This window comes from Mixophyes fleayi, chromosome 4 (genome assembly GCF_038048845.1).
Source record: "Mixophyes fleayi isolate aMixFle1 chromosome 4, aMixFle1.hap1, whole genome shotgun sequence".
NCBI lineage: Eukaryota > Metazoa > Chordata > Amphibia > Anura > Limnodynastidae > Mixophyes > Mixophyes fleayi.
Window position 1 is genome coordinate 9,672,953 of NC_134405.1, and position 72,089 is coordinate 9,745,041.

The 72,089-nt window shown below is 39.2% G+C and overlaps 2 protein-coding genes across 2 annotated transcripts; both read right to left on the minus strand.

The window, feature by feature from the left end:
* Positions 1-1,757: 1,757 nt before the first annotated feature.
* Positions 1,758-2,408, minus strand: LOC142150355 (uncharacterized). The gene has a single exon (XM_075205552.1). It carries the CDS (start codon positions 2,406-2,408, stop codon positions 1,758-1,760), a length of 651 nt encoding a protein of 216 aa, XP_075061653.1.
* Positions 2,409-16,759: 14,351 nt separating this feature from the next.
* Positions 16,760-30,463, minus strand: LOC142150356 (uncharacterized). Its single transcript, XM_075205553.1, has 3 exons — positions 30,457-30,463; positions 26,579-26,733; positions 16,760-17,290 (listed from the first exon to the last, which is right to left on the minus strand). Exons 1-3 carry the CDS (start codon positions 30,461-30,463, stop codon positions 16,760-16,762), a joined length of 693 nt encoding a protein of 230 aa, XP_075061654.1.
* Positions 30,464-72,089: the final 41,626 nt, after the last annotated feature.

Below are 72,089 nucleotides of genomic sequence, written 5' to 3' on the forward strand. Positions count from 1 at the left end.
GTCGAGGATGACCCCCTAGGCAGCAGATTTTAGGGACAGAAAGGAGGGTAGTGTTATTAACAGAAAGAGAGAGGGGGGCAAGGGTGTCCTGGAGGGGAGGGGATTATTTCGGTCTAGAAATATTAAATTTAAGAAAGCACTGGGATAGTCAAGATGAGATGACCATGTGACAGCAGGAGACACAACAGATACTCTGAGAAGCAGACAAGTCTACATCTGAGGGTATTTTATTAAGGAGGCACCAAGAAAATAATCAGCCTTAGAAATGTCAAATTTAGAAAAATAAATTGGATCCCTTTTCACCCAATCTTTCCCTTGACCTATTTTTTTTTAAAAAAGCAACATCCTATTTTTAAAATTCACACAATACAGTAAAAAGTTCCAGTTTTCAACTAAAGCTAACATAAGGCACAGGGAAATGTCCGCTAAAATGTCTGTATAACCGCTCTGTATGACTTAGTGGGATGTAACAGTCAAACAGTCCCTGACAGTGATTTGAGGTAATGACGAAGTCTATTATTCTGAGTCACAATAGGGAATAGCTCTGTGTCTCACAGTCTGGCATATCGTCTCACATGGCCGGTTAGACCAAATATGGAAAGAACAGACTGACAGAACCAGAATTCCTGCTCAGCCTTCCAATTAAGTAGCACACTCTCAGACAGTATGCACCCTAGTTTTATACCATGCTGTAGTAATATTCCCTATAGTGAACTCTATTGTGCCAATATATTCTGGGCTGACTTGGGGCTATACTTTTCTTATCTGTCCCAAGTTAATAGGGCTCAGTGAGAACATCATCAAATTGCCTTCCAACCCACACAATCTGGAAAGCTTGTTAAGTCCCATTGATTAAACAATAAGCCCACATTATCTATGGCTCCCAACTGCCTAATTTTCAGAAACCACTAGGTAGACAATATGCAAACATAAACAGTGAATTGCACGGAGTTAACTAGATAACTAACTTTATAAAACAATAGTCGTACCTTGTTCCTTAAAAACAGAAGCGTACAATCTTGCGAGTGTACGCCATGTTACGTTACTGGGCAGTGTATATTTTGCAGTTATATGCAGAAGGAAGGAATTATATTTGATACCAATTGTAGTTTGTGGCTCTCCATAGGGGCCATCCTTCTTTGTCCACAGAGAGCAGACCCATTTTAGAGATCAATGACACCAAGGAGTGCAGCCAGAACAATTAAGCCCACTGTGTATGTGCAAACAAAAGAAAATATAGTCCAGCGCTCTAAAGAAATTATATGCAGATCACTATGTGTAGGCATGAACATAAATAGAAGAAAAATAAAAAACAACCAATAGGGCGCTAACAGGTTTACTTCCTTGGGGAGCTTCACCAACCGCAGCTACAACAATATGCAGATACTGTTACTGCTAAAAAGGTCAAAACTTAGAATAAAAATAAAAGAAGAGCACTGTTTGAAATAAAAAAAAGTAGTATAAAATCCAATCTATTGATTTTATTAATATATAACAATTTTAAATAATATAAAATAGTCATACATATCTTATAACACAATATATAGATCCTAGTATAGGCAAGTGACATTTTCTAAAGGCAAATTTCAAAATACAGACATCCAAACTCACTAAAGATATTCAATTAGCTCACATTAGATCAGTCTCTTTGGGGGGTGGATTCATCAACCTCTGATGAAACCGCCCGAAAGAGGCGACGAAACGAGTCAGAAATATACTAGTTGGCAAGTGTATTAATTTTTCGAGCTCATCAATCACTAACGCTCACTGTGGTCTTTACATTCAGACCATTTAAATGGTTTCTGTCCTGTGTGAGTCATCTGATGTTTTAGAAGAGTTGACCTCTGAGTAAAACATTTACTGCACTCAGAACATTTAAATGGTTTCTCTCCTGTGTGGATCATCTCATGTACAACAAGATTTGACTTGTGGAAAAAACACTGGCTACATTCAGAGCATTTAAATGGTTTCTCTCCTGTGTGAATCATCTGATGTTTTACAAGAGTAGACTTCTGAGTAAAACATTTACTACACTCAGAACATGTAAATGGTTTCTCTCCTGTGTGAATCCTCTGATGTTCGACCAGCTTTGATTTCACATTAAAGCACTTGCTACACTCAGAACATTTAAATGGTTTCTCTCCTGTGTGAGTCAACTGATGTCTTACAAGAACTGACTTCTGGGTAAAACACTTGCTACACTCAGAACATTTAAATGGTTTCTCTCCTGTGTGAATCCTCTGATGTACAATAAGCTTTGATTTCTGGGTATAACATTTGCTACACTCAGAGCAATTAAATGGTTTGTCTCCTGTGTGAATCCTCTGATGTGTAATCAGTTTTGACTTACATGAAAATGTTTTGTCACATTCAGAGCACAGATAGGGATTCTCTCCTTTTAGATTCATCATGTGTTTGACAACAAATTAGTTGTAGAGAGTTTCTACCATTTAGAAATGAAGTTAGCTGCTATAAAGAAGAATTGATCACTGTAGTATATATGACTTGTAGGTGAATTTTTTGGAACACAGAGATGCTCAGAGAACAAGGACCTTCCCAAGATGTATTCTGTTATTAAAGGGAATCCAGCTCATTAATTCACCTGTAAGCAAAAAGAATGTTAACATTTAGCAGCCTAATCATTACATTAATGAAACTACTGGAATAATAGTAATGTTATATTGGATACAGAATACAAAAATGTTTTTTACACTAACAACTATGAATCAGGCATTGACCATTGTTTTTATTTTTGTGAACATCGATACAGAAACATACATACTTAAATGAAAACTGTGAAGGAATATCTGTACTAAATACACTCCCCACAGACTCACTAGTATTTAACAATTTACATCTTTAGATGTAGGTGTTTTTCCAGTGAATAAAATTCACAACAAGTACACTAAAGAAGAACAAGTGTTAAAAATTAGACACTCTGCAGTAATGTAATATATAGTCAGTAAATCATGAGGCAGCAACCTAAAGGGGGGACCTACCCAGTACTAGAAAGGTGTATCTAATAAAGTGACCACTGAGTGCATATCTATATATATATATATATATATATATATATATATATATATTCACAAGAATAAACTTTGTGGCACTAACTGATTACCCAATATTAAGTGATAGACAAATACAAATCAAATAAATTAACACCATACAGGAGGCTGCTCTTTCCTTAGACTCCTGTTCCAGATATATCTACAAAGCATCACACACAAAAGCACCAAACAGTGTAGTGTTATCAAACAAATTTAAATAAACAATGATGTGCTCTAATTAATATCCATATACCAAAAGAAATTATAAATCTTATCTGAGATATCTGTTGTCTTCTTCAATTATTTGGCTAAAGAATATATTCCAAAAAGTTCTACTCACAAAAAAGATAGAGAATCATAGCACAGATTTTGACACTTTTCATTGTGTGATTCTAATACATACAGTATTTATGATACATACATATCATTTTTTTATTGATATAATTATTGCCACACAAAATTCATTATCATATATACAATTATTGGCTCATGAGAATATTTGGACCTTAATCTTAATTGTTCAACCAAATTTAGTTTATACGATTATGGGAGAATACACTTATAACAATACTATATCTACAACATAATATCTCCAAATATTTGTGTATATGTCAGTATATTCTTATGTATAATATAATGACCTTACTCTGAAGATTTCTCCTTCTCTCTCTTTCCCTCCTGATCATTCTTACTGTTCCATCCTTCCAGCTCTCCAGCCACCAACTCACTAACACTGGGCTGATACTGTCTATTTATAGTCATTCCTCCCCATCTCTCTTCAATAGTTCCCGGGATGACCAGAATATATTCTCAGACTGTTTGTCTCCAGGTCTCTCGTGTTTATCTCATTGATATGTAAATGAGGTATAAACATTCCCACTTACAACAAAGGAAAATTCTAATTAGACCTTGGCAGGTGGCAACATCTCACATTCTAATTAGATCAGCACAGTCTCTGACAACCTGTTATGTCAACAAATGGACCTATTGTTTAGGAATCACCTATTATCGAGACAGGGAGTGAGAGCAGAAAGGTATGTTCTGAATATCAACTGTAACACTAACATAACTAAAATGAATTGCTAAGAATAAACCATCACAAAATATATAAGTAAATTAATTTGTTATGGCATAACATCTAAATTCAGTCAGAATGATAGAAATCACAGAACCTAATTTAAAACAATCAAATTAATTTTACAGAACTCCTTTTCACTTGTTAAAAAGCAGGTGATAGCACCCTAGGAACATGATTCAAATATTGATGTATGCAATGATTAGAATTAGCAGTTAGGATAATATATCAGATAAGTTAATAACAGAAGAATTCAGAGAACAGACTTGAACAGGTAACTTAGCAATGTCAATCATTCATAGAATCCAAGATCATAAGGAGACAGTCAGTATAAAGGTGAGTAATGTTGAGATATAAAACCCTTCAATTACCAGTGTTTTGGCTTAAAATGACAGGGAAAAATAGGCTCACCATAGATATTGAATTTCTCAGATCTTATGTCCCTCCAAGTACCGTGAGCTGACACAGCTCAAATGCTGAAAGCAGAGATCTACTTCTGAAAATAATGTGACCAATCCTTATGGAGACTGTAGTAAGAACCTGACACGTTTCTGTGCTGTTGGACGTTCATCAGAAGGATGAATCCAGGTGACACAGTCTCAGTATTTATATGTGATGTATTCATCACAACTGATCACTAATCACTTGTACAACGGAATGACAAATGTTTAATACTTTAAGTATTGCCAAAAGGCTCAATAATATTTCATATATAAAACTGAAAACATATATTAAATATGCATTAAAAGATCATATATATATATATATATATATATTTATATATATATATATGTACATATATATATATATATATATATATATATATATATGTATGTATGTTTTTTATATATATATATATATATGTGTGTGTATATATATATATATATATATATATATATATATATATATATATATATTAAGAGAGAGAGAGAGAGAAAGAGAGAGAGAAAAATAAGCGTATGGGATAGGGCGCCAAAATGGTGTAGTATTGTTTGTGTTAACAGTACTGAGAGATACATATAGATGAAAATATTAAAGGAAGTTCACTATCATATATAGGTGGACGTGACAGTCTCACAAAAGATATAGTGCAAATGTGAACATATATGGCAAATCGTAAGCAGTGAGCAGAGAGTTCATGCAATCCCAAGGATATCCTTTCCAATACGGCAAATGCGTACCAAATAAACAATCTTTAACACTTATCTGTATAATGAGCAATTTTTCCAAACATCCCATGATAACTCCGATAATGGCACTTCTTGTATAGCTGTGATCTCTATAGATGCTGCTGAGACATCTCAGCAGTACACAGAATAGGTAGAAAGAAAAACCATCATAGTGTAACACTGTAAATTCAGCAGATTTATTGCACTGAAAATAAGTATCACACTTACATAAGAACAAGTATAAAATGCTGATCTGGGTTTCTTTGTGACATCCATCAGCGAATGGTAACTTCTGTCTGGTTCAGCTGTTACATCCAATAGAAGCTAAGTCACAGTGTCAGCTCCTGATCAAGAAACAAAGAATAAATAGTCCCACAATAGAATCTCTAGTCCTCAACGCGTTTCGTCTGTGTATTTCTCAGACATTAGATGGTGCATGATCAAATACAGCGGGTGAAATAAGTATTGAACACATCAACATTTTTCTCAGTAATTATATATTTAATGGGGCTATTGTAATGAAATTTACACCACATGTCAGCAGCAACCCTTGCAATCCACACATGCAAAGAAATCAAACCATTGATGTCCATAAATTAAGATTTCTGCAATAATGTAAAATGACACAGGGAAAAAGTATTGAAGACATGAAGAAAGGGAGGTGCAAAAAGGCATGGAAAGCCAAGACACCAACTGAAATCTATTAGTAATTAGAAAGCAATCCTGCCAGCTGGTTCAGCCAAAACTGATGACCTATAAAAAGGTGTCTCATTACGAAGGTGTCACACAAGAAACATCTCATGATGGGTAAAAGCAAAGAGCTCTCTCAATACATTTGCTACCTTATTGTTGCAAAACATACCGATTGCATTGGTTACAGATGGATCTCTAAACTGCTGAATGTTCCAGTGAGCACTATTGGGGCCATAATCCGGAAGTGGACAGAACATCATTCATCATAAACCAGCCTCTACCAGGTGCACCTCGCAAGATATCTGATAGAGGAATGAAAAAAATTATCAGAAGGGTTCTCCAAGAACCAAGGACCACTTGCGGAGAGCTTCAGAAAGACCTGGAATTAGCAGGAAAAATTGTTTCAAAGAAAACAATAAGTAATGCACTCAGCGCCATGGTCTGTATGTACGCTCACCATGCAAGACTCCTTTGCTGAAGAAAAAATATGTTGAAGCTTGGTTTAAAGTTTGCTGCACAAAATTTGGACAAGCCTGTGAAATACTGGGAGAATATAGTGTGGTCAGATGAGAGCAAAATTGAACTCTTTGGATGCCGTAATACACACCATGATTGGCGGAGAAATGGCGCTGCACATTACCCCATAAACACCATACCAACGGTGAAGTTTGGAGGTGGGAACATCGTGGTGTGGGGCTGTTTTTCTGCACACGGTACTGGCATACTACATGTGGTTGAATGAAGGATGAATGGAAAAATGTACCTAGACATTCTAGATAAAAATCTCCTGTCATTTACCAGGATGGCAGCAGATTTGTAATCTGTAATGTTTTGTCATTAATAACTATATTATTAACAGGTCACATCAATTACAGCTTTTTTTTCTGTGCGTTATTTTGGAACTTGATATTCCACATATGTATGGGATGTATCCCGCAGTGTATTGTCTGTTAGAGCAGAGCGCACATAGACCCGTATTCATCAACACACGTATCTTTACATCCGCTCCTTGTTGTATATGGATGTGCGCATACCCAATGGACGTCTGTTTTTAAAAAAACGCACATTAGATTACATTACCCTAACACTTACCTTTCATGACAATCGGCATTGACGCTTTAAAAGTGGTGATATCTCGGGCGCCATTCTAAATGATGTCAAAACACCCTGCCGGCATTACTGGTGGTCGTGTTTTCTCATCAGACTGTCGGGGACTTCTTTTGTCATTATGAAGGTCCGTCTGCATTTATTAACTGTCGGGCAAGTAGGTTTTGTTAATTCTTTTGTCGTTCTACTCACTGTCGTAAACAATGTTACATGGGTGAAAATTATAAATGCTATGGGGTAACTGGAAATATTGAAGACACAGAGACCAGATTGAACAGTCACAGGGAAATTCTTATTGTTTGGTAACCAGTTTATTTGCAGAGTCATTTTGTGTAATGCTGAATATGGATACTTGATGTTTTCTCTGTCTCATGCATTGAAAATGAAAATATACCCCAAGTTCGTTGTACTGTACACTGTATATGTTATATTTTACCTGACCTGTATTTGTTATAGTCATGATAAAGCTAAAAGTCAGAAATTAATTATGTCACCTGGATTTCCTGCAAAACACTGGGCTCACTTAGAAAATAATAAGGAAAACACTAGTACAGAGAGCCTCATGTTCTTCTATTGTCGAAGTCGTATAATTGGATGAACGAAAGTATATTGGTTAATATTGTTTTGCCGTGCGATTGCGATCCGTACGGCACGTAACGCGTGGCATGGTGCGATCGCACGGTAAAATATGCACGCACGCACACGCACTATAACATTTAGTTTCATATATATATTTATAGATTACATTCCAAAGTGATTTATGAGCAGACAGTATTTGGTTTATTATTAGTTTATATACTATGATTATATGTACACTTTAGTGTTATCTAAGGTTCAGGTTATGGGAAATGTGTCATGTCTGATATCATACTAATCCCCTATTCATCAGCAGCTGTCCGGTTCCATCGCCGAAGAGTTCGCATATTGCATACTCTAGTTATTGATGTTATGGAATAAATAGCCAAATTGATATCAGAATGTGAAATGCTAATTAACTCATTGTAACTGGAGCACATCCCCTGGAGAGACGACCCCCACCTTTGGATTCCTTAGCCTGAACTAGCCTATGACCTGTTTTCCCTTAAACCACCCTTGTCTGGACCTATAGAAGCAAGCTACGTCATCTCTATTGTTCACTGTGTAACACTGACTGTATATATAATCATAGCTGCACCCCCAAAAGCCTCAGTCTTTACTGATCACAGTATTCAAGGGTGAATCACTGTTCACTGGTGCCCGTGGTTAGCGCAGCGCATCGCTGCGGTATGTATGTATCTTTTTGGTATTGGCTGTACTGTACTGTTGATTATATTATAATAATACATTGAACTGTTAACTTTTTACATCTGCTAAAATAAATCACTTTGTGCATTAGAAACACAATACAATCGCCTATGTACTGCTTATTTGAAAACTATAGAATTACTTTAATACTATCTTTGCCCCTAAACCATGTCATCTATCAGGTATTCTGAGCTGTTCTCTGTTAGTGACGTGTGATGGCGGGTTTTTTGAAAAAAGCACCTGTATCATGGCCTTTTACTATTAGCTACTTTCAAAGTCAGGAGATTTGACATTACAAGCCCTATATAAATCACTTGCCTGCCACTTTTTCTTTGATAGGGTTTTGAGGAGAAAAGAGATAGGAGCTTGGAGGATTTAGGATTGTGAGAGTTGTTTTTGAGCGGTCTCGTGCTGCGATTTCTGATTAGAGTGTAAGTAGTCCTGTGTTCTTTTACAGTATTGTGCCTTTATTTTCTGATTTAATTTCTGTCTTGTATTTATTGTATTTGTCTAGTCCTTTGTCTCTGTTACTTGTGTGTGAGTGTGTTGTGAGTGTTTCAGTAGTTAGTCTACTTTGTCCTTAGTGTTTGTCAGTACTCTGTGTTACTTGTTTTTTGTATATTACTGGACATTATGGCCAGAGATAGGAGGAGGGCAGAGGAAGAGGAGAGGAAGATGGAGCTGGAGGGGACAGAGGAAGGTGAGGAAGGGTTAGAGGAGGCAGGAAAGAGCAGGAAGACCAAGTCATGTAGGAATGTGAGATTTTCTCATGACTAGAATTGTCTGTTAGTGCACAATATTGTTCCCTGCTATTAAATAATTTTAGGGAACCTGGCAGCCCGTGCGAGGCCGTGAACGCGGTGCGGCCATTAAAACGGTCAGTGGCTCACTGCTGCAAAAGATTTTCAGATATAAAGAGGAGACTTAAAGAAAAAATGGCTGAGGAAAGAAAGTCTGCAAGACGAGCAAGTGGTGGACCCCCACTTTGTGTGGAATACACTACATATGAGGAGAAGCTTCAGGAGATACTGCCCCGGGAAATTGTAGAGGGGTCAATGTGCAGGATACAGATGCACCTTCATTTGGCCAACCAGCTGGTGAGTTATTTGCAATTTGTACTCTAACAGATATGCAAGTACACATGACTTTTTATAAAAATTTATTTGTTTTTTCCAAAAACATTTTTCAAATATACTGTATATATTTCAAATGATTATTGCTGCAAATACATTATATGCTTTATCTAATACATCCAGATTCGCCTGTAAGAGACTCCGCTCCGAATCCAAGGTCTACTCCTCCACCTTCTGTGAGGGATTCTGTCCCTGAAGAACAAGCAGGTGCGTGTAGTCTGTTTGGGGGAGAAACAATGGTGCTAGATGTTTTTATGTGCAAATGTTGGTGTACATGTTATATATCTTGATTTTTATATGGTTTGCAATGAAAACATCATGTACTACACAGAGGGAGAGCTAAAATAGTAATAGCTTACCCAAGAGCACTGCCTTGCAGTATTTTGCTGCCAGCACCATCATATTTGTGTATTCAAATAATTTGCTTTTCTATCCCCCTCATCCAAACATAGTCCAAATGTAGCAACACTACAGAACTCCTGTGATGCCTTATAAATAAAGGATAATAATTTTAGAACCAGAGTGGCCATGAAAGGGCATAAATGGCAAATCTAACAGAGCGAAGAACCCATAAGTGAAGCATATGAAAGCAACCAAAAGTAGCTGACAACCCTCATATAATGTGAAGAGTGTCATTATGACATAAATGTGAGTGACCACTAGAGGGTGCAGCTAGAGGATTGTGGCACAATGGAAGCATAATACTTTTATATAAGACATATAAAGCCAAGGTGACTACTAATATCCATATTACAGGTAAATTGTACAGCGACGATTAAAAGTCTCAAAATTCAAAGATTATTTTATGAGGTCAGTAAATATGCCTTGTTGGAATTTGATGAATCGAAGTTTCTGCAACGTTCTGTTATCTAAGCTTGTTGACTCACAAGGAGTAAGCTTGGACTGCTTTATCATAGAAGTGCTACTGTGTATTTTTAATGTTAACGTTTGTTAAAAATAGGTCAGGAAAAGGACTGGATGAACAGTGATCCAATTTGGTTCCCTAAATTTGACATTTTTAAGGTTGAAATTGTTCTAGGGCATTGATGCTGTCCTTGTGAGAGACCTCAAATGTAGCTTTGTGCAATTTTTAAGAGTATCTCTGGTGGTAAGAACCGATTGTCATGATAAACTCTTCCCCTCCAAACATCTCTGACCACATCAAGAGATAGACCTCAGCTCAACCACAGTGCTCTACTTCTGATCTTCCCCTCTCTCCCGCTCTTTAAACCTTTTTCCACTCCCATCTCTAAGACTTCTCCCAATCTGCTTCCAACCAATGAAATTCCTTTCAAAACGCATCTCTTCAAGCTTGTCTACTATACTCCCTCCTAGACCATCATGTCCACTCCAACTATTTCCTCTGTCGACCTCATCCACTCATGTCCTATCTGCATCGACTGTCTCTTATTACTCCCTCTCTCTAGAATGTAAGCTATCATGGGCAGAGTCCTCTATTCCGTAAACCTCATGTCTGTCAGTCTCATATGACTCTGATATGGCAAAGTCTTCTGTTGTTTGTTCACTCACACACATATAACTCATACTTGTATCCATACTAGCCTTATGCCAGCTCATGAGTATCCATGTACATGTTGTTATACTTAATTGTATTTATGTATATGTTAATATGTTTATTATATTCATGTTTGTCATATCTGTAATATGTGTGTTATATTTGTAAGCTGATTGTCCAGCGTTATGGAATCTGTGGTGAACTATATATAAACAATGATGATGAAGATGAGGAATGTCGTCAGAAGTATTAAAATGAAATAAGTCTGTGATGGAGGCTTCAATATCGAGAGCTAAAGATCAAATTAGAAGCAGTGATTAATCCAACCGCATTCAGTATTGTTGTGGGACGTTAATGAAATGAAATTATAAGAAAATCCGCCATAATGTGTCCATAAAATGGGAATGATCTATGGGAAGGTTGTCCATAATGGGCATTGCTATATGGGAGTGGTGGGTACAGAATAGTTATTATTTATTTAAAATTTTTTCATGCAAATAATGCAGCTCAAGTAGGACAGTAATTTTATGCGATGCCCTGGAGGTGGTCTGACGGTATTGGAGCTGATGGATATGTATATATATATATATATATATATATATATATATATATATATATATATATATATATTAATATATATTTTATGTACGTATTGTCGCTAACCAATAACGATTGCCGAGTCTCGATTTGTGTTTCCAACGCACAAAGATTTATTCGCAAAAGGTAGTATAATATGTTCAAGCGAAGTGATAATAAATACAGCCGTTACTTATCGCAGGCGCTCTGGATCCAGTGCAGTCATTCAATCCTGAAGTCTGGGGACAATATGTCTGAACACTGGATGAGAAGCTGCTGCTTATATGCACACAGAATTACAGTAATACAATGGAGATGGTATAGCTTGCTTCTATTGGTCCAGGTTTCAGGAAGGTCTCAGGGGTCGTCATCATTGGCTTCTTCATACTAAAGAATCCAAAGGAGGGGGTCATCTCTCCAGGGGGTATACTCTGCTCTTCCCGCCAAGATTCCTTAGTCTTAAGTAGTTCATAATTCCCTATCATTCATAACTCGTGTATGCACTCTGCGATTCCTTCGCAGAGTGAACCAAACAGTAAAAAATGTTAAAAGGTTTATTATGATACCACATATGATATGATTCCTTCAACCTGTTCCATATATTTCACTAATGTGCATATAACATATAATATATAACATAAATACTACAATATTCCGACATTACTGACTATGTGTTGCAACTACCATTAATGTGTACTATTTTACAAGTATGCGTGTTTGTGCGAATGTATGGTAAAAGACCAATTACTGTTGCTGCCACGTGTAGTAGCTGCGTACGCCCTTCCACGCCGTAGCGTGCCCATGTACGCCGTAGCGTACCGTACGCATCTTTTCAGACAAAGACAACCAAGTTTGCTCGACATTAATTGAAAGGGCTTTATCCAATTTGCTGACTTCGACAATATATATAATGGATAGATGTGTGTTAAGTTTACTTCATTAGCCACACTTACACTGTGAGTTGTTGTCCCTCTGGATGACAGGAGACAAGGAAAGACAGCAGCTAGCAGGGAATACTAGGTATGTTTTCTTTTACTCAGCAATTGCTGATTGTCAGTAAGACCCTGTGCCTGATTCATCAAGTCATGCAAGCTGAGAGCAATATGCGCTTTAATGTAAAACACCCAGTAATTAGTTCTGCAGATTCCAGAGTTCAACATTTAAACAATCTGAAAGACCTATTCAATTTATGTCACCTGTTAATAATATAGGCATTAATGATAAAAATGTTTTTAAAAAAGTGTATTTTTATTTTTTTCCCCAAATGAAATTCATTTATTATATGTTTTTAATGTCTACTGAACATAAAATACATTTTTACAGTTCCTCCTGATTACAAACACATGTTATATCATGCATATGAGACTTTCATCACTAGTAATCAGGACTTAAACTAGTCCTGTAGCTGGAGCAAGAGATACAGTTGAAAATCAAGTACCTGAGAAATTCCCAGAGCTTGAATCTGATGTGGCTCCGTGCGCTCGTGTTTGACACCCCTTACTGTACATAGAATAAGGAGCAAACTCCTTCCCTGCCCGTTCACTCCCAGAAATCGTAACCTGTAGAAAGTGTCTTTGCGTATGAAGATGAATTGAACATTGCTGCTTTTAGTTGTGAATGGTCCGGTTCTGGGAATGTGCAGATTAAATTTGCGGTTTATACGCAAAAAATCAGCATTTATGTTCCTTGATGAATCAGACCCTGTGTTTATATTTCAGTTTAGGGGAAAGAACACATAGCTAATACATTTGCTGTATGTTATCAATGTGTTCTTTGCTGTGTTTTCATTATTGGTTGTCATATTGTCAGCATGGATGACCACCTAATTATCACCCCTGGTTCCACCATCTAAAATGCAGCAGAGTGTACAGTAGTCTATACTACTGAATATAGATATTAGATCCACGATCAAAAACATAATCTACACATTTATCAATGTAAGATGTTATTAAACATCAGGGGCTAGATTTGCTAAGCTGCGGGTTTGAAAAAGTGAGGATGTTGCCTATAGCAACCAATCAGATTCTAGCTGTCATTTTGTAGAAAGTACTAAATAAATGAATGCTAGAATCTGATTGGTTGCTATAGGCAACATCCCCACTTTTTCAAACCCGCAGCTTAGTCAATCTAGCCCCAATTGTGATAGAAACAGCTTCCAGTAACATAAATGGTAATTACAGATATTGTGTGATCATGGTCCTTCAGTCTATATGCAGGTCAGTGCTGTCTGATTTGGATCACTATAAAGTATAAAAAAAAATACTTATTTAAGACCTTTACAAGTAATCTGGAAAGTCTATAAATTCAGTCTATATATAGGTCAGTGCTGTCTGATGACAATGACTATAGAGTATAAAAAAATACAATTGATGGTACCTTGGGAAACAATGTGTCCTCAGTTGGACTTATTTAATAACATGGTGTGAAGAACAAGGATGTGCTGTAACCCATAGCAACCTGATATCAGCTATTAACAGTCCGTTGTCATAAAACCAGCGAATGTGATGATCTGATTGGTTGTTGTGGGATACAGCAACCAGTATTTTACATTTAACATTTACTAAACAACCCTTTCTGAGTATATAGTTGTCATAACAGACATAGAAAAGACAGTAATAGAATGGTATGAGAGAAAGATTATGGAGATTATGAAAGATTATGTTATATATAACATAGACCAAGAGGGAAACATGTAATGTGAAACAGGGCAGTGTACAGGGTTATTGTAGAAATGTTCAGTACTTATAGCTCTGTCTGTCATAGAAGTAATCACAGTACTGAGAAGAGCTGCTGGAACTCTCTACTAGTTAGAAACTTCTTTCTTATACTAGTCCCAGCACCTGCATGAGCAGAACAGCAGTATATTACAGAGCTCAGCAAGGGCTGCCACATCGTCATTGTCTACCACTAGTAGTATAGAGCTCTAGCTCATATTAGGAAATCCATGCCAGGTGAAAAGATGTCCCCAAGTCCAATAACCAGACTGCTCTATTCTTTTATGGTTTATATCCTGTGTGAATCTTCTGATGTCTAACAAGATTTGATTTTTGGGTGAAACATTTGCTACATTCAGAGCATTTAAATGGTTTCTCTCCTGCGTGAATCATGTGATGTACAATAAGCTTTGATTTCAAGGTAAAACATTTGCTACAAGCAGAGCATTTAAATGGTTTCTCTCCTGTGTGAGTCCTCTGATGTACGATAAGCTTTGATTTCTGGGTAAAACATTTGTTACACTCAGAGCAATTAAATGGTTTCTCTCCTGTGTGAATCACAAACTACCTCCGTTGCCTGCCTGATTCTGGACAAGTCTCCTCTCCACATTGGTAGTAGAACTTACCCGCTGCAGTCTACTCTCACTACCTCCGTTACCCGCCTGCACCTGGACAAGTCTTCCCATCACATCAGTGGTACAACTTACCTATTGCAGACCACTCATGTTACTCCGTTCCACGCCTGCACCTGGACAAGTCTTCCCTACACATCAGTGGTACAACTTGCCCATTGCAGTCCATTCACGTCACTCCGTTCCACGCCTACACCTGGACAAGTCTTCCCTTCAGATCAGTGGTACAACTTGACTATTGCAGACCACTCACATTACTCTGTTCCCTTCCTGCGCCTAGACAAGTCTTTCCTACACATCAGTGGTACAACTTGCCTATTGCAGACCACTCACGTTACTCCGTTCCACGCCTACACATGGACACGTCTTCCCTTCACATCATTGGTACAACTTGCCAATTGCAAACCACTCACGCTATTCTGTTACCATACCTGCACTGAACAAGTCTTCTCTACATATCCGTGGTGAAACTTACCAGCTGTAGACCATTCATGTTTCCTTGTGCTATAGCTACTACTCTGTATGGTACCTATTGGCTGGACTAAAATCTACAAGTGCCTCTGTATTGTAGCTGCAAGTCGCTGACTTTTCTACTATATTGTTGATTGGTCGTTGCCTAACGTTACCCAGTTATCAAGTACTGGCCTGATATATGCTACCTGCGTGCTAAGCACTTGGACTCTTTTCTCATTTGATCCTGTTTACTAAACTGCTGAACCATCATAGTTCCATGGTGCCAAGACTCAGCATTTATACTATTGACATTCCTTTCCTCTATTCTACTGTATGGTTCCACTGATTCACCACACTACCCAGAGGTCCGCACTTCTGGTAAGTGTAGTTACACCTGGTGAATTCTGGGTAAAACTCCTAGTGCCCGTGACACTTGCTGTGTTTTCATAATTGGTTGCCAAGTTGTCAGGAAGGATGACCACCTAATTATCACCCCTGGTTCCATCATCTAAAATGTAGCAGAGAGTATAATACTCATTACTACTGAAAAAGATATTAATTCCCCAATCAAAAACAGAATCTCCACATTTATCAATATCACATTTTACTAAACATCAAGTGTGATAGAAACAGCTGCCAGTAACATAAATGGTAATTACAGATATTGTGTGAACATGGTCCTTCAGTCTATATACAGGTCAGTGCTGTCTGATGACGATCACTATAGAGAATAAAAGAAATACTTTTGAAGGACATTTACAGGTACCCTGGGAAACAATGTGTCCTCCTTGGGACTTAATTAATAACATGGTGTGAAGAACAAGAATGTGCTGTAACCCATAGCAACTAGATATCAGCTATTAGCAGCCTGCTATCATCAAACCAGCAAATGTGATGATCTGGTTGTTATAGGCTACAGTAACAGTATTTTACATTCAACATTTACTAAATAACCCTTTCTGTATATATAGTTAACAGAGGGAGATAAGACAATAATAGAAAAGTATGAGGTAAAGAACACGGAGGCTATAATATAGACCAATAGGAGCACATGTAATGTGAAACAGGGCAGTGTGCAGTGTTACTGTAGAAATATTCAGTGCTGATAGCTCTGTCTGTCATAGAAGTAATCACAGTACTGAGAAGAGCTGCTGGAAATCTCTACTAGATAGAACGTTATTTTATATACTAGTCCCAGCACCTGCATGAGCAGAACAGCAGTATATTACATAGCTCAGCAAGGGCTGCCACATCGTCATTGTCTACCACTAGTAGTATAGAGCTCTAGCTCATATTAGGAAATCCATGCCAGGTGAAAAGATGTCCCCAAGTCCAATAACCAGACTGCTCTAGTCTTTTATGGTTTATATCCTGTGTGAATCTTCTGATGTCTAACAAGATTTGATTTTTGGGTGAAACATTTGCTACATTCAGAGCATTTAAATGCTTTCTCTCCTGCGTGAATCATGTGATGTACAATAAGCTTTGATTTCAAGGTAAAACATTTGCTACAAGCAGAGCATTTAAATGGTTTCTCTCCTGTGTGAGTCCTCTGATGTACGATAAGCTTTGATTTCTGGGTAAAACATTTGCTACACTCAGAGCAATTAAATGGTTTCTCTCCTGTGTGAATCATCTGATGTCTTACAAGAGTTGACTTCCGGGTAAAACCTTCGCTACATTCAGAACACTTAAATTGTTTCTCTCCTGTGTGAATCATCTGATGTTGTACAAGATTTGCCCTGTGGTTAAAACACTTGCTACATTCAGAGCATTTAAATGGCTTCTCTTCTGTGTGAGTCCTCTGATGTACAACAAGAGTTGACAGGTGGGTAAAACATTTGCTACATTCAGAGCATTTAAATGGTTTCTCTCCTGTGTGAATCCTGTGGTGGCGAATAAGCTTTGATTTACATGAAAATGTTTTGTCACATTCAGAGCACAGATAGGGCTTCTCTCCTATTAGATCCATCATGTGTTTTACAACAAATTAATTGTAGATAGTTTCTCCTTTTCAAATTTGAAGTTAGCTACTGTAAGAATTGATCACTGTAGTATAAATGACTTGTAGGTGAGTTTTTGGAACACTGAGATGCTCAGAGAACAAAGACCTTTCCAAGATGTCTTCTGTTATTAATGGGAATCCTGCTCATTAATTCACCTGTAAGCAAAAAGAGTGTTAAGATTTAGCAGCCTAATCATTACATTAATGAAACTACTGGAATAATAGTAATGTTATATTGGATACAGAATACAAAAATGTTTTATACACTAACAACTATGACTCAGACATTGATCATTGTTTTTATTTTTGTGCACAGTGATACAGAAACATACATACTTAAATTAAATCTGTGAAGGTCTATCTGTACTAAATAGACTCCCCACAGACTCACTATTATTTAACAGTTTACATCTTTAGATGTAGGTGTTTCACAACAAGTACACTAAAGAAGTAATAAAGTATTAAAAATTAAAATTAGACACTTTTCAGTAATGTAAATATATAATCAGTAATTCATGTGGCAGCAACCTAAAGGGGGGTAGTACGCAGTACTAGAAATATGTATTTAATAAAGTGACCAGTGAGTACATATCTATATAGCTTCACAAGAATAAACTTTGTGGCGCTAACTGATTACAAAATAATAGTAATAAACAAATAAAAATCAAATAAATTAACACCATACAGGAGGCTGCTCTTTCCTTAGACAACTGCTCCAGGTATATCTACAAAGTATCACACAAGAAAAAGCACCAAACAATGAATTATTATCAAACAATTTTAAATAAACAGTGATGTGTTCTAATCAATATCTGTTGTCTTCTTCAAACAATTGGCTGAAAGTTCTCTTCAAAAAAGTTTTACTCATACAAAAGAGGTTTTTCTATATCTAGCTACACCAGAACCATAGGAGAAAGCAGATACATATAATGTACAATGTATCATCAGGATATATAAAGTTCAACACATGTTTTCCCAGCTTTGTCTTGCAATAACACTTTTACTAATGGATAATACAAAGTACAGAATATACAATGCACAGTAGTGAATGCTAATAATTGTAATTCTGTAAATATCAGTATATTCTTATGTATAATATAATTACCTTACTCTGAAGATTTCTCCTTCTATCTCTTTCCCTCCTGATCATTCTTACTGTTCCCTCCTTCCAGCTCTCCAGCCACCAACTCACTAACACTGGGCTGATACTGCCTATTTATAGTCATTCCTCCCCATCTCTCTTCAATAGTTCCCGGGATGACCAGAAGGTTCTCAGACTGTTTGTCTCCAGGTCTCTCATGTAAATCTCACTGATATGTAAATGAGATATAAACATTCCTACTTACTACAAAGGAAAATTCTAATTAGACCTTGGCAGGTGGTAAAATCTCACATTTTAATTAGATCAGCACAGTCTCTGACATCCTGTTATGTCAACAAATGGACCTATTGTTTAGGATTAATCTATTATCTAGACAGAGAGTGTGAGCAGAAAGGTATGTTCTGAATATCAATAGTAACACTAACATCAATATTATTCATTGTTAAAAATAAACCATAACAAAATATATAAGTAAATTAATTTGTAAAGGCAGATTATTAATGATATTCATCTAGATTAAACTAGAATTATATTTATCAAAGAACCCACTTTAAAACAATCAAATTATTTTTACTGAATAGAAAACTTTTTTTCAATTCTTAAAAAGCAGCTGATAGCACCCTCAGGAACATGATTCAAAGATTTATGCATACAGTGATTAGAAATAGCCGTTAGGATACTATATCAGATAAGTTAATGTCAGCAGAGTTCATAGAACAGAGTTGAATAGCTCACTTAGCAATGCATGAATATTTATAAACATTACCATACATTTGCAATATATGTATAAATATGGACTTTTCTAGGTTTTCACTTAAATTCTAATAAAAACACTGAAAAGATAAGTTATTATTATTAAAATACAGCAAATATATCAGCTATGTCTTTTTTTATCTATACTGAAATTTGAACACACGGGGCTAGATTTACTAACAGGCGTGATGCATGGCGGCTTGAAGCTTGAAGCCGCCATGCATTGCGGCGGTTTTCCAGCGGGTTTGCATTGCAAACAGCCGGATTTACTAATGGGCGCATTTCAGCTTCAATTTGAAGCCGCCAGCGATGTAACGGTGGGATGTAATGCTCAAAGCCGCCGGTGGCTTTGAATAGAACATGGCGCTTTTGCTTGAAATGACGGCGCTTTTGTGTAAAGGCGTTTTTTTTAAAAAATTACACCTGTCTCCTGGCCTGTTACTATTGGCTATTTTCAAAGTCAGGAGATTTGACATCACAAGCCCTATATAAACCACTGGCCTGACACTTTTTTCTCTGATAGGGTTTAGAGGAGTTTTGTGAGAGGAGTTTGGAGGATAGTGGTTTGCTGAGAGTTGGTGAGAGTTGGAGTTTGGTGGATTGGTGGAGCGATATCTGATTGAAGTGTGAGTAGTCCTGTGCTATTTTTCTGTTTTGTACATTTATTTTCTCTTTTATTTTCTGTCTTGTATTTTTTGTATTTGACTTGTCCTTTGTCTGTGTTACTTGTGCGTGCCTGTGTGGAGAGTGTCTGTAGTTAGTGTAGTTTGTCCTTTGTGCTTGTCAGTCCTTCTGTGTTTTGTGTTTTTGTGTCTGTGTAAAAATGTCCAGAGATAGGAGGGGAGAAGAGGCTGAGGAGAGGGAGATGGAGGTTGAGGGGGCAGAGGAGGGAGAGGGAGAGGTTGAGGAGTCAGGAGAGGGCAGGAAGATGAAGACAGGGAGAAATGTCCGATTCTCCCACGACGAAAATTGTGTTCTGGTGCACCACATAGTTCCCTGCTATGAGGTCATCCTAGGGAACCTGGCAGCCTGGACTACTCTAAGGCGGCGTCACCAACTGTGGGGGAGAGTGTGCAATGCTGTGAACGCGGTGGGCCCACTAAAGAGGACAGTGGCGCACTGCCGCAAGCGCTTCTCAGACATCAAGAGGAGGCTTAAAGAGAAGATGGCCCAGGAAAGGAGGTCCACAAGACGCACGGGTGGTGGCCCCCCTCTTCGCATTGAATACACCAGTTATGAGGAGGAGCTGCGGCAGATAATGCCCCGTGAAATTGTGGAGGGAATTAATGTGCAAGACACAGATTCACCCTCGTTTGGCCAAGGAGTTGGTGAGTTATTTGTCGTTTTTACGATAACAATATTAAAAGTGTTTTTTTTTCTTAAAAGTGCCTTTTTTAGACAATCAGTATGTAAAGGGAAAAAAATTGTTTTTGAACTGTTTTTAAATTTGCAAACACATTTTTTCCAAAAAATTTTTATTTGTAAATTGCTTTTTGCTGCAAATACATTGTATGCTTTGTCTAATACATCCAGATTCGCCAGGACGCCAGTTTACTCCCAGTCAAAGGTCTACACCTCCACCTTCAGCAAGAGATTCTGGTTCTGAAGAGCAAGCAGGTGCGTGTTCTCTGTTTGGGGGAGAAATAATGGACTTGGATGTTTTTGTGTACAAATGTTGGAGTCCATGTTATATTTAGTGATTTTTATATGGTTTGCAATGAGAACATAGGGCTAGATTTACTAAACTGAGGGTTTGGAAACCTAGAGATGTTGCCTATAGCAACCTATCAGATTTTAAAAATAATTTATTTATTGCGTTCTTCAAAATGTCTGCTAAAATCTGATTGTTATATGATATGATTGCTATAGGCAACATCGCCACATTTTCAAACTCGCAGTTTAGTCTATATCCCCCATCATGTACTACACAGAGGGAGACCTAAAATAGTATTCGCTTACCCCAAAGCACGGTCTTGTAGCATTTTGATACAAACACCCTCAATGTTAGCATTAAAAATTATTGACATTTTGATCCCATCACTGTAACGCATAGGCAAAATGAGATTTTACTCCTAAAACATATGAGTAGCATCCTTCATCAGGTCGCAGAGGACAACTAATCTTGAAGGTAGACATTGGTAACCATTCTTTAGTTGTTAAATGGGTTTTTTTTTGGGTACATTGACCAGAATGCAATTTACAAACATGTTATTTCCTATATACTTACCTTGGTTATTTCACCACAGGAACCTCAGCATCTCTGCAAGGCCAGCGCCAGTCTGCGCAGATGTCACCTACTGATGACCCACAAGGAGACACAGTCATCACTTTAGAGATGGTAGATGTCCCCGTGTCTACGCGCCAGGAACAAGCCCTCCGGAACAGTCATCCGAGCAACAAGCTGCAGCTCCTCAGATGGATACAGGGCGAGAAATGGCCCAATCCGTAGCTAATTTTCAGGTACAGCAGTGTCAGTTTATGGACAGCCAAACTCGGCACATGTCCCAAATTGCGGGCCAGTTGAGGCGGATACACCGCTCCAATAGCCAAATCCCTGCTGGAATAAACCGTCTGGCAAACGCTTTGGAGCAAACCAATGTGCAGCTGGCCCAAATGACTGGGGCTGTGGACGCCTTGCATTTCTCCATTCGCGAGGGGAATGCAAATGTTATCCGGCTGGCAGGGCAACTACAGCAGGAACTCATTGCCCGCTTGCCGGCTTCTTTTTCATCGGCCTCCACCAGTACTGCTAGTACGCCAAGCAGATCGGCACATAGCACTCCTCCAAGGAGAGGTGCTCGCACCAGGGGTGGGCGAGGGAGAGTAGAGAGTGGGGCAATACATAGTGATATGCCAGCGAAAAGGCGGCGCTAGGGCAAAAATTGTATTATTGGGTAATGTTTTGTTATGTATGTGTAAGCGTTATACTTTTTCTTTTATTGTGTTGTAATGCAATAAATGCAGTTATATTTCATTGGTATCAGTCTTTCTTTTCTGCACATTAAACAAGAGTATACTGTTTGCATTAAAATGATGCACTAATGTCACGTACACATTGACCTCTGACTGTCACTTTCCAGGGATTTTCACAACTACAACATCGGGAGTACACACTATCCTCTGTTTAAAGGGTCCAATTTTATTAAAAAATTCCATAAAAAAACCATTGCACTGACATAAAAAAAAAAACCAATATATTTTTTTTTACAGTATGCACTTACATTTAAAGTATTTTGTAATAAGACGGTCTCAAATCTGCCTCCCCCTCTGTGCTCTGCACATCACCAAATGGGACACGGGCCCCTACTTGTTCACTGTCTACTGCAATAATCGGTGGGGTAAGTTGATGTAAAGCTAGATTATGTATCAGACAGCAAGCCAGGATAATATCAGACACCTTAACAGGTGCATACATAAGCACCCCACCAAATATATCTAGGAACCTGGTTTACATGAGTACAAACATTGCTACTACGTCCACATCAGCCAAAGATTCCAGATTCAAACGCACTTTAAATGCACGTGGAGTGGCCGGTCTGCGCAGGGTCCGCGGAACAGATGACAACTGTTGTACATCCTCCTCCAAACGCCTTTCTGCCTCCATCAGGTAAAAAGCTGCAAACATACACTGTCCAGAATGCACCACATTCCCCGCAAAAGCCATTCTCCAAAAAACCCACCCCTGATTAACTGCTGCCCGCTGGACTGTCACTGACTGTGATTTATTCAGGCAGAAACACCTTTTTGATCTTGTAACTTTTGGATTGCATTACCATTAAAGTAAGGGTTAACTATGTAATGACATATTGTGCATCCTGATTTTGAAAAAACAACAGTATTTTTGAGGATTTGTTACAACTGGAAAACCAAAAAAAAAACCTTTACATCAGTAAATAGGATGCAATAATACTGGGTGGAAAAAAAGAAAAAAAAACCTACCCTCAAATTACATGACAGTTTGCCCATTTCCCATATACAATCCTAAAGGAGGAAACTTTGCACAAAATGGCTCTTTCTCTTATGTTAAAAATGGCTAAATAGTTCAAACAGCACACTGAGCAATCTCGCTGCTCACAAGCAGCGCTTTCATTTTGATCTATTGAATGGCGGTTTTCCGGCGGCTTTATAGACCCCCTAATAGTAAATCCGGCTGTTTGTATGTTGAACATTGTTGAAACCGTCATGGCGCTTTATACAGAGGCGGGTTTGGAAACATAATTTCTGGCCGTTTGGACGGCGGGTTTAGCCTTAGTAAATCCGGTGATGGCTAAACCGCCGCCACATCCGCCGAAAGTCGGCGGGTTTACAAACACGCCTGATAGTAAATCTAGCCCAGGGTCTTACTGCCAATAATTATTAGCTCAGTATAAGAAAATATACATCAAATTATTATTTATTTTTTAGGTGCGATAAAAGGTCTGCTGCACCGTACTTGACATATACAGTCAGCATTGATCTTTAGCCCATTACATAATACATATTAAATGAAAAAAATATAAAGACCTGACATATTGAATAAACAAACACAAACAGATAACAGGGTAATGTAGATAAAATTATTTACAAGACAGGAAGTGAGAGTTATTGTAATGTCCAATGTGCAGTAAGCCTGAACTCAAGAGAACAGGGCTAAGGAAGCATGCCAAGAGGTAGCGAGACTGATGGAATAGTAGAAAGAGTACACGAGGAAAGAAATCCCTCCACATGAGAAATTACGTCCTAAAGGAAGAAGGAAGAAATAAATAGGGTGGTTCCGAGTGGGGGAATGGAGATGGTAGACAATAAATGGGAGTTAGAAGGAGGGCTGATAGGCTTCAATGAACAAATTAGTCTTAAGGGCATGTTTAAAGCTTTGGAGAGTAGAGATTAATCTAATAGGACATGGGAGATCATTTCACAACTGGGGAGCAGCCCAGGTGAAGTCCTGGAGGCAGCAGTAGGAAGAGGTATTCAGTGAAGTAGTGAGGTGGCAGTCACTGGCAGAGCAGCCACAAGTATTGGATGAGAGATTTGTATTTTAGGAGTTTAAAATTTAATTCTGTAGGCTTCAAGGAATCAATGTAGGGACTGGCGGAGAGGGCATCAGAGATAGTGCAGAGGGAGAGAGAAATAAGTTGTGAAGCAGCATTGAGGGTAAATTTAAGAGGGGGAAGGTTGGAGTTGGATAGGCCAGAGTGAAAAAGGCTATAGTAATCAAGGCAAGAGATTACAAGGAAGCGAATACGAGTTTTGATGGCTCCCATGTGAGAAAGACCTGGATCTTGGATATATTCCAGAGGTGGAAGTAGCAGGATTTTGAGAGTGAAAGTATGTGAGGTTTGAAGTAAAGAGAAGAGTTGAGGATGACCCCTAGGCAGCAGATTTCAGGGACAGAAAGGAGGGTAGTGTTATTAACAGAAAGAGAGAGGGGGGGCAAGGGTGTCCTGGAGGGGAGGGGATTATTTCGGTCTAGAAATATTAAGTTTAAGAAAGCACTGGGATAGCCAAGATGAGATGACCATGTGACAGCAGGAGACACAACAGATACTCTGAGAAGCAGACAAGTCTACATCTGAGGGTATTTTATTAAGGCAGCACCAAGAAAATAATCAGCCTTGGAAATGTCAAATTTAGAAAAATAAATTGGATCCCTTTTCACCCAATCTTTCCCTTGATCTATTTTTTTTTAAAAAAAGCAACATCCTATTTTTAAAATTCACACAATACAGTAAAAAGTTCCAGTTTTCAGTCAAAGCTAACAGAAGGCACAGGGAAATGTCCGCTAAAATGTCTGTATAACCGCTCTGTATGACTTAGTGGAATGTAGCAGCCAAACAGTCCCTGACAGTGATTTGAGGTAGTGACAAAGTTTATTATTCTGGGTCACAATAGGGAATAGCTCCGTGTCTCACAGTCTGGCATATCGTCTCACATGGCAGGTTAAACCAAATATGGAAAGAACAGACTGACAGAACCAGAATTCCTGCTCAGCCTTCCAATGAAGTAGCACACTCTCAGACAGTATGCACCCTAGCTTTATACCCTGCTGTAGTAATATTCCCTATAGTAAACTCTATGGTGCCAATATATTCTGGGCTGACTTGGGGCTAAACTTTTCTTATCTGTCCCAAGTTAATAGGGCTCAGTGAGAACATAATCAAATTGCCTTCCAACCCACACAATCTGGAAAGCCCATTGATTAAACAATAAGCCCACATTATCTATGGCTCCCAACTGCCTAATTTTCAGAAACTACTAGGTAGACAATATGCAAACATAAACAGTGAATTGCACGGAGTCAACTAGATAACTAACTTTATAACACAATAGCCGTACTATGTTCCTTAAGAACAGAAGCGTACAATCTTGCGAGTGTACGCCATGTTACGTTACTGCACAGTTCATGTATATTTTGCAGTTATATGCAGAAGGAAGGAATTATATTTGATACCAATTGTATTTTGTGGCTCTCCATAGGGGCCACCCTTCTTTGTCCACAGAGAGCAGTCTCATTTTAGAGATCAGTGACACCAAGGAGTGCAGCCAGAACAATTAAGCCCACTGTGTATGTGCAAACAAAAGAAAATATAGTCCAGCGCTCTAAAGAAATTATATGCAGATCACTATGTGTAGGCATGAACATAAATAGAAGAAAAAGAAAAAATAACCCATAGGGCGCTAACGGGATTACTTCCTTAGGGTGCTTCACCAACCGCAGCTACAACAATATGCAGATACTGTTACTGCTAAAAAGGTCAAAACTTAGAATAAAAATAAAAGAAGAGCACTGTTTGAAATAAAAAAAGTAGTATAAAATCCAATCTATTGATTTTATTAATATATAACAATTTTAAATAATATAAAATAGTCATACATATCTAACAACACAATATATAGATCCTAGTGTAGGCAAGTGACATTTTCTAAAGGCAAAATGCAAAATACAGACATCCAAACTCACTAAAGATATTCAATTAGCTCACATTAGATCAGTCTCTTTGGGGGCGGTTTCATCAACCTCTGATGAAACCGCCCGAAAGAGGCGACGAAACGAGTCAGAAATATACTAGTTGGCAAGTGTATTAATTTTTCGAGCTCATCAATCACTAACGCTCACTGTGGTCTTTACATTCAGACCATTTAAATGGTTTCTGTCCTGTGTGAGTCATCTGATGTTTTAGAAGAGTTGACCTCTGAGTAAAACATTTACTACACTCAGAACATTTAAATGGTTTCTCTCCTGTGTGGATCATCTCATGTACAACAAGATTTGACTTGTGGAAAAAACACTGGCAACATTCAGAGCATTTAAATGGTTTCTCTCCTGTGTGAATCATCTGATGTTTTAGAAGAGTTGATCTCTGAGTAAAACATTTACTACACTCAGAACATTTAAATGGTTTCTCTCCTGTGTGAATCCTCTGATGTTCGACCAGCTTTGATTTCACATTAAAGCACTTGCTACACTCAGAACATTTAAATGGTTTCTCTCCTGTGTGAGTCAACTGATGTCTTACAAGAACTGACTTCTGGGTAAAACACTTGCTACACTCAGAACATTTAAATGGTTTCTCTCCTGTGTGAATCCTCTGATGTACAATAAGCTTTGATTTCTGGGTATAACATTTGCTACACTCAGAGCAATTAAATGGTTTGTCCCCTGTGTGAATCCTCTGATGTGTAATCAGTTTTGACTTACATGAAAATGTTTTGTCACATTCAGAGCACAGATAGGGATTCTCTCCTTTTAGATTCATCATGTGTTTGACAACAAATTAGTTGTAGAGAGTTTCTCCCATTCAGAAATGAAGTTAGCTGCTATAAAGAAGAATTGATCACTGTAGTATATATGACTTGTAGGTGAATTTTTTTGGAACACTGAGATGCTCAGAGAACAAGGACCTTCCCAAGATGTATTCTGTTATTAATGGGAATCCTGCTAAATAATTCACCTGTAAGCAAAAAGAATGTTAACATTTAGCAGCCTAATCATTACATTAATGAAACTACTGGAATAATAGTAATGTTATATTGGATACAGAATACAAAAATGTTTTTTACACTAACAACTATGACTCAGACATTGACCATTGTTTTTTTTTGTGTACAGCGATACAGAAACATACATACTTAAATGAAAACTGTGAAGGCCTATCTGTACTAAATACACTCCCCACAGACTCACTATTATTTAACAATTTACATCTTTAGATGTAGGTGTTTTTCCAGTGAATAAAATTCACAACAAGTACACTAAAGAAGAACAAGTGTTAAAAATTAGACACTCTGGAGTAATGTAAAATATAGTCAGTAAATCATGTGGCAGCAACTTAAAAGGGGGACCTACCCAGTACTAGAAAGTCATATCTAATAAAGTGACCACTGAGTGCATATCTATATATATATATATTCACAAGAATAAACTTTGTGGCACTAACTGATTACCCAATATTAAGTGAAAGACAAATACAAATCAAATAATTAACACCATACAGGAGGCTGCTCTTTCCTTAGACAACTGTTCCATTATTAGTTTATATACTATGATTATATGTACACTTTAGTGTTATCTAAGGTTCAGGTTATGGGAAATGTGTCATGTCTGATCTCATACTAATCCCCTATTCATCAGCAGCTGTCCGGTTCCATCGCCGAAGAGATCGCATATTGCATACTCTAGTTATCGATGTTATGTAATAAATAGCTAAATTGATATCAGAATGTGAAATGCTAATTAACTCATTGTAACTGGAGCACATCCCCTGGAGAGATGACCCCCACCTTTGGATTCCTTAGCCTGAACTAGCCTATGACCTGTTTTCCCTGGAACCACCCTTGTCTGGACCTATAGAAGCAAGCTACGTCATCTCTTTTTTTCACTGTGTAACACTGACTGTATATATAATCATAGCTGCACCCCCACCAGCCTCAGTCTTCACTGATCACAGTATTCAAGGGTGAATCACTGTCCACTGGTGCCCATGGTTAACGCAGTGCATCGCAGCGGTATGTACAGAGCCGGATTTAGACCTCATAGGGCCCTAGGCAGGATACTGTTTTTGGGCCCCCTCCCTGAAACAATCCATAGCACTATATTTTTGCAGCCTACCATATACCCCTTTAGTTAAGTAGATATGAAAGCATGTGCCACCTCCAAAGGAGGTGAGGGCGTGGCTTGCATCTTTGGGGGCGTACCTAACATGTGAAAAGAGCAAGGCCAACCTGCTGCAGAAAAAGGCACCCCTAAATAATTACCAAGCAGTCCCGTTTTTTTAAGTAGTAGGGTCAAAACAACTTAATAAATATTGAAGTCAGGGCAGAAATACTTACTTAAGTTGTTTGCAAAAATAATACGCATAAATCCAAGTATGTGCTCTTGTCACTTTTGTCCCTCTATAATCACACTGTGCCCCTTCATTGTCACTTTTGCCCCTTCACAATATCACATGTGCCCTTTCACCATCACCTCTGTGCCCATCACCATCACCACCTCTGTGCCAATCACCATCATCACCTCTGTGCCAATCACCATCACCACCTCTGTGCCCTTCACCACCTCTGTGCTCTTCATCATTACCACTTCTGTGCCCTTCACCATCACCACTTCTGTGCCAATCACCATCACCACCTCTGTGCCTCTTCACCATCACCACCTCTGTGCCCATCACCATCACCAATTCTGTGCCCTTCACCATCACCACTTCTGTGCCTCTTCACCATCACCACCTCTGTGCCCTTCACCATCACCACCTCTGTGCCCTTCACCATCACCACCTCTGTGCCTATCACCACCTCTTCACCATCACCACCTCTGTGCCCATCACCATCACCACTTCTGTGCCCTTCACCATCACCACTTCTGTGCCTCTTCACCATCACCACCTCTGTGCCCTTCACCATCACCACCTCTGTGCCCTTCACCATCACCACCTCTGTGCCTATCACCACCTCTGTGCCCATCACCACCTCTGTGCCAATCACCATCACCAATTCTGTGCCCTTTCACCATCACCACCTCTGTGCCCTTCACCGTCACCACCTCTGTGCCAATCACTATCACCAATTCTGTGCCCCTTCACCATCACCACCTCTGTGCCCCTTCACCATCAGCACTTCTGTGCCAATCACCATCACCACTTCTGTGCCAATCACCACCTCTGTCCCTTCGTTGTATTACTTACCTTTCTATTGCCTTTCTTCTCCGGTGCGCTGCTCCTCCTCGGTCAGTCCAGATTTAAAAAAAAAAAAAAAAGAGTCATGTGATCGCTCGTCGGGTCCCGGCAGCCTCTCCTCCTCTCTCTATCACTGAGACACTGAGAGGAGAAGAGGCTGCCGGTACCCGATTCGCGGCACCCGACCCCACCTCCCCCGATTCGCGGCACCCGACCCCCATTCCCCCGATTCGCGGCACCCGGGGGGGGGGGGGTGCCGCGAGTCGGGGGAGGGGCCGAAATTTATTTATTTTTATTTTTTTTAAAAAATTACTCCTGTCCCCCCCAGCTGTGCCCCCCGAGAGCCGCTAGGCCCTAGGCAGGTGCCTAGGTTGCCTAGCGGTAAATCCGGCCCTGGGTATGTATGTATCTTTTTGGTATTGGCTGTACTGTACTGTTGATTATATTATAATAATGTATTGAACTGTTAACTTTTTACATCTGCTAAAATAAATCACTCCGTGCGTTAGAAACACAATACAATCGCCTATGTAATGCTTATTTGAAAACGAAAGAATTACTTTAATACTATCTTTGCCCCTAAACCATGTCATCTTTTAGGTATTCTGAGCTGTTCTCTGTTAGTGACGTGTGATGGCGGGTTTTTTGAAAAAAGCACCTGTATCATGGCCTTTTACTATTGGCTACTTTCAAAGTCAGGAGATTTGACATTACAAGCCCTATATAAATCACTTGCCTGACACTTTTTCTTCGATAGGGTTTTGAGGAGAAAAGAGATAGGAGCTTGGAGGATTTAGGATTGTGAGAGTTGGTTTTGAGTGGTCTCGTGCTGCGATTTCTGATTGGAGTGTGAGTAGTCCTGTGTTCTTTTACAGTCTTGTGCCTTTATTTTCTGATTTAATTTCTGTCTTGTATTTATTGTATTTGTCTAGTCCTTTGTCTCTGTTACTTGTGTGTGAGTGTGTTGTGAGTGTTTCAGTAGTTAGTCTACTTTGTCCTTAGTGTTTGTCAGTACTCTGTGTTACTTGTTTTTTGTATCTTACTGGACATTATGGCCAGAGATAGGAGGGGGGCAGAGGGAGAGGAGAGGGAGATGGAGCTGGAGGGGACAGAGGAAGGTGAGGAAGGGTTAGAGGAGACAGGACAAAGCAGGAAGACCAAGTCATGAAGGAATGTGAGATTTTCTCATGACTAGAATTGTCTATTAGTGCACAATATTGTTCCCTGCTATGAAATAATTTTAGGGAACCTGGCAGCCCGACTCCGCTCAGGCGGCGTCATCAATTATGGGGTTAAATATGTGAGGCCGTGAACGCGGTGCGGCCATTAAAACGGTCAGTGGCTCACTGCCGCAAAAGATTTTCATATATAAAGAGGAGACTTAAGGAAAAAATGGCTAAGGAAAGGAAGGCAGCAAAAGGAGCATGTGGTGGACCCCCACTTTGTGTGGAATACACTACATATGAGGAGAAGCTTCAGGAGATACTGCCCCGGGAAATTGTAGAGGGGGTCAATGTGCAGGATACAGATGCACCTTCATTTGGCCAACCAGCTGGTGAGTTATTTGCAATTTGTACTCTAACAGTTATGCAAATACACGTGACTTTTTATAAAAATGTATTTGTTTTTTCCAAAACAATTTTCAAATATACTGTATATATTTCAAATGATTGTCGCTGCAAATACATTATATGCTTTATCTAATACATCCAGATTCGCCTGTAAGAGACTCCACTCCGAATCCAAGGTCTACTCCTCCACCTTCTGTGAGGGATTGTGCCCCTGAAGAACAAGCAGGTACGTGTAGTCTGTTTGGGGGAGAAACAATGGTGTTAGATGTTTTTATGTGCAAATGTTGGTGTACATGTTATATATCTTGATTTTTATATGGTTTGCAATGAAAACATCATGTACTACACAGAGGGAGAGCTAAAATAGTAATAGCTTACCCAAGAGCACTAACTTGCAGTATTTTGCTGCCAGCACCATCATATTTGTGTATCCAAATAATTTGCTTTTCTATCCCCCTCACCCAAACATAGTCCAAATGTAGCAACACTACAGAACTCCTGTGGTGCCTTATAAATAAAGAATAATAATTTTAGAAACAAAGTGGCCATGAAAGGGCATAAATGGCAAATCTAACAGAGCGAAGAACCCATAAGTGAAGCATATGAAAGCAACCAAAAGTAGCTGACAGCCCTCATATAATGTGAAGAGTGTCATTATGACATAAATGTGAGTGACCACTAGAGGGTGCAGCTAGAGGATTGTGGCACAATGGAAGCATAATACTTTTTTATAAGATATATAAAGCCAAGGTGACTACTAATATCCATATTACAGGTAAATTGTACAGCGACGATTAAAAGTCTCAAAATTCAAAAATTATTTTATGAGGTCACTAAGTATGCCTTGTTGGAATTTGATGAATCGAAGTTTCTGCAACGTTCTGTTATCTAAGCTTGTTGACTCACAAGAAGTAAGCTTGGACTGCTTTATCATAGAAGTGCTACTGTGTATTTTTAATGTTAACGTTTGTTAAAAATAGGTCAGGAGAAGGACTGGATGAGCAGTGATCCAATTTGGTTCCCTAAATTTGACATTTTTAAGGTTGAAATTGTTCTAGGGCATTGATGCTGTCCTTGTGAGAGACCTCAAATGTAGCTTTGTGTACTTCTCAGACTATTTCTGGTGGTAAGAACCGATTGTCATGATAAACTCTTCCCCTCCAAACATCTCTGACCACATCAAGAGATAGACCTCAGCTCAACCACAGTGCTCTACTTCTGATCTTCCCCTCTCTCCCGCTCTTTAAACCTTTTTCCAATCCAATCTCTAAGACTTCTCCCAATATGCTTCCAACCAATGAAATTCCTTTCAAAACTCATCTCTTCAAGCTTGCCTACCGCACTCCCTCCTAGACCATCATGTCCACTCCAACTATTTCCTCTGTCGACCTCATTCACTCATGTCCTATCTGCATCAACTGTCTCTCATTACTCCCTCTCTCTAGAATGTAAGCTATCATGGGCAGAGTCCTCTATTCCGTAAACCTCATGTCTGTCAGTCTCATATGACTCTGATATGGCAAAGTCTTCTGTTGTTTGTTCACTCACACACATATAACTCATACATGTATCCATACTAGCCTTATGCCAGCTCATGAGTATCCATGTACATGTTGTTATACTTAATTGTATTTATGTATATGTTAATATGTTTATTATATTCATGTTTGTCATATCTGTAATATGTGTGTTATATTTGTAAGCTGATTGTCCAGCATTATGGAATCTGTGGTGAACTATATATAAACAATGATGATGAAGATGAGGAATGTCGTCAGAAGTATTAAAATGAAATAAGTCTGTGATGGAGGCTTCAATATCGAGAGCTAAAGATCAAATTAGAAGCAGTGATTAATCCAACCGCATTCAGTATTGTTGTGGGACGTTAATGAAATGAAATGATAAGAAAATCCGCCATAATGTGTCCATAAAATGGGAATGATCTATGGGAAGGTTGTCCATAATGGGCCTTGCTATATGGGAGTGGTGGGTACAGAATAGTTATTATTTATTTAAAAAATTTTCATGCAAATAATGCAGCTCAAGTAGGACAGTAATTTTATGCGATGCCCTGGAGGTGGTCTGACGGTATTGGAGCTGATGGATATGTATATATATATATATATATATATATATATATATATTAATATATTGTTATGTACGTATTGTCGCTAACCAATAACGATTGCCGAGTCTCGATTTGTGTTTCCAACGCACAAAGATTTATTCGCAAAAGGTAGTATAATATGTTCAAGCGAAGTGATAATAAATACAGCCGTTACTTATCGCAGGCGCTCTGGATCCAGTGTAGTCATTCAATCCTGAAGTCTGGGGACAAGATGTCTGAACACTGGATGAGAAGCTGCTGCTTATATGCACACAGAATTACAGTAATACAATGGAGATGGTATAGCTTGCTTCTATTGGTCCAGGTTTCAGGAAGGTCTCAGGGGTCGTCATCATTGGCTACTTCATACTAAAGAATCCAAAGGAGGGGGTCATCTCTCCAGGGGGTATACTCTGCTCTTCCCGCCAAGATTCCTTAGTCTTAAGTAGTTCATAATTCCCTATCATTCATAACTCGTGTATGCACTCTGCGATTCCTTCGCAGAGTGAACCAAACAGTAAAAAATGTTAAAAGGTTTATTATGATACCACATATGATATGATTCCTTCAACCTGTTCCATATATTTCACTAATGTGCATATAACATATAATATATAACATAAATACTACAATATTCCAACATAAATGACTATGTGTTGCAACTACCATTAATGTGTACTATTTTAGAAGTATGCGTGTTTGTGCGAATGTATGGTAAAAGACCAATTACTGTTGCTGCCACGTGTAGTAGCTGCGTACGCCCTTCCACGCCGTAGTGTGCCCTTGTACGCCGTAGCGTACCGTACGCATCTTTTCAGACAAAGACAACCAAGTTTGCTCGACATTAATTGAAAGGGCTTTATCCAATTTGCTGACTTCGACAATATATATAATGGATAGATGTGTGTTAAGTTTACTTCATTAGCCACACTTACACTGTGAGTTGTTGTCCCTCTGGATGACAGGAGACAAGGAAAGACAGCAGCTAGCAGGGAATACTAGGTATGTTTTCTTTTACTCAGCAATTGCTGATTGTCAGTAAGACCCTGTGCCTGATTCATCAAGTCATGTAAACTGAGAGCAATATGCGCTTTAATGTAAAACACCCAGTAATTAGTTCTGCAGATTCCAGAGTTCAACATTTAAACAATCTGAAAGACCTATTCAATTTATGTCACCTGTTAATAATATAGGCATTAATGATAAAAATGTTTTTAAAAAAGTGTATTTTTATTTTTTCCCCAAATGAAATTCATTTATTATATGTTTTTAATGTCTACTGAACATAAAATACATTTTTACAGTTCCTCCTGATTACAAACACATGTTATATCATGCATATGAGACTGTCATCACTAGTAATCAGGACCTAAACTAGTCCTGTAGCTGGAGCAAGAGATACAGTTGAAAATCAAGTACCTGAGAAATTCCCAGAGCTTGAATCTGATGTGGCTCCGTGCGCTCGTGTTTGACACCCCTTACTGTACATAGAATAAGGAGCAAACTCCTTCCCTGCCCGTTCACTCCCAGAAATCGTAACCTGTAGAAAGTGTCTTTGCGTATGAAGATGAATTGAACATTGCTGCTTTTAGTTGTGAATGGTCCGGTTCTGGGAATGTGCAGATTAAATTTGCGGTTTATACGCAAAAAATCAGCATTTATGTTCCTTGATGAATCAGACCCTGTGTTTATATTTCAGTTTAGGGGAAAGAACACATAGCTAATACATTTGCTGTATGTTATCAATGTGTTCTTTGCTGTGTTTTCATTATTGGTTGTCATATTGTCAGCATGGATGACCACCTAATTATCACCCCTGGTTCCACCATCTAAAATGCAGCAGAGTGTACAGTAGTCTATACTACTGAATATAGATATTAGATCCACGATCAAAAACATAATCTACACATTTATCAATGTAAGATGTTATTAAACATCAGGGGCTAGATTTACTAAGCTGCGGGTTTGAAAAAGTGAGGATGTTGCCTATAGCAACCAATCAGATTCTAGCTGTCATTTTGTAGAAAGTACTAAATAAATGAATGCTAGAATCTGATTGGTTGCTATAGGCAACATCCCCACTTTTTCAAACCCGCAGCTTAGTCAATCTAGCCCCAATTGTGATAGAAACAGCTGCCAGTAACATAAATGGTAATTACAGATATTGTGTGATCATGGTCCTTCAGTCTATATACAGGTCAGTGCTGTCTGATTTGGATCACTATAAAGTATAAAAGAAATACTTATTTAAGACCTTTACAAGTAATCTGGAATGTCTATAAATTCAGTCTATATATAGGTCAGTGCTGTCTGATGACAATGACTATAGAGTATAAAAAAATACAATTGATGGTACCTTGGGAAACAATGTGTCCTCAGTTGGACTTATTTAATAACATGGTGTGAAGAACAAGGATGTGCTGTAACCCATAGCAACCTGATATCAGCTATTAACAGTCCGATGTCATAAAACCAGCGAATGTGATGATCTGATTGGTTGTTATGGGATACAGCAACCAGTATTTTACATTTAACATTTACTAAACAACCCTTTCTGAGTATATAGTTGTCATAACAGACATAGAAAAGACAGTAATAGAATGGTATGAGAGAAAGATTATGGAGATTATGAAAGATTATGTTATATATAACATAGACCAAGAGGGAAACATGTAATGTGAAACAGGGCAGTGTACAGGGTTATTGTAGAAATGTTCAGTACTTATAGCTCTGTCTGTCATAGAAGTAATCACAGTACTGAGAAGAGCTGCTGGAACTCTCTACTAGTTAGAAACTTCTTTCTTATACTAGTCATAGCACCTGCATGAGCAGAACAGCAGTATATTACAGAGCTCAGCAAGGGCTGCCACATCGTCATTGTCTACCACTAGTAGTATAGAGCTCTAGCTCATATTAGGAAATCCATGCCAGGTGAAAAGATGTCCCCAAGTCCAATAACCAGACTGCTCTAGTCTTTTATGGTTTATATCCTGTGTGAATCTTCTGATGTCTAACAAGACTTGATTTTTGGGTGAAACATTTGCTACATTCAGAGCATTTAAATGGTTTCTCTCCTGCGTGAATCATGTGATGTACAATAAGCTTTGATTTCAAGGTAAAACATTTGCTACAAGCAGAGCATTTAAATGGTTTCTCTCCTGTGTGAGTCCTCTGATGTACGATAAGCTTTGATTTCTGGGTAAAACATTTGCTACACTCAGAGCAATTAAATGGTTTCTCTCCTGTGTGAATCATCTGATGTCTTACAAGAGTTGACTTCCGGGTAAAACATTCGCTACATTCAGAACACTTAAATTGTTTCTCTCCTGTGTGAATCATCTGATGTTGTACAAGATTTGCCCTGTGGCTAAAACACTTGCTACATTCAGAGCATTTAAATGGTTTCTCTCCTGTGTGAATCCTGTGATGGACAATAAGCTTTGACTTAAATGAAAATGTTTTGTCACATTCAGAGCACAGATAGGGCTTCTCTCCTATTAGATCCATCATGTGTTTTACAACAAATTAGTTGTAGATAGTTTCTCCTTTTCAAATTTGAAGTTAGCTACTGTAAGAATTGATCACTGTAGTATAGATGACTTGTAGGTGAGTTTTTGGAACACTCAGATGCTCAGAGAACAAGGACCTTTCCAGTATGTCTTCTGTTATTAATGGGAATCCTGCTCATTAATTCACCTGTAAGCAAAAAGAGTGTTAAGATTTAGCAGCCTAATCATTACATTAATGAAACTACTTGAACAATAGTAACGTTATATTGGATACGGAATACAAACATGTTTTATACACTAATAATTATGACTCAGACATTAATCATTGTTTTTATTTTTGTGCACAGTGATACAGAAACATATATACTTAAATTAAATCTGTGAAGGTTTATCTGTACTAAATAGACTCACCACAGACTCACTATTATTTAACAGTTTACATCTTTAGATGTAGGTGTTTCACAACAAGTACACTAAAGAAGTAAAAGTATTAAAAATTCAAATTATACACTCTGTAGTAATGTAATATATAGTCAGTAAATCATGCATCAGCAACCTAAAGGGGGGTCCTGCCCAGTACTAGAAATGTGTATCTAATAATGTGACCACTGAGTACATATCTATATATCTTCACAAGAATAAACTTTGTGGCGCTGACTGATTACAAAATAATAATAATAATAAACAAATAAAAATAAAATAAAATAACACCATACAGGAGGCTGCTCTTTCCTTAGACACCTGCTCCAGGTATATCTACAAAGTATCACACAAGCAAAAGCACCAAACAATGTAGTGTTATCAAACAATTTTAAATAAACAGTGATGTGCTCTAATCAATATGTGTTGTCTTCTTCAAACAATTCGCTGAAAGTTCTCTTCAAAAAAGTTTTATTCATACAAAAGAGGTTTTTCTATATCTAGCTACACCAGAACCATAGGAGAAAGCAGATACATATAATGTACAATGTATCATCAGGATATATAAAGTTCAACACATGTTTTCCCAGCTTTGTCTTGCAATAACACTTTTACTAATAGATAATACAAAGTACAGAATTTACAATGCACAGTAGTGAATGCTAATAATTGTAATTCTGTAAATATCAGTATATTCTTATGTATAATATAATTACCTTTCTCTGAAGATTTCTCCTTCTATCTCTTTCCCTCCTGATCATTCTTACTGTTCCCTCCTTCCAGCTCTCCAGCCACCAACTCACTAACACTGGGCTGATACTGCCTATTTATAGTCATTCCTCCCCATCTCTCTTCAATAGTTCCCAGGATGACCAGAAGGTTCTCAGGCTGTTTGTCTCCAGGTCTCTCATGTAAATCTCACTGATATGTAAATGAGGTATAAACATTCCTACTTACTACAAAGGAAAATTCTAATTAGACCTTGGCAGGTGGTAAAATCTCGCATTTTAATTAGATCAGCGCAGTCTGACATCCTGTTATGTCAACAAATGGACCTATTGTTTAGGATTAATCTATTATCTAGACAGAGAGTGTGAGCAGAAAGGTATGTTCTGAATATCAATAGTAACACTAACATCAATATTATTCATTGTTAAAAATAAACCATAACAAAATATATAAGTAAATTAATTTGTAAAGGCAGATTATTAATGATATTCATCTAGATTAAACTAGAATTATATTTATCAAAGAACCCACTTTAAAACAATCAAATTATTTTTACTGAATAGAAAACTTTTTTTCAATTGTTAAAAAGCAGCTGATAGCACCCTCAGGAACATGATTCAAAGATTTATGCATACAGTGATTAGAAATAGCCGTTAGGATACTATATCAGATAAGTTAATGTCAGCAGAGTTCATAGAACAGAGTTGAATAGCTCACTTAGCAATGCATGAATATTTATAAACATTACCATACATTTGCAATATATGTATAAATATGGACTTTTCTAGGTTTTCACTTAAATTCTAATAAAAACACTGAAAAGATAAGTTATTATTATTAAAATACAGCAAATATATCAGCTATGTCTTTTTTTATCTATACTGAAATTTGAACACACGGGGCTAGATTTACTAACAGGCGTGATGCATGGCGGCTTGAAGCTTGAAGCCGCCATGCATTGCGGCGGTTTTCCAGCGGGTTTGCATTGCAAACAGCCGGATTTACTAATGGGCGCATTTCAGCTTCAATTTGAAGCCGCCGGCGATGTAACGGTGGGATGTAATGCTCAAAGCCGCCGGCGGCTTTAAATAGAACATGGCGCTTTTGCTTGAAATGACGGCGCTTTTGTGTAAAGGCGTTTTTTTTAAAAAATTACACCTGTCTCCTGGCCTGTTACTATTGGCTATTTTCAAAGTCAGGAGATTTGACATCACAAGCCCTATATAAACCACTGGCCTGACACTTTTTTCTCTGATAGGGTTTAGAGGAGTTTTGTGAGAGGAGTTTGGAGGATAGTGGTTTGCTGAGAGTTGGTGAGAGTTGGAGTTTGGTGGATTGGTGGAGCGATATCTGATTGAAGTGTGAGTAGTCCTGTGCTATTTTTCTGTTTTGTACATTTATTTTCTCTTTTATTTTCTGTCTTGTATTTTTTGTATTTGACTTGTCCTTTGTCTGTGTTACTTGTGCGTGCCTGTGTGGAGAGTGTCTGTAGGTAGTGTAGTTTGTCCTTTGTGTTTGTCAGTCCTTCTGTGTTTTGTGTTTTTGTGTCTGTGTAAAAATGTCCAGAGATAGGAAGGGAGAACAGGCTGAGGAGAGGGAGATGGAGGTTGAGGGGGCAGAGGAGGGAGAGGGAGAGGTTGAGGAGTCAGGAGAGGGCAGGAAGATGAAGACAGGGAGAAATGTCCGATTCTCCCACGACGAAAATTGTGTTCTGGTGCACCACATAGTTCCCTGCTATGAGGTCATCCTAGGGAACCTGGCAGCCCGGACTACTCTAAGGCGGCGTCACCAACTGTGGGGGAGAGTGTGCGATGCTGTGAACGCGGTGGGCCCACTAAAGAGGACAGTGGCGCACTGCCGCAAGCGCTTCTCAGACATCAAGAGGAGGCTTAAAGAGAAGATGGCCCAGGAAAGGAGGTCCACAAGACGCACGGGTGGTGGCCCCCCTCTTCGCATTGAATACACCAGTTATGAGGAGGAGCTGCGGCAGATAATGCCCCGTGAAATTGTGGAGGGAATTAATGTGCAAGACACAGATTCACCCTCGTTTGGCCAAGGACTTGGTGAGTTATTTGTCGTTTTTACGATAACAATATTAAAAGTGTTTTTTTTTCTTAAAAGTGCCTTTATTATTTTAAACATGTTTTTTTTTAAAAAAAAATATGTTTTTTTTCTTAAAAGTGCCTTTTTTAGACAATCAGTATGTAAAGGGAAAAAAATTGTTTTTGAACTGTTTTTAAATTTGCAAACACATTTTTTCCCAAAAATTTTTATTTGTAAATTGCTTTTTGCTGCAAATACATTGTATGCTTTGTCTCATACATCCAGATTCGCCAGGACGCCAGTTTACTCCCAGTCCAAGGTCTACACCTCCACCTTCAGCAAGAGATTCTGGCTCTGAAGAGCAAGCAGGTGCGTGTTCTCTGTTTGGGGGAGAAATAATGGACTTGGATGTTTTTGTGTACAAATGTTGGAGTCCATGTTATATTTAGTGATTTTTATATGGTTTGCAATGAGAACATAGGGCTAGATTTACTAAACTGAGGGTTTGGAAACCTAGAGATGTTGCCTATAGCAACCTATCAGATTTTAAAAATAATTTATTTATTGCGTTCTTCAAAATGTCTGCTAAAATCTGATTGTTATATGATATGATTGCTATAGGCAACATCGCCACATTTTCAAACTCGCAGTTTAGTCTATATCCCCCATCATGTACTACACAGAGGGAGACCTAAAATAGTATTCGCTTACCCCAAAGCACGGTCTTGCAGCATTTTGATACAAACACCCTCAATGTTAGCATTAAAAATTATTGACATTTTGAACCCATCACTGTAACGCATAGGCAAAATGAGATTTTACTCCTAAAACATATGAGTAGCATCCTTCATCAGGTCTCAGAGGACAACTAATCTTGAAGGTAGACATTGGTAACCATTCTTTAGTTGTTAAATGGTTTTTTTTTTGGGTACATTGACCAGAATGCAATTTACAAACATGTTATTTCCTATATACTTACCTTGGTTATTTCACCACAGGAACCTCAGCATCTCTGCAAGGCCAGCGCCAGTCTGCGCAGATGTCACCTACTGATGACCCACAAGGAGACACAGTCATCACTTTAGAGATGGTAGATGTCCCCGTGTCTACGCGCCAGGAACAAGCCCTCCGGAACAGTCATCCGAGCAACAAGCTGCAGCTCCTCAGATGGATACAGGGCGAGGATTGGCCCAATCCATAGCTAATTTTCAGGTACAGCAGCGTTAGTTTATGGACATCCAAATTCGGCACATGTCCCAAATTGCGGGCCAGTTGAGGCGGATACACCGCTCCAATAGCCAAATCCCTGCTGGAATAAACCGTCTTGCAAACGCTTTGGAGCAAACCAATGTGCAGCTGGCCCAAATGACTGGGGCTGTGGACGCCTTGCATTCCTCCGTTCGCGAGGAGAATGCAAATGTTATCCGGCTGGCAGGCCAACTACAGGAGGAACTCATTGCCCGCTTGCCGGCACCTTTTTCATCGGCCTCCACCAGTACTGCTAGTACGCCAAGCAGATCGGCACATAGCACTCCTCCAAGGAGAGGTGCTCGCACCAGGGGTGGGAGAGGGAGGGTAGAGAGTGGGGCAAAACATAGTGATATGCCAGCGAAAAGGCGGCGCTAGGGCAAAAAATGTATTATTGGGTAAAGTTTTGTTATGTATGTGTAAGCGTTATACTTTTTATTTTATTGTGTTGTAATGCAATAAATACACTTATATTTCATTGGTATCAGTCTTTCTTTTCTGCACATTAAACAAGAGTATACTGTTTTCTTTAAAACGATGCACTAATTTCACGTACACATTGACGTCTGACTGTCACTTTCCAGGGATTTTCACAATTACAACATCCGGAGTACACACTATCCTCTGTTTAAAGGGTCCAATTTTATTTAAAAATTCCATAAAAAAAACCATTGCACTGACATAAAAAAAAAAAAACAATATATGTTTTTTATAGTATGCACTTACATTTAAAGTAGTTTGTAATGAGACGGTCTCAAATCTGCCTCCCCCTCTGTGCTCTGCACATCACCAAATGGGACACGGGCCCCTACTTGTTCACTGTCTACTGCAATAATCGGTGGGGTAAGTTGATGTAAAGCTAGATTATGTATCAGACAGCAAGCCAGAATAATATCAGACACCTTTACAGGTGCATACATAAGCACCCCACCAAATTTATCTAGGAACCTGGTTTACATGAGTACAAACATTGCTACTACGTCCACATCAGCCAAAGATTCCAGATTCGAACGCACTTTAAATGCACGTGGAGTGTTCGGTCTGCGCAGGGTCCGCGGAACAGATGACAACTGTTGTACATCCTCCTCCAGGCGCCTTTCTGCCTCCATCAGGTAAAAAGCTGAAAACATACACTGTCCAGAATGCACCACATTCCCCGCAAAAGCCATTCTCCAAAAAACCCACCCCTGATTAACTGCTGCCCGCTAGACTGTCATTGACTGTGATTTATTCAGGCAGAAACACCTTTTTGATCTTGTAACTTTTGGATTGCATTACCATTAAAGTAAGGGTTACCTATGTAATTACATATTGTGCATCCTGATTTTGAAAAAACAACAGTATTTTTGAGGATTTGTTGCAACTGGAAAACCAAAAAAAAAACCTTTACATCAGTAAATAGGATGCAATAATACTGGGTGAAAAAAACAAAACATAACGTACCCTCAAATTACATGACAGTTTGCCCATTTCCCATATACAATCCTAAAGGAGGAAACTTTGCACAAAATGGCTCTTTCTCTTATGTGAAAAATGGCTAAATAGTTCAAACAGCACACTGAGCAATCTCGCCGCTCACAAGCAGCGCTTTCATTTTGGTCTATTGAATGGCGGTTTTCCGGCGGCTTTATAAACCCCCTAATAGTAAATCCGGCTGTTTGTATGTTGAACATTGTTGAAACCGTCATGGCGCTTTATACAGAGGCGGGTTTGGAAACATAATTTCTGGCCGTTTGGACGGCGGGTTTAGCCTTAGTAAATCCGGCGATGGCTAAACCGCCGCCAAATCCGCCGAAAGTCGGCGGGTTTACAAACACGCCTGATAGTAAATCTAGCCCAGGGTCTTACTGCCAATAATTATTAGCTCAGTATAAGAAAATATACATCATATTATTATTTATTTTTTAGGTGCGATAAAAGATCTGCTGCACCGTACTTGACATATACAGTCAGCATTGATCTTTAGTCCATTACATAATACATATTAAATGAAAAAAATATAAAGACCTGACATGTTGAATAAACAAACACAAACAGATAACAGGGTAATGTAGATAAAATTATTTACAAGACAGGAAGTGAGAGTTATTGTAATGTCCAATGTGCAGTAAGCCTGAACTCAAGAGAACAGGGCTAAGGAAGCATGCCAAGAGGTAGCGAGACTGATGGAATAGTAGAAAGAGTACACGAGGAAAGAAGTCCCTCCACATGAGAAATTACGTCCTAAAGGAAGAAGGAAGAAATAAATAGGGTGGTTCCGAGTGGGGGAATGGAGATGGTAGACAATAAATGGGAGTTAGAAGGAGGGCTGATAGGCTTCAATGAACAAATTAGTCTTAAGGGCATGTTTAAAGCTTTGGAGAGTAGAGATTAATCTATTAGGACATGGGAGATCATTTCACAACTGGGGAGCAGCCCAGGTGAAGTCCTGGAGGCAGCAGTAGGAAGAGGTATTCAGTGAAGTAGTGAGGTGGCAGTCACTGGCAGAGCAGCCACAAGTATTGGATGAGAGATTTGTATTTTAGGAGTTTAGAATTTAATTCTGCAGGCTTCAAGGAATCAATGTAGGGACTGGCGGAGAGGGCATCAGAGATAGTGCAGAGGGAGAGAGAAAACAGTTGTGAAGCAGCATTGAGGGTAGATTTAAGAGGGGGAAGGTTGGAGTTGGATAGGCCAAAGTGAAAAAGGCTATAGTAATCAAGACAAGAGATTACAAGGAAGCGAATACGAGTTTTGATGGCTCCCATGTGAGAAAGACCTGGATCTTGGATATATTCCAGAGGTGGAAGTAGCAGGATTTTGAGAGTGAAAGTATGTGGGGTTTGAAGTAAAGAGAAGAGTCGAGGATGACCCCCTAGGCAGCAGATTTTAGGGACAGAAAGGAGGGTAGTGTTATTAACAGAAAGAGAGAGGGGGGGCAAGGGTGTCCTGGAGGGGAGGGGATTATTTCGGTCTAGAAATATTAAATTTAAGAAAGCACTGGGATAGTCAAGATGAGATGACCATGTGACAGCAGGAGACACAACAGATACTCTGAGAAGCAGACAAGTCTACATCTGAGGGTATTTTATTAAGGAGGCACCAAGAAAATAATCAGCCTTAGAAATGTCAAATTTAGAAAAATAAATTGGATCCCTTTTCACCCAATCTTTCCCTTGACCTATTTTTTTTTAAAAAAGCAACATCCTATTTTTAAAATTCACACAATACAGTAAAAAGTTCCAGTTTTCAGCCAAAGCTAACATAAGGCACAGGGAAATGTCCGCTAAAATGTCTGTATAACCGCTCTGTATGACTTAGTGGGATGTAGCAGCCAAACAGTCCCTGACAGTGATTTGAGGTAGTGACGAAGTCTATTATTCTGAGTCACAATAGGGAATAGCTCCATGTGTCACAGTCTGGCATATCGTCTCACATGGCCGGTTAGACCAAATATGGAAAGAACAGACTGACAGAACCAGAATTCCTGCTCAGCCTTCCAATTAAGTAGCACACTCTCAGACAGTATGCACCCTAGTTTTATACCATGCTGTAGTAATATTCCCTATAGTGAACTCTATTGTGCCAATATATTCTGGGCTGACTTGGGGCTATACTTTTCTTATCTGTCCCAAGTTAATAGGGCTCAGTGAGAACATCATCAAATTGCCTTCCAACCCACACAATCTGGAAAGCTTGTTAAGTCCCATTGATTAAACAATAAGCCCACATTATCTATGGCTCCCAACTGCCTAATTTTCAGAAACCACTAGGTAGACAATATGCAAACATAAACAGTGAATTGCACGGAGTTAACTAGATAACTAACTTTATAACACAATAGCCGTACTATGTTCCTTAAGAACAGAAGCGTACAATCTTGCGAGTGTACGCCATGTTACGTTACTGGGCAGTTCATGTATATTTTGCAGTTATATGCAGAAGGAAGGAATTATATTTGATACCAATTGTATTTTGTGGTTCTCCATTGGGGCCACCCTTCTTTGTCCACAGAGAGCAGACCCATTTTAGAGATCAATGACACCAAGGAGTGCAGCCAGAACAATTAAGCCCACTGTGTATGTGCAAACAAAAGAAAATATAGTCCAGCGCTCTAAAGAAATTATATGCAGATCACTATGTGTAGGCATGAACATAAATAGAAGAAAAAGAAAAAATAACCAATAGGGCGCTAACGGGTTTACTTCCTTAGGGTGCTTCACCAACCGCAGCTACAAAAATATGCAGATACTGTTACTGCTAAAAAGGTCAAAACTTAGAATAAAAATAAAAGAAGAGCACTGTTTGAAATAAAAAAAGTAGTATAAAATCCAATCTATTGATTTTATTAATATATAACAATTTTAAATAATATAAAATAGTCATACATATCTAATATCACAATATATAGATCCTAGTGTAGGCAAGTGACATTTTCTAAAGGCAAATTTCAAAATACAGACATCCAAACTCACTAAAGATATTCAATTAGCTCACATTAGATCAGTCTCTTTGGGGGGTGGTTTCATCAACCTCTGATGAAACCGCCCGAAAGAGGCGACGAAACGAGTCAGAAATATACTAGTTGGCAAGTGTATTAATTATTCGAGCTCATCAATCACTAACGCTCACTGTGGTCTTTACATTCAGACCATTTAAATGGTTTCTCTCCTGTGTGGATCATCTCATGTACAACAAGATTTGACTTGTGGAAAAAACACTGGCTACATTCAGAGCATTTAAATGGTTTCTCTCCTGTGTGAATCATCTGATGTTTTAGAAGAGTAGACTTCTGAGTAAAACATTTACTACACTCAGAACATGTAAATGGTTTCTCTCCTGTGTGAATCCTCTGATGTTCGACCAGCTTTGATTTCACATTAAAGCACTTGCTACACTCAGAACATTTAAATGGTTTCTCTCCTGTGTGAGTCAACTGATGTCTTACAAGAACTGACTTCTGGGTAAAACACTTGCTACACTCAGAACATTTAAATGGTTTCTCTCCTGTGTGAATCCTCTGATGTACAATAAGCTTTGATTTCTGGGTATAACATTTGCTACACTCAGAGCAATTAAATGGTTTGTGTCACGGGCACTAGGAGTCTTTACCCAGGGATCACCAGATGGTAGGCTTACCAGAGCAATGTAGATGGTAATAGGGTACTCTGGTAGCTGGGTGATCACGGAACATGAAATGATGGCCGATGAGATGCTCAGGAAAGTCTATGACTAGCAACACTGGTAATAATGAGGTAATGATACACAAGGAACTGTATGGACAAGGACACGTGAAGGTAGTCAGTGGTCTGCGATAGCAAGTTGTACCACTGCTATAGTGAGGAGGAATGTCCAACAGAAACAAGGAGGTGATGAGAGTCAGCGGTCTGCGGGTAGCAAGTTGTACCGCTGTCTGAGTGAAGGAATGGAATCCAAGTGGAGGTATCCAGGTAGTCAGTGGTCTGCGGTAGCAAGTTGTACCACTGCTATGTGAGAGGATAATGGAACAGGTGATACCGGAAACAGGGATCAGTGGTCTGACATCAGCAAGTTGTACCACTGCATATATATGTGAGGAGGTGCACGGGGGAAGACTGCAACACAGGATATACACAGGCACCTTATACACGATCCACAGTAATATGCACAATATAGGTATATATATATGTAAATGACTGATCAGGTCTGCAATCTAGAAAGTCTCTTGAAGTAGTCCAGCACAATGATAACACAGTCAATGATGGCAATAGACTCAGCGGATAGCAGACTCCAGAGAGAACCAAACACAGTCCAGCAAGATATGCAATACACAGCACAGTCAATGAGAAGTATGCATACCGTGGTTCAGCAGTAGCAGTCAGATGGGATTGCAGCGGTACCTGAGCGGCTGGAGACCGACTGGATAGGAAGTCCCTGGATAGGAGAAGCAGCGGTCTAGCAGGTGCAGCGCACAGGTGAGTAGACCGACAGGGACACGAATCCACAGGAGTCAGCAACACGTGGAACTGGACTCATAGGAAACCCAGGAGAATGGAGATGATCCAGCAGAGGGTAGTAGAAGAGATACAAATCCAATGCTGACAGGAGGGTAGAGGCCAGTGGAACACGTGAAGGCGTGGAGAGTGGATCAGCAGGAGATGGACGATAGCGCTGACCACAGCGGCAGGACTCAGCGGCACACGGAGGTAACCAGTAGCAACCACAGGAACCAACAGCGATGGGAAACAGGAGTGCAGCGCAGGGCAGGAGCTGTAGATCACGAAGGGTAGCAGATGGTAATGAAAAGCGGCAGTCTCGAGGAAGCCACAGCAGAGATGAGATGAGAGTGTAGTGCACGGAGGCAGCGGATAGTAATCAGCTGGCAGTCACGATGTTGAACACAGGCGAGTTGCAAGCAGGAGACTGTAGTGCACAGAGGCAGCGGATAGTAGTCAGCTGGCAGTCACGATGTTGAACACAGGCGAGTTGCAAGCAGGAGACTGTAGTGCACAGAGGCAGCGGATAGTAGTCAGCTGGCAGTCACGATGTTGAACACAGGCAAGTTGCAAGCAGGAGACTGTAGTGCACAGAGGCAGCGGATAGAAATCAGCAAACAAACTAGATGAGAAGCAGGTGAGTGAGGTAAAAGCTGGAGTGCACGGAGGCAGCGGATAGCAATGAGCAAACAGTCACATTGATATAAAATAACGTTGAAGTGGTGTAGAAGACTGTGGTGCACGGAGGCAGCAGATAGGAATCAGCAAACAGTCATGATGATACAGTGATGGTAGAAGTGGTATGGAACCACAGTAGTAGAAGTGGTTTGGAAACCACAGGAATCAGCAGCACTGAATACACAAGTAATACAGGAACACCTTCAGAGACTCATGAGGAATGAGACTCCAAGATCAGGCAACGTGGTAGTGACCACAGGTGCTTAATATAGGGAGGTTGCCTGATCTGCCAATTAAGTTAAAGGGGTATACACTGAAGTATAGAAAAGGGCTGCGCATGCGCAGACCCTCAGGATGGTGGACGGCCACGGTTCCTAAATGTCCGGGAAGAGGCACTCACGGTCCGGTGAGTGACAGTTTGTCTCCTGTGTGAATCCTCTGATGTGTAATCAGTTTTGACTTACATGAAAATGTTTTGTCACATTCAGAGCACAGATAGGGATTCTCTCCTTTTAGATTCATCATGTGTTTGACAACAAATTAGTTGTAGAGAGTTTCTACCATTCAGAAATGAAGTTAGCTGCTATAAAGAAGAATTGATCACTGTAGTATATATGACTTGTAGGTGAGTTTTTTGGAACACAGAGATGCTCAGAGAACAAGGACCTTCCCAAGATGTATTCTGTTATTAAAGGGAATCCAGCTCATTAATTCACCTGTAAGCAAAAAGAATGTTAACATTTAGCAGCCTAATCATTACATTAATGAAACTACTGGAATAATAGTAATGTTATATTGGATACAGAATACAAAAATGTTTTTTACACTAACAACTATGAATCAGGCATTGACCATTGTTTTTATTTTTGTGAACATCGATACAGAAACATACATACTTAAATGAAAACTGTGAAGGCCTATCTGTACTAAATACACTCCCCACAGACTCACTAGTATTTAACAATTTACATCTTTAGATGTAGGTGTTTTTCCAGTGAATAAAATTCACAGCAAGTACACTAAAGAAGAACAAGTGTTAAAAATTAGACACTCTGCAGTAATGTAAAATATAGTCAGTAAATCATGTGGGAGCAACCTAAAGAGGGTCCTACCCAGTACTATAAATGTGTATCTAATAAAGTGACCACTGAGTACATATCCATATATATATATATTCACAAGAATAAACTTTGTGGCACTAACTGATTACCCAATATTAAGTGATAGACAAATACAAATCAAATAAATTAACACCATACAGGAGGCTGCTCTTTCCTTAGACACCTGTCCCAGGTATATATCTACAAAGCATGACACACAAAAGCACCAAACAGTGTAGTATTATCAAACAAATTTAAATAAACAGTGATGTGCTCTAATCAATATCCATATACCAAAAGAAATTAGATATAAATCTTATCTGAGATATCTGTTGTCTTCTTCAATTATTTGGCTAAAGAATATATTCCAAAAAGTTCTACTCACAAAAAAGATAGAGAATATCTTAGCACAGATTTTGACGCTTTTCATTGTGTGATTCTAATACATACAGTATTTATGATACATACATATCATTTTTTATTGATATAATTATTGCCACACAAAATTCATTATCATATATACATATATTGGCTCATGAGAATATTTGGACCTTAATCTTAATTGTACAACCAAATTTAGTTTATACGATTATGGGAGAATACACTTATTACAATACTATATCTACAACATAATATCTCCAAATATTTGTGTATATATCAGTATATTCTTATGTATAATATAATTACCTTACTCTAAAGATTTCTACTTCTCTCTCTTTCCCTCCTGATCATTCTTACTGTTCCCTCCTTCCAGCTCTCCAGCCACCAACTCACTAACACTGGGCTGATACTGCCTATTTATAGTCATTCCTCCCCATCTCTCTTCAATAGTTCCCGGGATGACCAAAATATATTCTCACACTGTTTGTCTCCAGGTCTCTCATGTTTATCTCATTGATATGTAAATGAGGTATAAAAATTCCCACTTACAACAAAGGAAAATTCTAATTAGACCTTGGCAGGTGGCAACATCTCACATTCTAATTAGATCAGCGCAGTCTGACATCCTGTTATGTCAACAAATAGACCTATTGTTTAGGAATCACCTATTATCTACACAGAGAGTGAGAGCAGAAAGGTATGTTCTGAATATCAACTGTAACACTGACATAACTAAAATGAATTGCTAAGAATAAACCATAACAAAATATATAAGTAAATTAATTTGTTATGGCATAACATCTAAATTCAGTCAGAATGATAGAAATCACAGAACCTAATTTAAAACAATCAAATGAATTTTACAGAATAGAAAACTCCTTTTCACTTGTTAATAAACAGGTGATAGCACCCTAAGGAACATGATTCAAATATTGATGTATGCAATGATTAGAATTAGCAGTTAGGATAATATATCAGATACGTTAATAACAGAAGAATTCAGAGAACAGACTTGAACAGCTAACTTAGCAATGTCAATCATTCAATATAATCCAAGATTGTAAGGAGACAGTCAGTATAAAGGTGAGTAACAATGAGATATAAAACCCTTCAATTAACAGTGTTTTGGCTTAAAATGACAGGGAAAAATAGGCTCACCATAGATATTGAATTTCTCAGACCTTATGTCCCTCCAAGTACCATGAGCTGACACAGCTCAAATGCTGAAAGCAGAGATCTACTTCTGAGAATAATGTGACCAATCCTTATGGAGACTGTAGTAAGAACCTTGACACGTTTCTGTGCTGTTGGACTTTCATCAGAAGGATGAATCCAGGTGACACAGTCTCAGTATTTATATGTGATGTATTCATCACAACTGATCACTAATCACCTGTACAACGGAAAGACGAATGTCTAATACTTTAAGTATTGCCAAAAGGCTTAATGATATTTCATATATAAAACTGAAAACATATATTAAACATGCATTAAAAGATCATATATATATATATATAAATGTATGTATGTTTTTTTTTTATATATATATATATATATGTGTATGTATTTATATATATATATATATATATATATATATATATATATATAAATAAGCACATGGGATAGGGTGCCAAAATGGTGTAGTATTGTTTGTGTTAACAGTACTGAGAGATACATATAGATGAAAATATTAAAGGAAGTTCACTATCATATATAGGTGGACATGGCAGTCTCACAAAAGATATAGTGCAAATGTGAACATATATGGCAAATCGTGAGCAGAGAGTTCATGCAATCCCAAGGATATCCTTTCCAATACGGCAAATGCGTACCAAATAAACAATCTTTAGCGCTTATCTGTATAATGAGCAATTTCTTCAAACATCCCATGATAACTCTGATAATGGCACTTCTTGTATAGCTGTGATCTCTATTGATGCTGCTGAGACATCTCAGCAGTACACAGAATAGGTAGAAAGAAAAACCATCATAGTGTAACACTGTAAATTCAGCAGATTTATTGCACTGAAAATAAGTATCACACTTACATAAGAACAAGTATAAAATGCTTATCTGGGTTTCTTTGTGACATCCATCAGCGAATGGTAACTTCTGTCTGGTTCAGCTGTTACATCCTATAGAAGCTTAGTCACAGTGTCAGCTCCAGATCAAGAAGCAAAGAATAAATAGTCCCACAATAGAATCGCTAGTCCTCAACGCGTTTCATCTGTGTATTTCTCAGACATTAGATGGTGCATGATCAAATACAGCGGGTGAAATAAGTATTGAACACATCAACATTTTTCTCAGTAATTATATATTTAATGGGGCTATTGTAATGAAATTTACACCAAATGTCAGCAGCAACCCTTGCAATCCACACATGCAAAGAAATCAAACCATTGATGTCCATAAATTAAGATTTCTGCAATAATGTAAAATGACACAGGGAAAAAGTATTGAAGACATGAAGAAAGGGAGGTGCAAAAAGGCATGGAAAGCCAAGACACCAACTGAAATCTATCAGTAATTAGAAAGCAATCCTGCCAGCTGGTTCAGCCAAAACTGATGACCTATAAAAAGGTGTCTCATTACGAAGGTGTCACACAAGAAACATCTCATGATGGGTAAAAGCAAAGAGCTCTCTCAATACATTTGCTACCTTATTGTTGCAAAACATACCGATTGCATTGGTTAAAGAAGGATCTCTAAACTGCTGAATGTTCCAGTGAGCACTATTGGGGCCATAATCCGGAAGTGGACAGAACATCATTCATCATAAACCAGCCACGACCAGGTGCACCTCGCAAGATATCTGACAGAGGAATGAAAAAAATTATCAGAAGGGTTCTCCAAGAACCAAGGAGCACTTGCGGAGAGCTTCAGATAGACCTGGAATTAGCAGGAACAATTTTTTCAAAGAAAACAATAAGTAATGCACTCAACTGCCATGGTCTGTATCAGGGCCGGATTTACCGCTAGGCAACCTAGGCACCTGCCTAGGGCCTAGCGGCTCTGGGGGGGCACAGCTGGGGGGGACAGGAGTAATTTTAAAAAAAATTAAAAAAAAAAAAATTCGGCCCCTCCCCCGACTCGCGGCAGGGGGGGTGCCGCGAGTCGGGGGAGGGGGGGTGCCGCGAATCGGAGGAGGGGGGGTCGGGTGCCACGAATCGGGTCCCGGCAGCCTCTTCTCCTCTCAGTGATAGAGAGAGGAGGAGAGGCTGCCGGGACCCGACGAGCGATCACGTGACTCTTTCTCTTTTTTTTTTTTTTTTTTTTTTTACATCTGGACTGACGGAGGAGGAGCAGCGCGCAATAGAAAGGTAAGTAAAACAAGGGACAGAAGTGGTGATGGTGAAGGGGCACAGAAGTGGTGATGGTGAAGGGGCACAGAAGTGGTGATGGTGAAGGGGCACTGAAGTGGTGATGGTGATAGGCATAGAGGTGGTGAAGGGGCACAGAAGTGGTGATGGTGATGGGCACAGAGGTGGTGAAGGGCACAGAGATGGTGATTGGCACAGAAGTGGTGATGGTGATTGGCACAGAAGTGGTGATGGTGATTGGCACAGAAGTGGTGATGGTGAAGGGCACAGAGGTGGTGATGGGCACAGAGGTGGTGATGGTGAAGGGCACAGAGGTGGTGATGGTGAAGGGGCAAAGAATTGGTGATGGTGATTGGCACAGAGGTGGTAAAGGGCACAGAGGTGGTGATGGTGAAGAGGCACAGAGGTGGTGATGGTGATTGGCACAGAAGTGGTGATGGTGAAGGGGCACAGAAGTGGTGATGGTGAAGGGGCACAGAATTGGTGATGGTGATGGGCACAGAGGTGGTGATGGTGATTGGCACAGAGGTGGTGATGGTGAGGGGCACAGAGGTGGTGATGGTGATTGGCACAGAGGTGGTGATGGTGAGGGGCACAGAGGTGGTGATGGTGATTGGCACAGAGGTGGTGATGGTGAAGGGCACAGAGGTGGTGATGGTGAAGGGCACAGAGGTGGTGATGGTGAAGAGGCACAGAGGTGGTGATGGGCACAGAGGTGGTGATGGTGAAGAGGCACAGAGGTGGTGATGGTGATTGGCACAGAAGTGGTGATGGTGAAGGGCACAGAGGTGGTGATGGTGAAGAGGCACAGAGGTGGTGATGGTGATTGGCACAGAAGTGGTGATGGTGAAGGGCACAGAGGTGGTAATGGGCACAGAGGTGGTGATTGTGATTGGCACAGTGGTGGTGATGGTGATTGGCACAGAGGTGGTGATGGTGATGGGCACAGAGGTGATGGTGAAAGGGCACATGTGATATTGTGAAGGGGCAAAAGTGACAATGAAGGGGCATAGTGTGATGATAGAGGGACAAAAGTGACAAGAGCACATACTTGGATTTATGCGTATTATTTTTGCAAACAACTTAAGTAAGTATTTCTGCCCTGACTTCAATATTTATTATGTTGTTTTGACCCAACTACTTAAAAAAACGGGACTGCTTGGTAATTATTTAGGGGTGCCTTTTTCTGCAGCAGGATGGCCTTGCTCTTTTCACATGTTAGGTACGCCCCCAAAGATGCAAGCCACGCCCTCACCTCCTTTGGCGGCATGTGCTTTCATACTTTCATATCTACTTAACTATAGGGGTATATGGTAGGCATGCGGCGGCACATGCTTTCACTTCTACGTAACTATAGGGGTATATGGTAGGCTGCAAAAATATAGTGCTATGGATTCTTGCAGGGAGGGGCCCCAAAAACAGTATCCTGCCTAGGGCCCTATGAGGTCTAAATCCGGCTCTGGTCTGTATGCACGCTCACCATGCAAGTCTCCTTTGCTGAAGAAAAACATGTTGAAGCTTGGTTTAAAGTTTGCTGCACAAAATTTGGACAAGCCTGTGAAATACTGGGAGAATATAGTGTGGTCAGATGAGAGCAAAATTTAACTCTTTGGATGCCGTAATACACACCATGATTGGTGGAGAAATGGCGCTGCACATCACCCCATAAACACCATACCAACAGTGAAGTTTGGAGGTGGGAACATCGTGGTGTGGGGCTGTTTTTCTGCACACGGTACTGGCATACTACATATGGTTGAAGGAAGGATGAATGGAAAAATGTACCTAGACATTCTTGATAAAAATCTCCTGTCATTTACCAGGATGGCAGCAGATTTGTAATCTGTAATGTTTTGTCATTAATAACTATATTATTAACAGGTCACATCAATTACATCTTTTTTTTCTGTGCGTTGTTTTGGAACTTGATATTCCACATATGTATGGGATGTATCCCGCAGTGTATTGTCTGTTAGAGCAGAGCGCACATAGACCCGTATTCATCACCACACGTATCTTTACATCCGCTCCTTGTTGTATATGGATGTGCGCATACCCAATGGACCTCTGTTTTTAAAAAAACGCACATTAGATTACATTACCCTAACACTTACCTTTCATGACAATCGGCATTGACGCTTTAAAAGTGGTGATATCTCGGGCGCCATTCTAAATGATGTCAAAACACCCTGCCGGCATTACTGGTGGTCGTGTTTTCTCATCAGACTGTCGGGGACTTCTTTTGTCATTATGAAGGTCCGTCTGCATTTACTAACTGTCGGGCAAGTAGGTTTTGTTAATTCTTTTGTCGTTCTACTCACTGTCGTAAACAATGTTACATGGGTGAAAATTATAAATGCTATGGGGTAACTGGAAATATTGAAGACACAGAGACCAGATTGAACAGTCACAGGGAAATTCTTATTGTTTGGTAACCAGTTTATTTGCAGAGTCACTTTTGTGTAATGCTGAATATGGATACTTGATGTTTTCTCTGTCTCATGCATTGAAAATGAAAATATACCCCAAGGTCGTTGTACTGTACACTGTATATGTTATATTTTACCTGACCTGTATTTGTTATTGTCATGATAAAGCTAAAAGTCAGAAATTAATTATGTCACCTGGATTTCCTGCAAAACACTGGGCTCACTTAGAAAATAATAAGGAAAACACTAGTACAGAGAGCCTCATGTTCTTCTATTGTCGAAGTCGTATAATTGGATGAACGAAAGTATATTGGTTAATATTGTTTTGCCGTGCAATAGCGATCCGTACGGCACGTAACGCGTGGCATGGTGCGATCACACGGTAAAATATGCACGCACGCACGCACACGCACTATAACATTTAGTTTCATATATATATTTATAGATTACATTCCAAAGTGATTTATGAGCAGACAGTATTTGGTTTATTATTAGTTTATATACTATGATTATATGTACACTTTAGTGTTATCTAAGGTTCAGGTTATGGGAAATGTGTCATGTCTGATATCATACTAATCCCCTATTCATCAGCAGCTGTCCGGTTCCATCGCCGAAGAGTTCGCATATTGCATACTCTAGTTATTGATGTTATGGAATAAATAGCCAAATTGATATCAGAATGTGAAATGCTAATTAACTAATTGTAACTGGAGCACATCCCCTGGAGAGACGTACCCCACCTTTGGATTCCTTAGCCTGAACTAGCCTATGACCTGTTTTCCCTTAAACCACCCTTGTCTGGACCTATAGAAGCAAGCTACGTCATCTCTATTGTTCACTGTGTAACACTGACTGTATATATAATCATAGCTGCACCCCCAACAGCCTCAGTCTTCACTGATCACAGTATTTAAGGGTGAATCACTGTTCACTGGTGCCCGTGGTTAGCGCAGCGCATCGCAGCGGTATGTATGTATCTTTTTGGTATTGGCTGTACTGTACTGTTGATTATATTATAATAATACATTGAACTGTTAACTTTTTACATCTGCTAAAATAAATCACTTTGTGCATTAGAAACACAATACAATCGCCTATGTAATTCTTATTTGAAAACTATAGAATTACTTTAATACTATCTTTGCCCCTAAACCATGTCATCTATCAGGTATTCTGAGCTGTTCTCTGTTAGTGACGTGTGATGGCGGGTTTTTTGAAAAAAGCACCTGTATCATGGCCTTTTACTATTAGCTACTTTCAAAGTCAGGAGATTTGACATCACAAGCCCTATATAAATCACTTGCCTGACACTTTTTTTTTGATAGGGTTTTGAGGAGAAAAGAGATAGGAGCTTGGAGGATTTAGGATTGTGAGAGTTGTTTTTGAGCGGTCTCGTGCTGCGATTTCTGATTAGAGTGTAAGTAGTCCTGTGTTCTTTTACAGTATTGTGCCTTTATTTTCTGATTTAATTTCTGTCTTGTATTTATTGTATTTGTCTAGTCCTTTGTCTCTGGTACTTGTGTGTGAGTGTGTTGTGAGTGTTTCAGTAGTTAGTCTACTTTGTCCTTAGTGTTTGTCAGTACTCTGTGTTACTTGTTTTTGTATATTACTGGACATTATGGCCAGAGATAGGAGGGGGGCAGAGGGAGAGGAGAGGAAGATGGAGCTGGAGGGGACAGAGGAAGGTGAGGAAGGGTTAGAGGAGGCAGGAAAGAGCAGGAAGACCAAGTCATTTGGGAATGTGAGATTTTCTCATGACTAGAATTGTCTGTTAGTGAACAATATTGTTCCCTGCTATTAAATAATTTTAGGGAACCTGGCAGCCCGTGCGAGGCCGTGAACGCGGTGCGGCCATTAAAACGGTCAGTGGCTCACTGCCGCAAAAGATTTTCAGATATAAAGAGGAGACTTAAAGAAAAAATGGCTGAGGAAAGAAAGTCAGCAAGACGAGCAAGTTTTGGACCCCCACTTTGTGTGGAATACACTACATATGAGGAGAAGCTTCAGGAGATACTGCCCCGGGAAATTGTAGAGGGGGTCAATGTGCAGGATACAGATGCACCTTCATTTGGCCAACCAGCTGGTGAGTTATTTGCAATTTGTACTCTAACAGATATGCAAGTACACATGACTTTTTATAAAAATTTATTTGTTTTTTCCAAAAACATTTTTCAAATATACTGTATATATTTCAAATGATTATTGCTGCAAATACATTATATGCTTTATCTAATACATCCAGATTCGCCTGTAAGAGACTCCGCTCCGAATCCAAGGTCTACTCCTCCACCTTATGTGAGGGATTCTGTCCCTGAAGAACAAGCAGGTACGTGTAGTCTGTTTGGGGGAGAAACAATGGTGTTAGATGTTTTTATGTGCAAATGTTGGTGTACATGTTATATATCTTGATTTTTATATGGTTTGCAATGAAAACATCATGTACTACACAGAGGGAGAGCTAAAATAGTAATAGCTTACCCAAGAGCACTGCCTTGCAGCATTTTGCTGCCAGCACCATTATATTTGTGTATCCAAATAATTTGCTTTTCCCTCACCCAAACATAGTCCAAATGTAGCAACACTACAGAACTCCTGTGGTGCCTTATAAATAAAGGATAATAATTTTAGAACCAGAGTGGCCATGAAAGGGCATAAATGGCAAATCTAACAGAGCGAAGAACCCATAAGTGAAGCATATGAAAGCAACCAAAAGTAGCTGACAACCCTCATATAATGTGAAGAGTGTCATTATGACATAAATGTGAGTGACCACTAGAGGGTGCAGCTAGAGGATCGTGGCACAATGGAAGCATAATACTTTTTTATAAGACATATAAAGCCAAGGTGACTACTAATATCCATATTACAGGTAAATTATACAGTGACAATTAAAAGTCTCAAAATTCAAAAATTATTTTATGAGGTCAGTAAATATGCCTTGTTGGAATTTGATGAATCCAAGTTTCTGCAACCTTCTGTTATCTAAGCTTGTTGACTCACAAGGAGTAAGCTTGGACTGCTTTATCATAGAAGTGCTACTGTGTATTTTTAATGTTAATGTTTGTTAAAAATAGGTCAGGAGAAGGACTGGATGAGCAGTGATCCAATTTGGTTCCCTAAATTTGACATTTTTTTTTTTTTTTTTAACTGAAATAAAGTTTATTGAATTTTCTAAGATAATTCCAATGGATACAAAAAAAAAAAAGAAATAGGGAAAGGGTAGGACATAAAGGGGAAAGGGGTACATAGTGGGGACGAAACACAACAATATGTCATAAAACACCAGCAATCTAGACATGTATCACTTTGTAGTATTTAAATATAATTATAGTCAGTTGACAAGTAAAACTAAAGATTGGCACTCTAAACATAAGTCACTTTAACTTTACAATACGGAGACTAGTCCATTCCATCCTTGTACCTAGGCCCAAAAGCAAATATTTCTTAAATCAAGGCAGGAGACACTGAGTCGGAGATATCCAGCCTATGGGGGGACTGGGATGGGGCCCCACCTCCGCCTGTGACGTAATTATGCCAGCTACGCCATTTTACTAATGGGGAAGTAGCTGCCGTAGAATACGGAACTCCTAGGGTCTCCATCTCAAAGCTGAAGTTCACTTTAGATATCACCTTAGCCAAAGACGGGGGAGACAGTTGTTTCCAGGCCTGAGCTATAGCAGCTCTGGTTGCAATGAGCACTTGGCCCATCACGTACCTGTCCCAGGAGGGAACGGAGGGGGGATAATGATGTAACAAAGCAAGCTCTGGGGAAGGAGATGTAGGATATCTAAAAACCTTTACCAACAACTGGAAAACCTCTAACCACAGGGGTTGTAGGACTGGGCATGCCCAAAAGATATGGAATATATCCCCTCTTTCAGTGCAATTACGCCAACATGTCGGGGGTACTGAGGGCCAAATTTTGTGCAGTTTCTCAGGGGTCACGTACAATCTATTCAGAAGTTTCACCAACATTTCAGTATGATTAAGGCATTTAGACATTGTGAAAGAGTTTCGAAAAATACGTTCCCATTCCTCCTCCGTGAATACTACCTGGAGATCTACCTCCCATTGGAGTTGAATTTTCGATTTGGTGATAATGACTTGCGAAGTTAAAATATTATACCAGGTAGTTATGCTAGCTTTGTTGTAACTCTTTGTCAAGTTTACCTGATATATAGCCGGGGGGGAAACTATGACTATACCTCTGAATGAGGGCTCTGACAGAAAGTGTCTAAGCTGAAGAAATTTATAAAAGTCGCTCTTCGGCAAATGATATTGTTCACTCAACTGAGAAAAGGAGGAGAGTGTACCTGAATTAAACAATTGGCCTAAAGTCAGAATCCCCCTAGATACCCATCCCGACAGGTTTAAGTCAGGAATCTGTTTTGATGCTGCTTGTATTGAGACATTTTCCGTGGGTCGAGCAAAACCCTCAGGGCCTTCACACAATCGGTCCCAGACTATCAAGGCGTCCCTGGTGAGAGCGGGCAGGTTATGGGCTTGCGGTCTCCATTCCCGAGGAGCCCAAACTAGATCAACTAAAGGAAAATCAGGATTACGAGCCTTTTCCAGGCCCACCCATGGCTTCCCACACCCTGGGAGGAACCAATCACGCATCTGAGAGAGTAAACAAGCATCATGGTATTTTCCCAGGTCGAGGAGGGCCAACCCCCCCTGTGCTTTCTTCCTAACCATACGCTGCAAGGCCATCCGAGGCGGCCTAGCCTTCTAAATTTGACATTTTTAAGGTTGAAATTGTTTTAGGGCATTGATGCTGTCCTTGTGAGAGACCTCAAATGTAGCTTTGTGCAATTTTTAAGAGTATTTCTGGTGGTAAGAACCGATTGTCATGATAAACTCTTCCCCTCCAAACATCTCTGACCACATCAAGAGATAGACCTCAGCTCAACCACAGTGCTCTACTTCTGATCTTCCACTCTCTCCCGCTCTTTAAACCTTTTTCCACTCCCATCTCTAAGACTTCTCCCAATATGCTTCCAACCAATGGAATTCCTTTCAAAACTCATCTCTTCAAGCTTGCCTACCGCACTCCCTCCTAGACCATCATGTCCACTCCAACTATTTCCTCTGTCGACCTCATCCACTCATGTCCTATCTGCATCGACTGTCTCTCATTACTCCCTCTCTCTAGAATGTAAGCTATCATGGGCAGAGTCCTCTATTCCGTAAACCTCATGTCTGTCAGTCTCATATGACTCTGATATGGCAAAGTCTTCTGTTGTTTGTTCACTCTCACACATAGAACTCATACTTGTATCCATACTAGCCTTATGCCAGCTCATGAGTATCCATGTACATGTTGTTATACTTAATTGTATTTATGTATATGTTAATATGTTTATTATATTCATGTTTGTCATATCTGTAATATGTGTGTTATATTTGTAAGCTGATTGTCCAGCGTTATGGAATCTGTGGTGAACTATATATAAACAATGATGATGAAGATGAGGAATGTCGTCAGAAGTATTAAAATGAAATAAGTCTGTGATGGAGGCTTCAATATCGAGAGCTAAAGATCAAATTAGAAGCAGTGATTAATCCAACCGCATTTAGTATTGTTGTAGGACGTTAATGAAATGAAATGATAAGAAAATCCGCCATAATGTGTCCATAAAATGGGAACAATCTATGGGAAGGTTGTCCATAATGGGCATTGCTATATGGGAGTGGTGGGTACAGAATAGTTATTATTTATTTACATTTTTTTCATGCAAATAATGCAGCTCAAGTAGGACAGTAATTTTATGCGATGCCCTGGAGGTGGTCTGACGGTATTGGAGCTGATGGATATGTATATATATATATATATATGTATATATATTAATATATATTGTTATGTACGTATTGTCGCTAACCAATAACGATTGCCGAGTCTCGATTTGTGTTTCCAACGCACAAAAATTTATTCGCAAAAGGTAGTATAATATGTTCAAGCGAAGTGATAATAAATACAGCCGTTACTTATCGCAGGCGCTCTGGATCCAGTGCAGTCATTCAATCCTGAAGTCTGGGGACAAGATGTTTGAACACTGGATGAGAAGCTGCTGCTTATATGCACACAGAATTACAGTAATACAATGGAGATGGTATAGCTTGCTTCTATTGGTCCAGGTTTCAGGAAGGTCTCAGGGGTCATCATCATTGGCTACTTCATACTAAAGAATCCAAAGGAGGGGGTCATCTCTCCAGGGGGTATACTCTGCTCTTCCCGCCAAGATTCCTTAGTCTTAAGTAGTTCATAATTCCCTATCATTCATAACTCGTGTATGCACTCTGCGATTCCTTCGCAGAGTGAACCAAACAGTAAAAAATGTTAAAAGGTTTATTATGATACCACATATGATATGATTCCTTCAACCTGTTCCATATATTTCACTAATGTGCATATAACATATAATATATAACATAAATACTACAATATTCCGACATAACTGACTATGTGTTGCAACTACCATTAATGTGTACTATTTTACAAGTATGCGTGTTTGTGCGAATGTATGGTAAAAGACCAATTACTGTTGCTGCCACGTGTAGTAGCTGCGTACGCCCTTCCACGCCGTAGCGTGCCCTTGTACGCCGTAGCATACCGTACGCATCTTTTCAGACAAAGACAACCAAGTTTGCTCGACATTAATTGAAATGGCTTTATCCAATTTGCTGACTTCGACAATATATATAATGGATAGATGTGTGTTAAGTTTACTTCATTAGCCACACTTACACTGTGAGTTGTTGTCCCTCTGGATGACAGGAGACAAGGAAAGACAGCAGCTAGCAGGGAATACTAGGTATGTTTTCTTTTACTCAGCAATTGCTGATTGTCAGTAAGACCCTGTGCCTGATTCATCAAGTCATGCAAGCTGAGAGCAATATGCGCTTTAATGTAAAACACCCAGTAATTAGTTCTGCAGATTCCAGAGTTCAACATTTAAACAATCTGAAAGACCTATTCAATTTATGTCACCTGTTAATAATATAGGCATTAATGATAAAAATGTTTTTAAAAAAGTGTATTTTTATTTTTTTCCCCAAATGAAATTCATTTATTATATGTTTTTAATGTCTACTGAACATAAAATACATTTTTACAGTTCCTCCTGATTACAAACACATGTTATATCATGCATATGAGACTTTCATCACTAGTAATCAGGACTTAAACTAGTCCTGTAGCTGGAGCAAGAGATACAGTTGAAAATCAAGTACCTGAGAAATTCCCAGAGCTTGAATCTGATGTGGCTCCGTGCGCTCGTGTTTGGCACCCCTTACTGAGCAAACTCCTTCCCTGCCCGTTCACTCCCAGAAATCGTAACATGTAGAAAGTGTCTTTGCATATGAAGATGAATTGAACATTGCTGCTTTTAGTTGTGAATGGTCCGGTTCTGGGAATGTGCAGATTAAATTTGCGGTTTATACGCAAAAAATCAGCATTTATGTTCCTTGATGAATCAGACCCTGTGTTTATATTTCAGTTTAGGGGAAAGAACACATAGCTAATACATTTGCTGTATGTTATCAATGTGTTCTTTGCTGTGTTTTCATTATTGGTTGTCATATTGTCATATTGTCATATTGACTATTCTACTGTATGGTTCCACTGATTCACCACACTACCCAGAGGTCCGCACTTCTGGTAAGTGTAGTTACACCTGGTGAATTCTGGGTAAAACTCCTAGTGCCCGTGACACTTGCTGTGTTTTCATAATTGGTTGCCAAGTTGTCAGGAAGGATGACCACCTAATTATCACCCCTGGTTCCATCATCTAAAATGTAGCAGAGAGTATAATACTCATTACTACTGAAAAATATATTAATTCCCCAATCAAAAACAGAATCTCCACATTTATCAATATCACATTTTATTAAACATCAAGTGTGATAGAAACAGCTGCCAGTAACATAAATGGTAATTACAGATATTGTGTGATCATGGTCCTTCAGTCTATATGCAGGTCAGTGCTGTCTGATTTGGATCACTATAAAGTATAAAAGAAATACTTATTTAAGACCTTTACAAGTAATCTGGAAAGTCTATAAATTCAGTCTATATATAGGTCAGTGCTGTCTGATGACAATGACCATAGAGTATAAAAAAATACAATTGATGGTACCTTGGTAAACAATGTGTCCTCAGTTGGACTTATTTAATAACATGGTGTGAAGAACAAGGATGTGCTGTAACCCATAGCAACCTGATATCAGCTATTAACAGTCCGATGTCATAAAACCAGCGAATGTGATGATCTGATTGGTTGTTATGGGATACAGCAACCAGTATTTTACATTTAACATTTACTAAACAACCCTTTCTGAGTATATAGTTGTCATAACAGACATAGAAAAGACAGTAATAGAATGGTATGAGAGAAAGATTATGGAGATTATGAAAGATTATGTTATATATAACATAGACCAAGAGGGAAACATGTAATGTGAAACAGGGCAGTGTACAGGGTTATTGTAGAAATGTTCAGTACTTATAGCTCTGTCTGTCATAGAAGTAATCACAGTACTGAGAAGAGCTGCTGGAACTCTCTACTAGTTAGAAACTTCTTTCTTATACTAGTCCCAGCACCTGCATGAGCAGAACAGCAGTATATTACAGTGCTCAGCAAGGGCTGCCACTAGTAGTATAGAGCTCTAGCTCATATTAGGAAATCCATGCCAGGTGAAAAGATGTCCCCAAGTCCAATAACCAGACTGCTCTAGTCTTTTATGGTTTATATCCTGTGTGAATCTTCTGATGTCTAACAAGATTTGATTTTTGGGTGAAACATTTGCTACATTCAGAGCATTTAAATGGTTTCTCTCCTGCGTGAATCATGTGATGTACAATAAGCTTTGATTTCAAGGTAAAACATTTGCTACAAGCAGAGCATTTAAATGGTTTCTCTCCTGTGTGAGTCCTCTGATGTACGATAAGCTTTGATTTCTGGGTAAAACATTTGCTACACTCAGAGCAATTAAATGGTTTCTCTCCTGTGTGAATCATCTGATGTCTTACAAGAGTTGACTTCCGGGTAAAACATTCGCTACATTCAGAACACTTAAATTGTTTCTCTCCTGTGTGAATCATCTGATGTTGTACAAGATTTGCCCTGTGGCTAAAACACTTGCTACATTCAGAGCATTTAAATGGTTTCTCTCCTGTGTGAATCATGTGATGGACAATAAGCTTTGATTTACATGAAAATGTTTTGTCACATTCAGAGCACAGATAGGGCTTCTCTCCTATTAGATCCATCATGTGTTTTACAACAAATTAGTTGTAGATAGTTTCTCCTTTTCAAATTTGAAGTTAGCTACTGTAAGAATTGATCACTGTAGTATTTATGACTTGTAGGTGAGTTGTTTTGGAACACTCAGATGCTCAGAGAACAAGGACCTTTCCAGTATGTCTTCTGTTATTAATGGGAATCCTGCTCATTAATTCACCTGTAAGCAAAAAGAGTGTTAAGATTTAACAGCCTAATCATTAAATTAATGAAACTACTTGAACAATAGTAATGTTATATTGGATACGGAATACAAACATGTTTTATACACTAATAATTATGACTCAGACATTAATCATTGTTTTTATTTTTGTGCACAGTGATACAGAAACATACATACTTAAATTAAATATGTGAAGGCCTATCTGTACTAAATAGACTCCCCACAGACTCACTATTATTTAACAGTTTACATCTTTAGATGTAGGTGTTTCACAACAAGTACACTAAAGAAGTAAAAGTATTAAAAATTCAATTTATACACTCTGTAGTAATGTAATATATAGTCAGTAAATCATGCAGCAGCAACCTAAAGGGGGGTCCTACCCAGTACTAGAAATGTGTATCTAATAAAGTGACCACTGAGTACATATCTATATATCTTCACAAGAATAAACTTTGTGGCGCTGACTGATTACAAAATAATAGTAATAAACAAATAAAAATCAAAACAAATAAAATAACACCATACAGGAGGCTGCTCTTTCCTTAGACAACTGCTCCAGGTATATCTACAAAGTATCACACAAGAAAAAGCACCAAACAATGAATTATTATCAAACAATTTTAAATAAACAGTGATGTGCTCTAATCAATATGTGTTGTCTTCTTCAAACAATTGGCTGAAAGTTCTCTTCAAAAAAGTTTTACTCATACAAAAGAGGTTTTTCTATATCTAGCTACACCAGAACCATAGGAGAAAGCAGATACATATAATGTACAATGTATCATCAGGATATATAAAGTTCAACACATGTTTTCCCAGCTTTGTCTTGCAATAACACTTTTACTAATGGATAATACAAAGTACAGAATATACAATGCACAGTAGTGAACGCTAATAAGTGTAATTCTGTATATATCAGTATATTCTTATGTATAATATAATTACCTTACTCTGAAGATTTCTCCTTCTATCTCTTTCCCTCCTGATCATTCTTACTGTTCCATCCTTCCAGCTCTCCAGCCACCAACTCACTAACACTGGGCTGATACTGCCTATTTATAGTCATTCCTCCCCATCTCTCTTCAATAGTTCCCGGGATGACCAGAAGGTTCTCAGACTGTTTGTCTCCAGGTCTCTCGTGTTTATCTCACTGACATGTAAATAAGGTATAAACATTCCTACTTACTACAAAGGAAAATTGTAATTAGACCTTGGCAGGTGGTAAAATCTCCCATTCTAATTAGATCAGCGCAGTCTGACATCCTGTTATGTCAACAAATGGACCTATTGTTTAGGATTAATCTATTATCTAGACAGAGAGTGTGAGCAGAAAGGTGTGTTCTGAATATCAACAGTAACACTAACATCAATATTATTCATTGTTAAAAATAAACCATAACAAAATATATAAGTAAATTAATTTGTAAAGGCAGATTATTAATGATATTCATCTAGATTAAACTAGAATTATATATATCAAAGAACCCACTTTAAAACAATCAAATTATTTTTACTGAATAGAAAACTCCTTTTCAATTGTTATAAAGCAGCTGATAGCACCCTCAGGAGCATGATTCAAAGATTTATGTACACAATGATTAGAAATAGCCGTTAGGATACTATATCAGATAAGTTAATGTCAGCAGAGTTCATAGAACAGAGTTGAATAGCTCACTTAGCAATGCATGAATATTTATAAACATTACCATACATTTGCAATATATGTATAAATATGGACTTTTCTAGGTTTTCACTTAAATTCTAATAAAAACACTGAAAAGATAAGTTATTATTATTAAAATACAGCAAATATATCAGCTATGTCTTTTTTTATCTATACTGAAATTTGAACACACGGGGCTAGATTTACTAACAGGCGTGATGCATGGCGGCTTGAAGCTTGAAGCCGCCATGCATTGCGGCGGTTTTCCAGCGGGTTTGCATTGCAAACAGCCGGATTTACTAATGGGCGCATTTCAGCTTCAATTTGAAGCCGCCAGCGATGTAACGGCGGGATGTAATGCTCAAAGCCGCCGGCGGCTTTAAATAGAACATGGCGCTTTTGCTTGAAATGACGGCGCTTTTGTGTAAAGGCGGTTTTTTTAAAAAATTACACCTGTCTCCTGGCCTGTTACTATTGGCTATTTTCAAAGTCAGGAGATTTGACATCACAAGCCCTATATAAACCACTGGCCTGACACTTTTTTCTCTGATAGGGTTTAGAGGAGTTTTGTGAGAGGAGTTTGGAGGATAGTGGTTTGCTGAGAGTTGGTGAGAGTTGGAGTTTGGTGGATTGGTGGAGCGATATCTGATTGAAGTGTGAGTAGTCCTGTGCTATTTTTCTGTTTTGTACATTTATTTTCTCTTTTATTTTCTGTCTTGTATTTTTTGTATTTGACTTGTCCTTTGTCTGTGTTACTTGTGCGTGCCTGTGTGGAGAGTGTCTGTAGTTAGTGTAGCTTGTCCTTTGTGTTTGTCAGTCCTTCTGTGTTTTGTGTTTTTGTGTCTGTGTAAAAATGTCCAGAGATAGGAAGGGAGAACAGGCTGAGGAGAGGGAGATGGAGGTTGAGGGGGCAGAGAAGGGAGAGGGAGAGGTTGAGGAGTCAGGAGAGGGCAGGAAGATGAAGACAGGGAGAAATGTCCGATTCTCCCACGACGAAAATTGTGTTCTGGTGCACCACATAGTTCCCTGCTATGAGGTCATCCTAGGGAACCTGGCAGCCCGGACTACTCTAAGGCGGCGTCACCAACTGTGGGGGAGAGTGTGCGATGCTGTGAACGCGGTGGGCCCACTAAAGAGGACAGTGGCGCACTGCCGCAAGCGCTTCTCAGACATCAAGAGGAGGCTTAAAGAGAAGATGGCCCAGGAAAGGAGGTCCACAAGACGCACGGGTGGTGGCCCCCCTCTTCGCATTGAATACACCAGTTATGAGGAGGAGCTGCGGCAGATAATGCCCCGTGAAATTGTGGAGGGAATTAATGTGCAAGACACAGATTCACCCTCGTTTGGCCAAGGAGTTGGTGAGTTATTTGTCGTTTTTACGATAACAATATTAAAAGTGTTTTTTTTTCTTAAAAGTGCCTTTTTTAGACAATCAGTATGTAAAGGGAAAAAAATTGTTTTTGAACTGTTTTTAAATTTGCAAACACATTTTTTCCAAAAAAATTTTATTTGTAAATTGCTTTTTGCTGCAAATACATTGTATGCTTTGTCTAATACATCCAGATTCGCCAGGACGCCAGTTTACTCCCAGTCAAAGGTCTACACCTCCACCTTCAGCAAGAGATTCTGGTTCTGAAGAGCAAGCAGGTGCGTGTTCTCTGTTTGGGGGAGAAATAATGGACTTGGATGTTTTTGTGTACAAATGTTGGAGTCCATGTTATATTTAGTGATTTTTATATGGTTTGCAATGAGAACATAGGGCTAGATTTACTAAACTGAGGGTTTGGAAACCTAGAGATGTTGCCTATAGCAACCTATCAGATTTTAAAAATAATTTATTTATTGCGTTCTTCAAAATGTCTGCTAAAATCTGATTGTTATATGATATGATTGCTATAGGCAACATCGCCACATTTTCAAACTCGCAGTTTAGTCTATATCCCCCATCATGTACTACACAGAGGGAGACCTAAAATAGTATTCGCTTACCCCAAAGCACGGTCTTGTAGCATTTTGATACAAACACCCTCAATGTTAGCATTAAAAATTATTGACATTTTGATCCCATCACTGTAACGCATAGGCAAAATGAGATTTTACTCCTAAAACATATGAGTAGCATCCTTCATCAGGTCGCAGAGGACAACTAATCTTGAAGGTAGACATTGGTAACCATTCTTTAGTTGTTAAATGGGTTTTTTTTTGGGTACATTGACCAGAATGCAATTTACAAACATGTTATTTCCTATATACTTACCTTGGTTATTTCACCACAGGAACCTCAGCATCTCTGCAAGGCCAGCGCCAGTCTGCGCAGATGTCACCTACTGATGACCCACAAGGAGACACAGTCATCACTTTAGAGATGGTAGATGTCCCCGTGTCTACGCGCCAGGAACAAGCCCTCCGGAACAGTCATCCGAGCAACAAGCTGCAGCTCCTCAGATGGATACAGGGCGAGAAATGGCCCAATCCGTAGCTAATTTTCAGGTACAGCAGTGTCAGTTTATGGACAGCCAAACTCGGCACATGTCCCAAATTGCGGGCCAGTTGAGGCGGATACACCGCTCCAATAGCCAAATCCCTGCTGGAATAAACCGTCTGGCAAACGCTTTGGAGCAAACCAATGTGCAGCTGGCCCAAATGACTGGGGCTGTGGACGCCTTGCATTTCTCCATTCGCGAGGGGAATGCAAATGTTATCCGGCTGGCAGGGCAACTACAGCAGGAACTCATTGCCCGCTTGCCGGCTTCTTTTTCATCGGCCTCCACCAGTACTGCTAGTACGCCAAGCAGATCGGCACATAGTACTCCTCCAAGGAGAGGTGCTTGCACCAGGGGTGGGCGAGGGAGAGTAGAGAGTGGGGCAAAACATAGTGATATGCCAGCGAAAAGGCGGCGCTAGGGCAAAAATTGTATTATTGGGTAATGTTTTGTTATGTATGTGTAAGCGTTATACTTTTTCTTTTATTGTGTTGTAATGCAATAAATGCAGTTATATTTCATTGGTATCAGTCTTTCTTTTCTGCACATTAAACAAGAGTATACTGTTTGCATTAAAATGATGCACTAATGTCACGTACACATTGACCTCTGACTGTCACTTTCCAGGGATTTTCACAACTACAACATCGGGAGTACACACTATCCTCTGTTTAAAGGGTCCAATTTTATTAAAAAATTCCATAAAAAAACCATTGCACTGACATAAAAAAAAAAACCAATATATTTTTTTTTACAGTATGCACTTACATTTAAAGTATTTTGTAATAAGACGGTCTCAAATCTGCCTCCCCCTCTGTGCTCTGCACATCACCAAATGGGACACGGGCCCCTACTTGTTCACTGTCTACTGCAATAATCGGTGGGGTAAGTTGATGTAAAGCTAGATTATGTATCAGACAGCAAGCCAGGATAATATCAGACACCTTAACAGGTGCATACATAAGCACCCCACCAAATATATCTAGGAACCTGGTTTACATGAGTACAAACATTGCTACTACGTCCACATCAGCCAAAGATTCCAGATTCAAACGCACTTTAAATGCACGTGGAGTGGCCGGTCTGCGCAGGGTCCGCGGAACAGATGACAACTGTTGTACATCCTCCTCCAAACGCCTTTCTGCCTCCATCAGGTAAAAAGCTGCAAACATACACTGTCCAGAATGCACCACATTCCCCGCAAAAGCCATTCTCCAAAAAACCCACCCCTGATTAACTGCTGCCCGCTAGACTGTCACTGACTGTGATTTATTCAGGCAGAAACACCTTTTTGATCTTGTAACTTTTGGATTGCATTACCATTAAAGTAAGGGTTAACTATGTAATGACATATTGTGCATCCTGATTTTGAAAAAACAACAGTATTTTTGAGGATTTGTTGCAACTGGAAAACCCAAAAAAAAACCTTTACATCAGTAAATAGGATGCAATAATACTGGGTGGAAAAAAAGAAAAAAAAACCTACCCTCAAATTACATGACAGTTTGCCCATTTCCCATATACAATCCTAAAGGAGGAAACTTTGCACAAAATGGCTCTTTCTCTTATGTTAAAAATGGCTAAATAGTTCAAACAGCACACTGAGCAATCTCGCTGCTCACAAGCAGCGCTTTCATTTTGGTCTATTGAATGGCGGTTTTCCGGCGGCTTTATAGACCCCCTAATAGTAAATCCGGCTGTTTGTATGTTGAACATTGTTGAAACCGTCATGGCGCTTTATACAGAGGCGGGTTTGGAAACATAATTTCTGGCCGTTTGGACGGCGGGTTTAGCCTTAGTAAATCCGGTGATGGCTAAACCGCCGCCACATCCGAAGAAAGTCGGCGGGTTTACAAACACGCCTGATAGTAAATCTAGCCCAGGGTCTTACTGCCAATATTTATTAGCTCAGTATAAGAAAATATACATCAAATTATTATTTATTTTTTAGGTGCGATAAAAGGTCTGCTGCACCGTACTTGACATATACAGTCAGCATTGATCTTTAGTCCATTACATAATACATATTAAATGAAAAAAATATAAAGACCTGACATATTGAATAAACAAACACAAACAGATAACAGGGTAATGTAGATAAAATTATTTACAAGACAGGAAGTGAGAGTTATTGTAATGTCCAATGTGCAGTAAGCCTGAACTCAAGAGAACAGGGCTAAGGAAGCATGCCAAGAGGTAGCGAGACTGATGGAATAGTAGAAAGAGTACACGAGGAAAGAAATCCCTCCACATGAGAAATTACGTCCTAAAGGAAGAAGGAAGAAATAAATAGGGTGGTTCCGAGTGGGGGAATGGAGATGGTAGACAATAAATGGGAGTTAGAAGGAGGGCTGATAGGCTTCAATGAACAAATTAGTCTTAAGGGCATGTTTAAAGCTTTGGAGAGTAGAGATTAATCTAATAGGACATGGGAGATCATTTCACAACTGGGGAGCAGCCCAGGTGAAGTCCTGGAGGCAGCAGTAGGAAGAGGTATTCAGTGAAGTAGTGAGGTGGCAGTCACTGGCAGAGCAGCCACAAGTATTGGATGAGAGATTTGTATTTTAGGAGTTTAAAATTTAATTCTGTAGGCTTCAAGGAATCAATGTAGGGACTGGCGGAGAGGGCATCAGAGATAGTGCAGAGGGAGAGAGAAATAAGTTGTGAAGCAGCATTGAGGGTAAATTTAAGAGGGGGAAGGTTGGAGTTGGATAGGCCAGAGTGAAAAAGGCTATAGTAATCAAGGCAAGAGATTACAAGGAAGCGAATACGAGTTTTGATGGCTCCCATGTGAGAAAGACCTGGATCTTGGATATATTCCAGAGGTGGAAGTAGCAGGATTTTGAGAGTGAAAGTATGTGAGGTTTGAAGTAAAGAGAAGAGTTGAGGATGACCCCTAGGCAGCAGATTTCAGGGACAGAAAGGAGGGTAGTGTTATTAACAGAAAGAGAGAGGGGGGGCAAGGGTGTCCTGGAGGGGAGGGGATTATTTCGGTCTAGAAATATTAAGTTTAAGAAAGCACTGGGATAGCCAAGATGAGATGACCATGTGACAGCAGGAGACACAACAGATACTCTGAGAAGCAGACAAGTCTACATCTGAGGGTATTTTATTAAGGCAGCACCAAGAAAATAATCAGCCTTGGAAATGTCAAATTTAGAAAAATAAATTGGATCCCTTTTCACCCAATCTTTCCCTTGATCTATTTTTTTTTAAAAAAAGCAACATCCTATTTTTAAAATTCACACAATACAGTAAAAAGTTCCAGTTTTCAGTCAAAGCTAACAGAAGGCACAGGGAAATGTCCGCTAAAATGTCTGTATAACCGCTCTGTATGACTTAGTGGAATGTAGCAGCCAAACAGTCCCTGACAGTGATTTGAGGTAGTGACAAAGTTTATTATTCTGGGTCACAATAGGGAATAGCTCCGTGTCTCACAGTCTGGCATATCGTCTCACATGGCAGGTTAAACCAAATATGGAAAGAACAGACTGACAGAACCAGAATTCCTGCTCAGCCTTCCAATGAAGTAGCACACTCTCAGACAGTATGCACCCTAGCTTTATA

Coding starts and splice junctions, on each gene's coding strand:
- LOC142150355 (XM_075205552.1), bottom strand. CDS start 2,408: ATGAATCTAAAAGGAGAGAATCCCTATCTGTGCTCTGAATGTGACAAA.
- LOC142150356 (XM_075205553.1), bottom strand. Junction 17,291..26,578: donor CAACTCTTCTAAAACATCAG/ATGATTCACACA, acceptor ATTCGCCACCAC/AGGATTCACACAGGAGAGAA.